The sequence below is a fragment of the Ylistrum balloti genome, unplaced genomic scaffold (genome assembly GCF_031769215.1).
Source record: "Ylistrum balloti isolate Yb309-2 unplaced genomic scaffold, AGI_CSIRO_Ybal_v1 Utg370696, whole genome shotgun sequence".
Lineage (NCBI taxonomy): Eukaryota > Metazoa > Mollusca > Bivalvia > Pectinida > Pectinidae > Ylistrum > Ylistrum balloti.
The window spans coordinates 11,750-83,838 of record NW_026782418.1 but is presented as its reverse complement, the minus strand read 5'-3'; the positions used below and the strand labels follow the sequence as shown (position 1 = coordinate 83,838).

The following is a 72,089-nucleotide window of genomic DNA, read 5'->3' as shown; positions in this document are numbered from 1 at the left end:
TATCGTCTTTAGGTTGACACATCTTAATCACGTTTTCGTACCAATAAAGACGACATGATTGTAACGATGTATTATTTTGTCCACAGTGCTCCCAGATCTCGGGATATAAGTTTACGCGGGGAAACTACAAATGCGCGTGCAAACGAGGTTACGAGTACCCGTTCAAAGACGGACGAGAGTGGGTTCAGGGATCTCTCATTGAATTGGAGTACCAGAAAAAGCAGCAAGGCCTCTTTAATTTGTAAGTATAAATCCCAAGTGTCGCAGCGTAGAATTCTGTAATATCTACAGGATTGTTTATAAGTGTTGTTAGGTTTGATACTTCAATACTTTGTTATATTAGCCGATAACCATGTACATTTAGTGTATATATTACATAAACACTTTAACTTATTCACACTTATTTTTATCAGGTATGACGCTATGAGGTGTAGGGTGTCCGGAGCCAGTGGTGTGTCGTACTCGGTTTCCACCATCGCCTTCTTCCTCGTCCTGTCCATCGTCAACAAGGCTGGCTTGTTGTAACATCGCAAAACATTTCCTACACTCAGACTCTCAGAATGGATGGACTCGTAAAACCTCATTGATGTTTACGATATTTTGTTTATGAGTCTAAGACATCCGGGTTTTTTTCCCAAACACGTGGATTATTTTTCAATCACGTTCATTTGACCCTTTTAAACTATTGCATGGTGAAAATGTTCGTGGCAGAGAAACAAATCAAATCAGGTGCTAGTAACATGCGCAGCGTTACTTACAACATTGTGTTTTGTTAGAACTAGGCAATGTATCGTCCCGTCGCTTCCTGGTTATGTTGTTGTGTGAACATAATGGCTTTCAATGTTTCAGCTGTTTATTTGCCTTGTATCGTGAAATCAAATCAGAATTTTGTAAATGGACGAATATCCACTAGTATTTAACTCATTAACTAAGACAATATGTATTTGAATATTTCATAAGATACTATATGTCACGTACATGATCATCAAATTGTACATATTTCACAGTAATGCATTATCATTGGTCACATGTAAGCGAGCGAGTAAACGAGAATATATGTTACATAAAGTTTACATAGACATCATATGTATTTGTAATTATAAAGAACATAATATGCTGGTGTATGTGTGAACGAGATGTAATTGTGTGATTATTGTATTGCGAAAGTGGAAACAGAATTTGAATCAAAATAATCATATTTTGATACCTTTTACATTCAAATGGCAAATTAATAGAAGGACAAGGAAAGATATTATTTGTGTAAAAAATAGTGATTAATAGTGCTGCGATTGTGCCCTTCTGTAAATAGCCAAACATAGTTTCTACAACATATCAATACTTTATATCTCGATAAATAGAAAAGGATTTGTGATCTCAGTAATAGCAGACACGAGGTCGGTCATTGTGTGATAATTCATGTATGGACAGTTCCAGCGATAAAACTGTTTTTCTTTTCATTTTATCTTATTTGAAATGTCATTTGGAAAAAACACCACATAGTCATCCGATTGTTTCATATATATGATTGCAATGTATTTTCCTCCACTTTTTTAGTGTATCGTCCCAAACCTTCTAAATTGAAACCTCTATATTTCGATTTCGACTAGATTCACAATTGATCTAAAAATATTTCTTCTGTACTTCATTATTAAAATTGTATCACGGAAAAGTATTCTTATTGGAGACAAAAACTAATGAAATACTGAAACGTGCAGTGTAACATTCATGTCATATCACGTGTTCAATCATTTGGTACTTATTGTTAACTATGTGTCATAGGCTTTCAAGTGGATTTATATTTGCGGAAGAAATGAAATCATGCCACACCATTTAAATTAAGATCTAAACAGGTAAGTGACAATTAACGAAATTAAGTACCAGATGTAACGTGATTTATACAGAATCCCAATACATGTGTATAATAAAAAATATAATTAATTTGTTCCTTTTTTCTGCATTTCCATCAACCTGGCCCCAGTACAGGCTTATTAGTCCAAAGACCTTTGCAAATAGATTAGTAGAATCCAAGAAGTCCACGTAATGTGCCAAAGGTAGAAACCTCATGACCTCCAGCTTAAGTTTTCATTTAGTAGCAACTTTTACAATACAAGACTACTACTTAACGGCAAGAAATAAATCTGATTTTACAAAAACTCATAAGTCACGTGAGACAATTTTAATGATCCAAGATGGCTGCCAATTAGGTATCCTGATGATACAGAAAAAAAAACATATGATAATTAAATGTGTGTTTTTATAATAATAATTAATTTCATGTTTATCACCATAACCACTAAACAACAACTCTGAGTACTTCTGGACAATATCTCGTGACCTGACTGACCACACAGGGATAATTCGTTATTTAAATTCCAATCCAAGCTGTCTGGAGTTATCTCCCTTTAACAGATACTTTATAAGCAAGAGTGAACGATTTCAGATGAAGAAGCACCTTACAAAACTTTTAATGCATTGTTGCTATGACCGTATAATTAAAGAACCCCAAAACTTCACAACCATATAATAATACTGGTGTCACTATTTGATTAAAGTCCAGTTGACACTGTCAGATTGTATGATCTACCTTTTAACACCTCATACATGGCTATTGTTCCTTAAAGTGCTTGTTTTCTTTTAGCTCTTATAAAATTTCTAAACTTGAAACGTAAAATGCTAAGATAATTAAATTCCTTAACTATATATATATCTCACACCTTACCATCGAAACTGAATCTTAAATGACTTGGTATCTTCGGTCGATCAGATATCACATTGGATTTCGATACATTAACCTTCAAATTCCATTTATTGCAATAAATTCTGAAGTTATTTAGCATATTGCGAAGATCATCTGTACTTTCCGCTATCAATACAGTGTCATCTGCCAACAATAGATAGACTAATTCTAAGTACACTCTTCTAATAATTTAGATATTGTATTAAGATACTTAACATTCATTGTTGATTAGAAACATCGTTGATCATTAAGAAAAAAGGAGAAAAGAAAAGGTGACATCCTTTCACCCTGTCTTACGCCATTTCACATCTGAAGGAGCTTGACGTTTCTCCGTTATTTACTGAGAAGCTTGATGTTTCTAGGTTATAAACTAAGAAAACTAACGTTTCTCCGTTATTTATTAAGAATCGTGACGTTTCTCCGTTATTTACTAAGAAGCATGACGTTTCTCTGTTATCTAATAAGAAGCTTGACGTTTCTCTGTTATCTAATAAGAAGCATGACGTTTCTCCGTTATTTACTAAGAAGCATGACGTTTCTCCGTTATTTACTTAGAAGCTAAACGTTTCTCCGTTATTTACTAAGAAGCTTGACGTTTCTCCGTTATTTACTAAGAAGCTTGACGTTTCTCCGTTATTTAATAAGAAGTTTGACGTTTCTCTGTTATTTACTAAGAAGCTTGACGTTTCTCCGTAATTTACTGAGTAGCTTGACGTTTCTCCGTTATTTACTAAGAAGCTTGACGTTTCTCCGTTATTTACTAAGAAGCCTGACGTTTCTCCGTTATTTAATAAGAAGTTTGACGTTTCTCCGTAATTTGCTTAGAAGCTAAACGTTTCTCCGTTATTTACTAAGAAGCTTGACGTTTCTCCGTTATTTACTAAGAAGCTTGACGTTTCTCCGTTATTTACTAAGAATCTTGACGTTTCTCCGTTATTTACTAAGAAGCTTGACGTTTCTCCGTTATTTACTAAGTAGCTTGACGTTTCTCCGTTATTTACTAAGAAGCTAGAGAAGCTTGACGTTTCTCCGTTATTTACTGAGAAGCTTGACGTTTCTCCGTTATTTACTAAGTAGCTTGACGTTTCTCCGTTATTTACTAAGAATCTTGACGTTTCTCCGTTATTTACTAAGAATCTTGACGTTTCTCCGTTATTTACTAAGAAGCTTGACGTTTCTCCGTTATTTACTAAGAAGCTTGACGTTTCTCCGTTATTTACTAAGAAGCTTGACGTTTCTCCGTTATTTAATAAGAAGCTTGACGTTTCTCCGTTATTTACTAAGAAGCTTGACGTTTCTCCGTTATTTACTAAGAAGCTTGACGTTTCTCCGTTATTTACTAAGAAGCTTGACGTTTCTACGTTATTTACTAAGAAGCCTGACGTTTCTCCGTTATTTACTAAGAAGCTTGACGTTTCTCCGTTATTTACTAAGAAGCTTGACGTTTCTCCGTTATTTACTAAGAGCTAGTTTCTCCGTTATTTACTAAGAAGCTTGACGTTTCTCCGTTATTTACTAAGAAGCTTGACGTTTCTCCGTTATTTACTAAGAAGCTTGACGTTTCTCCGTTATTTACTAAGAAGCTTGACGTTTCTCCGTTATTTACTAAGAAGCTTGACGTTTCTCCGTTATTTACTAAGAAGCTTTTTCTCCGTTATTTACTAAGAAGCTTGACGTTTCTCCGTTATTTACTAAGAAGCTTGACGTTTCTCCGTTATTTACTAAGAAGCTTGATGTTTCTCCGTTATTTACTAAGAAGCTTGACGTTTCTCTGTTATTTACTAAGAAGCTTGACGTTTCTCCGTTATTTACTAAGAAGCTTGACGTTTCTCCGTTATTTACTAAGAAGCTTGACGTTTCTCCGTTATTTACTAAGAAGCTTGACGTTTCTCCGTTATTTACTAAGAAGCTTGACGTTTCTCCGTTATTTACTAAGTAGCTTGACGTTTCTCCGTTATTTACTAAGAATCTTGACGTTTCTCCGTTATTTACTAAGAAGCTTGACGTTTCTCCGTTATTTACTAAGAAGCTTGACGTTTCTCCGTTATTTACTAAGAAGCTTGACGTTTCTCCGTTATTTACTAAGAAGCTTGACGTTTCTCCGTTATTTACTAAGTAGCTTGACGTTTCTCCGTTATTTACTAAGAAGCTTGACGTTTCTCCGTTATTTACTAAGAAGCTTGACGTTTCTCCGTTATTTACTAAGTAGCTTGACGTTTCTCCGTTATTTACTAAGAAGCTAGAGAAGCTTGACGTTTCTCCGTTATTTACTAAGAAGCTTGACGTTTCTCCGTTATTTACTAAGAAGCTTGACGTTTCTCCGTTATTTACTAAGTAGCTTGACGTTTCTCCGTTATTTACTAAGAAGCCTGACGTTTCTCCGTTATTTACTAAGAAGCTTGACGTTTCTCCGTTATTTACTAAGAAGCTTGACGTTTCTCCGTTATTTACTAAGAAGCTTGACGTTTCTCCGTTATTTACTAAGAAGCTTGACGTTTCTCCGTTATTTACTAAGTAGCTTGACGTTTCTCCGTTATTTACTAAGAAGCTAAACGTTTCTCCGTTATTTACTGAGAAGCTTGACGTTTCTCCGTTATTTACTAAGAATCTTGACGTTTCTCCGTTATTTACTAAGAAGCTAGAGAAGCTTGACGTTTCTCCGTTATTTACTGAGAAGCTTGACGTTTCTCCGTTATTTACTAAGTAGACGTTTCTCCGTTATTTACTAAGAAGCTTGACGTTTCTCCGCTATTTACTAAGTAGCTTGACGTTTCTCAGTTATTTACTAAGAAGCTAGAGAAGCTTGACGTTTCTCCGTTATTTACTAAGAAGCTTGACGTTTCTCCGTTATTTACTAAGAAGCATGACGTTTCTCCGTTATTTACTTAGAAGCTAAACGTTTCTCCGTTATTTACTTCAAAGCTAAACGTTTCTCCGTTATTTACTAAGAAGCTTGACGTTTCTCCGTTATTTACTAAGAAGCTTGACGTTTCTCCGTTATTTAATAAGAAGTTTGACGTTTCTCCGTTATTTACTAAGAAGCTTGACGTTTCTCCGTTATTTACTTAGAAGCTAAACGTTTCTCCGTTATTTACTGAGAAGCTTGACGTTTCTCCGTTATTTACTAAGTAGCTTGAGGTTTCTCCGTTATTTACTAAGAAGCTAGAGAAGCTTGACGTTTCTCCGTTATTTACTAAGAATCTTGACGTTTCTCTGCTATTTACTAAGAAGCTTGACTTTTCTCCGTTATTTACTTAGAAGCTAAACGTTTCTCCGTTATTTACTAAGAAACTTGACGTTTCTCCGTTATTTACTAAGAAGCTTGACGTTTCTCCGTTATTTACTAAGTAGCTTGACGTTTCTCCGTTATTTACTAAGAAGCTAGAGAAGCTTGACGTTTCTCCGTTATTTACTAAGAAGCTTGACGTTTCTCCGTTATTTACTAAGAAGCTTGACGTTTCTCCGTTATTTACTTAGAAGCTAAACGTTTCTCCGTTATTTACTAAGAAGCTTGACGTTTCTCCGTTATTTACTAAGAAGCTTGACGTTTCTCCGTTATTTACTAAGAAGCTTGACGTTTCTCCGTTATTTACTAAGAATCTTTACGTTTCTCCGTTTTTTACTGCGTTTCTCCGTTATTTACTGAGATGCTTGACGTTTCTCCGTTATTTACTAAGTAGCTTGACGTTTCTCCGTTATTTACTAAGTAGCTTGACGTTTCTCCGTTATTTACTTAGAAGCTAAACGTTTCTCCGTTATTTACTGAGAAGCTTGACGTTTCTCCGTTATTTACTAAGTAGCTTGAGGTTTCTCCGTTATTTACTAAGAAGCTAGAGAAGCTTGACGTTTCTCCGTTATTTACTAAGAATCTTGACGTTTCTCTGCTATTTACTAAGAAGCTTGACTTTTCTCCGTTATTTACTAAGTAGCTTGACGTTTCTCCGTTATTTACTAAGAAGCTTGACGTTTCTCCGTTATTTACTAAGAAGCTAGAGAAGCCTGACATTTCTCCGTTATTTACTAAGAAGCTTGACGTTTCTCCGTTATTTACTTAGTAGCTTGACGTTTCTCCGTTATTTACTTAGAAGCTAAACGTTTCTCCGTTATTTACTAAGAAGCTTGACGTTTCTCCGTTATTTACTAAGAAGCTTGACGTTTCTCCGTTATTTACCAAGAAACTTGACGTTTCTCCGTTATTTACTAAGAAGCTAAAAAAGCTTGACGTCTCTCCGTTATTTACCAAGAAACTTGACGTTTCTCCGTTATTTACCAAGAAACTTGACGTTTCTCCGTTATTTACCAAGAACCTTGACGTTTCTCCGTTATTTACTAAGAAACTTGACGTTTCTCCGTTATTTACTAAGAAGCTTGACGTTTCTCCGTTATTTACCAAGAACCTTGACGTTTCTCCGTTATTTACCAAGAACCTTGACGTTTCTCCGTTATTTACCAAGAAACTTGACGTTTCTCCGTTATTTACTAAGAAGCTTGACGTTTCTCCGTTATTTACCAAGAACCTTGACGTTTCTCCGTTATTTACTACTGTCACGATCGCGTATATTCCTATACGTTATTTCCGTATTTTATGTTGTTATGTGTCGTGTTTTGTGTCGTACTTTGACGCGTATGGAGTTCCGTAGCGAGGACAGGTGAGTTAACACTGGGGACACACGAGCAGGAGCCATGACAGTGCTCTACCTGGCCGTGTCGCTGAGTAAATAATTTATGGCGATGCGCATTATACAGGCACAGATTTAATACAGACTGTGCACTTATTGCGGGCCTGAGGATGCAGAGCTCAGAACTGAGTCATTATACTGGACAAGTTATCGTGCACAACTTATGAAGATGTGACATACCAAGAGGGCAGCTGCGGTGCCAGTGGATGCACTATGTCATTGATGGACCACTACATTGTGGTATGATACTCACTTGCAACACGCAAGTTTGGTCTTTGAGCCTGAGGTTTTGGCTATGCAGACAGACCTGGAAAGGTCCTCAAACTTTTGTGTAAAGAACTTTGTTGCGTGTTTTCATCGGACAATTGTTGTCGACGCTCTTGGACCGGTGCACGTTGGATGGGGCCCGTGTAGAAAGACTTTATCTAGTGAGAAAGTTGGGTGAAAGCTGTGTCTGTGTGTAGTATTCCTGTTTTTTTTTTTTTTTTTTTGTAATTATATATCTTGTCTTTGCATAATTTTGGTGTATATAAACGTAAGCTTTGTTGAACTTAATGCCGTTGTGTCTTCTGTTCCCAGTAAGAGACTTCTCAGCTACTCCCACGTTACAACTACTTTGGACTTAATTTCGCTTCACATGTCAAAAATGATTTTTTTTTTACATGTTTCCATTAATTTTATTTACGGACAGTTTGTGCCTTAGTGCTTCTTGTCAGACCGTGTATCGAAAGCCTTCTCGAAATCAATGTAAACGCAATGTTGTTGTTTTCATGTGTTATTTTTATTTATTTTTTATTTTCCGAATCAGTTGAAATAACATATGTATAGAGAAGATGTTGTCGATTGTAGTGAAACCTCTACAGAGAACCAGTTTGTCTGTCATTGATGACGCAGAAATATTCAGAGAAACTGGTTAACCTGCTGGTAAGTATAGATGTAAATAGCTTAAACAGCGGAAAACAGCAACAAACATCAGAAAATAGCAGCAAACACGACAAACAAAGCAGCGGAGACAATTAGTGACAAGGGCGATAACTCGTGAGTGATGACGTCACTCACTCCGCTATGATGATATCTTGTGGCTGAGGGATCGTAGGTTTAATGCGTTGCTAAGGACGCCTACTTGGATTTTCGTTGCCAAGAAAATCCAAGATGGCGGACTCCCTAGCAACCCTCCCCCTCAGCCACATGTATTCATCACCCATGCTTTAATAACTTCTGGACAATTAACATTATCTTGTGGATATCGGATTATCTGAAATTTATTGCATGTATAATAAAAGTATATCTACGAACTGACACACTTGATATAATATGTAGTAAAAATCATAACTAGAAAAAAAAGCAATCTACACTTTTTCCTTTGCATGTTCGATTTCCACTGTCAAGTGTACATGTTCGATTTCCACTGTCGAGTGTACGACCATTCACAAATTATTAACTTTTTGATTTCTTTTTACTAAATTTCATCCTAATTTTCATGAAAATTCATGACACTTTCGTTCTAATACATCTATGTAATCAGTTTTATGTTCTTGGGAACAAACCATAATATTTAACATCTTTGAAAATCAGGATAATTCAGCATGCGTTTTATTCCACAATGGTTGAACGAAAGTATCTTTTTTACACTAAAGGGCCGGTTTCCAAAACGGCCCCTTCTCTGATTCAAATTTCCTGTTGGTGGTGCATTGCCCATGCCGTTGTGGTCACAAATCTATAAAGTATAAAGATTAAGGTCACTTGGTTTGTTTTTTATGGCTCCTCAAAGTTGTACCTTTCAGAAGCTGTCTAAGTGTTGATAAAATGTGCATGTTATGTAAAATATTAATGAAAATCTAATCAAATGATAGTCACCGTAAAGAATACATTCATGGCATGATTGTGACAAAAAATCATGTTTCCATCGCGCCATTTGGCTGTTTTATGGAAGAACAATCTCAAAAATGCCATTTTCGATGATAACATTTTAGACACAAAAACTGTGTTTTTTAGAGAATACACCCTTTTATGGGCGTTGGATGCAAACCAATTTTTATCCTATTAAATAGTACGTAATATGCTATTGATGAGAGGAAAAATCATCAAAATGTAAGTGGTGGAACATTTCAAATGTTGGGTTGAATTAGCCTATGGTTGAGTTGCCGATTTTCGACTTTCTTTAGATAATTAACAAAAACACGAGAGTATTTGCTCGGTATGTTGAGAATATGTACACGGACATGAAAAAAAGTGAGAGAAGCACTTTTGCATTAAAAAAAATTCAAGATGGCTACTTCAAAAGTCCCCATGGTTGAAGACATTGGCTGACAAATAGACAGAACAACAAACAAAACGTGTTCCTTATGATTTTGGTTGGTTTTCGCATTTACGGGAGTGTTCATAGCTACGGGCGATTGTATAATACCTATATTTATAAGTTTGGTTAGTCACATGGTAACGGGGATCTTTCATATCGAGCCCCAAACATACTTTCGACATATGCACTCCGTTGCCGCATGGAAAACTATTTCAAGTTTTGTCGGAATTTCTTTACCTGTGGTTGTAATGGTCGAGGGTTTTCCAGCGTCCTGTAATACCCAAGGTAGTACAAGATACTGGAGATGTGCGCACACATTCCCATCGTTCTCTCTTCAACTGGGCACTGGCAGTAGTAGTCCTTTATTGGGGCCTCACCATCGGGTGAAACGGTGAACCGTATCCAAACGTTATATTTCGTTTGGCTTTTGTGTCGAGAATGTATTTGACATCGGAGAAGGTCTGGGGAGTGCTGGTAAAGCCACACCTCATAGTCTCCGTCATCACTTAAATGTTCGGCGACGTAACCAGGAGCCAGAGATATCTGATACGTTCCACACGTAATGGTTCTCAAGTAATCAAGATCGAGACGGGGAAACAGTACGGAAGATGCATCCATCTTGACAAACTTGGACCTTGCCCGTCTAGATAGATCCGGATCTATCTTGACTCTCTGAGCTAAACCATTCGGTGTTGTCAAACAGTCCTTCATACGTTCAGCCATTAGCCTATCTTTAGCATCTCTCTCTGGAGATCTCTGGTAGATCGGTCCTCTAATACCATTCAGACATGGCTGTGACGGTTCGAAGCAAAGCCACAATGACATTGATAAAGCTGTTAGACACCAATTGCGTTCGGAAGAACGTCCAGTGTTTCAGACGACCATGATAGGATTCCACAATCAACCTCGATTTGGTGATAGTTCTGTCAAGATTTGCTTGGACGTCAGAATGTTGACTTTGACCGGGTTTCAGGTATGACGGCATGCTAGTATTGAGGCCAGAGGCTTCGAGAACTGGTAGGACATCTCTAAAACCTCGGTCAACGACAACGTTGTCGTCTGGTTGTAGCCAAGTAACTAGCTAGTCCATGACTTTTTTTGTAATTGAGTATCATTTTCGCTGCCAGTGAATGGTCCTACGGTGTCCAGAATGTAGCCATCTGGTAAGGCGATCCTCATGAATTTGACATAGTTTCTCTTCTTCTGGCCACAGTAGGACATTCTCTGGAGCTTGTGGTCGGAGCTTTTCTGGATATAGATATAGGTGCCATCTAATATGGCAGTGGCTTTATCTCCAAAAAATGCTTCTGAAAAGACAGTATTGTGCCCGAGCAATTGTTCTCTTGTCAAGTGATCCTGACCTAGAAATTGTGGGACTATCGATGTGTCTAATCCCTGTACTATGGAGTGGAAAGTTTTGGACACACTTGACTTGGAAATTCCAAAAAGAGAAGAACACTGACTCCAGGAAATGTCGGTTTTCAGTTTTACCCAGAACAGTAATAGAGCATCGTGTGTAGTCTTGGTATATATACCAGATGAAAGATATGGGGAACAGTGCGAGTGGATTTCGAGGAACTGATCTTTGGACCAACCTGTCCAGGCCATGCATGCCGAGTCATCAAGAGAAGAAATGCTTATTGTAAACGCAGACTGGTTTTGTGAAAGGACGTGTGACACCTCTAGGAGGTCATTAATGATTTCGGACGATTTTGATGATAACTGAGATTCCAAGGAACCTCTACCATCAAGGACAACCTCTGTAGACGGATCTAAGTCGTTACCAATAAGGTGAATGGAGCAGACGCGGGATGAGGTGGGACACCACAGTTTGTGTGAATAGATCAGGTGATGTCTTGCACGTTTTGGTAAGACTGGTGATTTTGTTCCATTTTTTGGAAAGGTAACAAGACAGAGACTGCATTTTTTGTGTGAAGATGATCCATTCAAAAGATCATGAAGGGTCAGCAACGGCAGGATATGGGACGGGGAGTCGTCTTCTTCCTCTATTTCCTGGTTCTGCTCGGGTTCAGGTTCAGGCTGATTTTTATTCCGAAGATACTTCATGTAGCACTTCTGGCAAATAAATGCTTGTTCCTTTGCTGACATCAATCCTTGTTGCACCAGCGTATCTAGGAACCATTTATATTGTGGACTATTTACATTGCGTGCACTTCTGTTCTTATTGCCACTACGTTTCTTGAAGTATACTTGACACTCTTCTCCAACACATTTACCCTCCATCTTGAAACAATAACGATTGGTTTATGAAGCGTCGATAAAGTAACAAAATAGCAAGCCACCGATGATTGCTGTAAACAGCTAATACTTAGTAGTTTGGTACACTTCTGCGAAAATGTGTGATAAATAACGAACAACTAATTACATAAAATAACAAGACAATATAATAAATCATATTCAATACCTCCAAGAAGCGCAGAATTGATTGATTACTTAGAACAAGATAAAGTATTTCATATGGATAATCTATCTATTCGATGTGGCGTGGTCGGCAGGCACAAAGAAAGTGAGACAAGTCAGGGTCCCAACCCTGACAGAGCCACAACGCTTTGGAGATGGGACAATAAAACAAGGAAATTGAGACAAGAATAGCTAGCGTCGAGTGAATGATTTCGTAAACGTATAGACAAAGACAAGAAGATACGGATAAATGTACAAGGCCACACGATCAGAAAATTCAGAAGAGGACAGCTTGAGATAGAACAGTATTCATGTATCAGGGTGTCCTCAGTGTAAATCTTTATATCGATACTATTTATTTAGTCATAAAACTGTCATGAAAATATCCGCTCTGATATTCAATATTAAAGTTTGTATATAATAAGCTATATAATAGGATTTCAGACAAGGTTGTTACTCATTTCCCCTTTTCTTTCAATTTACAACCACATTCAGTCGGCGATATGAGAACGTTCCACCACATGGAATTAGCTGATTTTTGGTACACATATGAAACAAGTGAAGCTCTATCCAATTTTCTGGTGGAAATTTGCATCCAAAACTATATAACGGGAGAAAATTGCAAATTTATGGCATTTTTCTTCATAATTGTGTCTCCGCAAGTGCATATTCATCCGAGAATATTTTTTTTATGTTTTATGAATAAACACGATGTTTTGGAAATATTTATCAAAAGAAATTTATACTATGTTGCGAATTACAATTTCGAGATAACCCTCTTTTATTTACGAACTTATGTCTTTGATGCTGAAATTGACAACTTTATAAAAATACATTTCCACTGAAATTATGAAATCTGGGTGTCGGAAAGGTGTAGAAAAAAAATTCGGAAAAGAAAAAAACAGTAGTTGAGCTAGATAAGAAATTATACGGGGGCAGGCTCCTATGGAGAATTAACATTACTGGAAACAGGCCCTTTGGGAGCTAGTGTCAGAACTCGTGTAGTTCCCTTCCCGTCCCAAGTGATTCTCTGGTGTTTTCCTGTTTTATTAAAGTAAAGACAGTGTATACTGACTGTACACCCAGTGATATAGATTCTGATGTGGTCTACTGTTTTATTAACGTAAAGACAGTGTATACTGACTGTACACCCAGTGATATAGATCCTGAAGTGGTCTACTGTTTTATTAACGTAAAGACAGTGTATACTGACTGTACACCCAGTGATATAGATCCTGATGTGGTCTACTGTTTTATTAAAGTAAAGACAGTGTATACTGACTGTACAACCAGTGATATAGATCCTGAAGTGGTCTACTGTTTTATTAACGTAAAGACAGTGTATACTGACTGTACACCCAGTGATATAGATCCTGAAGTGGTCTACTGTTTTCAAGTCTTTATGGGAGCATATTTTGTCATTTGAACAATGATAAAAAACCAAATGTTTGGTGTCAATATTTTTAAGTCAATTAAAAAACTGAACACAAAATGGATTCATTACTTAATGTATTCATACAGTCTCTCTTTCACACAAATAAAATTTCCTTTCATTTTAAATCAGATATTCATTCCCATAATGTACAAGATAGATGATATACAATATACAACAATGATGAGATAATTTAACAATTACACAAGTATTTCCTGTACAACATCCAACATTTCAGTGACCAAGTTTTGCTGTTTTAGCTATTTTATATATTAACTTGTACAAATTATATTTTATCATTTCTAAATATTATCTTACAATGATCAAAACTACATCATACAGAAAACTTAGCCTTCAAATCCTAGTGTGATGCTTTCCTTACAAAACAGTAACATAGATGTGTATGCCCCATCTGGAGGATACCCCAGTTATCATAAGTGATTCTTTGACCTTCACTAATGTCTGAAGGCTCCTCCGTCATAAAAAGCAGTATATGATGATTTAAGTTGTACATGAAGCTGTCTACACTACCAATTACATGTTCCCTAATACATCTAAATACTGTGCTACAACTACTGTTGTCTTTTGATTTGTACAGGTATCTACTTTAAACTTAGTGTATATCTACTGGTAATGTATATAACCAAAACAGAGTATTGTGGAGCAGAACAATATACATCGGTCCCATTATGAAACTGTATTGAATAGAAATAGGAACAAAATAACTTTCTAACCTAAATGCTGCTAATAAAGTAAAATTTCATGTTATCAAAATAAAGTCTAAAAAATCTGAAGCATGCAAAGTGAGAGGAACAAGGTAAGACCAAAAGCTTGACAAGATAGAGGAATGAGGTAAGACCAAAAGCTTGAAAAGTGAGAGGAATGAGGTAAGATCAAAAGCTTGAAAAGTGAGAGGAATGAGGTAAGACCAAAAGCTTGACAAGATAGAGGAATGAGGTAAGACCAAAAGCTTGAAAAGTGAGAGGAATGAGGTAAGACCAAAAGCTTGACAAGATAGAGGAATGAGGTAAGACCAAAAGCTTGACAAGATAGAGGAATGAGGTAAGACCAAAAGCTTGAAAAGTGAGAGGAATGAGGTAAGACCAAAAGCTCAAAAGCTTGAAAAGTGAGAGGAGAGGTAAGACCAAAAGCTTGAAAAGTGAAAGATCAAAAGCTTGAAAAGTGATGAGAGGCTTGAAAAGATAGAGGAATGAGGTAAGACCAAAAGCTTGAAAAGTGAGAGGAATGAGGTAAGACCAAAAGCTTGACAAGATAGAGGAATGAGGTAAGACCAAAAGCTTGAAAAGTGAGAGGAATGAGGTAAGACCAAAAGCTTGAAAAGTGAGAGGAATGAGGTAAGACCAAAAGCTTGAAAAGATAGAGGAATGAGGTAAGACCAAAAGCTTGACAAGATAGAGGAATGAGGCAAGACCAAAAGCTTGACAAGATAAAGGAACAACGTAAGACCAAATGCTTGAAAAGTGAGAGGAATGAGGTAAGATCAAAAGCCAAAAAGAAGATGTTCTCTTCCAAAACTTGTTTAGTCTAAATGCCATGAAAGAATACAGTACTTTGTGTTTTAGTGATAAAGAATACCAAGTTTGAAAGATATAAGAAACTGGAAAAACAGATATCCATAACAGATCTAGAAAAAAACAAAGGGAGATAACAAAAATACGAAACACAATCCCATTCTGGGAAAAACATAATTTTCCATCTTGGTTATTAATAATATTAAATTTCATAGAAACTGATTGAAAATGAAAAAGAATATCTCTAATCATGACTGAAATGCTAAAAACAAAGGGTAAGTCATAAAGCCTACCATGATTCAAAGCAATTGGTTGAAACTGAAAGACATCTCTGAACAAGTTTAAGATTATGAAACAAACAAGGGCATAGCACCTGTTCTAAATAGAATCGAAAACAAAGCATCATTGCTAAAACACAACTCCATGTCATGGTGACTAAGCCTACTTAGATTTGGTAAAAACTCTGTAATACAACCTGTCAAAACTTTTGACAAATGTATAGAAATTTATACCAAGCGAATCAAAACTCTGCCATAACTAAATACTCGTTAATGAAGTTTAAACTTTCAAACTTTGTTTAAATAACCTACCTGGTACAACAAATGCTGTTTCTTTTTGAGTGATCTCCAACCTCAAAAATTCATTATGCAATTTGTATATCCAAGATTTGAAGGTGAAAGCACTTCATTTCCCGCCTCCCCCAGAATAAACTATGCCAGTTTGTATTGCTTGTGTTAATGACTAGACATAAGCTGAAAACCTTCTCCCTCAATAGTGTAACAAATGGCTACATCATAAAACCAGAAATAGAATATTTAAAAAGAAAGAAAGAAAAAAAAAAAAGATCATAGACAAGGAAATAAAAAAAAAAAAAAAAGAGAGAGAGGAACTATAGAATAGTAAAGATCAACTTATCAATTATACCACCTAAGGTCCAAATAGCAGTGACTTGGAAATAAGTTATCTGGGCTGTCAGGGCAATTTTATTGACAAAAAGGTCAACATGTTATATTAAGAACTTCCTGAGTGTGACAATATTATCAAATTTTATATCGTATTAACAGCCAGGGTTATTTAAGGTTGTGCAGTGTAGGTGGTAGAGGAAAGTCAGAGCTCCAGAGAAAATCCCTTGACCTGCAGACAATACCTGGCAACTGCCATGGGTCTTGAACCCACAACACAGTGGTGGAGGTTTAGTAATAAAGACAGAAAAATGTCTGATATTCTAGGAATTAAATATTAGTATACATGTTATTAGAAAGAGTATATAGAGGAACTGGCCTTGGAAGTTAGTGAAAGTGATAAAGTTATCAATACCATAGGTCAATTAATAAGCAATGCTCCAAATGATGACACAATGTTATATCTTCTAATTGTACCAAAGTATTTCTTTTTAAAATCATTTTGTGATCTTAAATTTAATGGACAAAAATCAAACTTCAGTCTTGTTATTTCCTTAACATGATTCTGAAATATATTATTTCATCAAATAAATGCCCTACTTTAAATAAATAACAATTACAGAAATTTTTGTTGTGAAACGTAACATGACCTAGGGGAACAAACTGAAGGTTTATATTCCGACATCATCAAATAAAGAGAAAGCGTTAAGAATATCACAAATTTTTGCATCAGTCTCATGTCAAATACATAAAGTTTATACGGATTTCATGACGGGGTTTGACAAAGTCTCGACGTCTCATAAAGAAACTGTCAGCTTACTGAATTAATAAAAAGGTAATGAATTAGATACAAGACTTCCTAAGTAACAGACTTCTGAGAGTATTGGTCGAGGGAAAAAATCCAAAAAGTGGCATTCCACAAGGAAACGTTTTTGGTCATTTCATTTGCTGCTTATATCAGTTATTTACCTAAAGTACCCCTATCTCCCATCTGTTTTGTTGGAGGATAACACAAAGTTGTACAGACAAATAAATAAGGAAGATTCTACAGAATGATATGAACAAACTGCAAAATTGGTCAGCAAAGTGGCTACTTTAAATCTACCCAGAAAGATGTTAGATTCTGTCAATCAAGCCTAATGGGAAAAGGAACTACTTTATATCGGGAACTGGAGGGGAGCAAACTGTCATAGGAAACATTACATAAGATCTCAGTATCACAATCGACGAGGATCTAAATTTCAGTATCCATATCAATCAAATCGTGCATTAGCAAGGCAGGATTGATATGTAGATATTTTGTTTATTGAGACAAGTCAATGTTTAAACTCTTGTTTAATGCACTAGTTAGACTGCACCTAGAATATGTTTCTAATGTGTGGAATTCATACAAGGCCAAAGATATCAATATTATTAAAAATGTACAAAGAAGAGCTACAAACTTGTACTCAGTTTTAAAAATCTGATATGCGAACTGCATTTACAACAACTTGGCTTGCCAACTTTGAAACATTGTTGCACAAGAGGAGATCTATCAACACCTTTAAAATCATAAGAAAAATTTACGGTGAAAGGGTCACTAGGAACGCTTTATAACAATACTGGTAGGACAAAGGGAGATTCCATGAAAATTTACAAAATGGGTGGCCGTCCAAATGGAAGAAAACAATTTTAATTTCCAAGTAGTTTATATTTGGATAGTTTACCTCAGCATGTGGTTCATGCTTCTACTGTGAAGCAGTTTGACATCTTGTGAGACAGACATTGGAAAATTATTATAGTGCCATTCAACAACTGATTACCTGAAATTTTGCACCTGAAGTAATGTACATTTTAATTTTTAAATATATCTGATATGGACATAGAGGCTGTATGCCTGCATCAATTAGCAGTCATAATAAATCAATAAATATTGTTTTCATGAATGTTTGCAAACATATCTAAGTAGTGTGATAAACAGAATCTTACATTTGTTTCCATTTCCTATGAGAGATATGAAACTCCTTACCAGTGTTTCATCTTACCTTGCTAGAGGCTGGGTAAAATGACAATTCCAAAGACTTGTCTCCTAAACTTCTTACAAATGGAAACTTGTCGTACATCCTCCATCACACATTTGATAAAACTTTCAATTATCTATTGACAGGAAGTTTAACAGTTCAGCATCATGCATTTACATACAAGTTTACACCAATCAGTAAGAGAGAAATCACAGAACAATCACCATGATATCATTAGAAATTATAGTTGTCAAATCATGGACACTAGATCTTATAAAATCATTCATTAACATTTCCATTCTAACAATCAAATAAAATAATCTCATTCATAATTAAAATATTCAACTGTCACCAAATAATTCCTGACAAACAACAATATTCTTCACTTGGTAACCAAAAAGTGTACCATGTTAATTCCATACTTATGTGTTATACAACAAGACAATAACAAGGTTTGTATGACTATTCATACAACACACATAACAATAAGGTAGTTACAGGGCCTACATCTTCAATCATGTTCAATACAAATATGTAAATAAGGGAAGACAGATATGTGGGGTTTTATAATTAGCATTGTAATGCTACATTTGTAGAGTGATTGTGAGTCAAATGCCCTGGACAGTTTGGATGAGATTGAGCACCATTTTGGAAGGAAATATGATGACAGTGAGACAACATGTTGAATGATCTGGAAATCTTTGATGAAATTGAGCACCATTTCAGAAAAAAAAAAACATGAAATGAAGTTTCCAGGACACTTCAATTAAAAGAAAAAGCCCTAGTTTTTAAAGAGAGAGAAAAAAAAAGGGAGATATATGACTAATATGAGAACTTTCTGAACAAAAGGTCAGTAACCAGGTACTTTTGTTCTCTTGTAAAACAGAAAATTCCACTTTGAAATTATATGTTCTCCGAAATATTACCATCTTTTATCAAACTTTTTCATGTCTGGCCTAAAAAGTGGAATATTATTGATATACAAGAAATGCGAGTCATTATGTTTCGCCTGTTCCCTTATGTTGTTATGGTATTTTAAAGTGGATTGCCGAAAATAATGAAATTTATGTTGTTTCCTCCTCAAAATAATTTCTAAATTTGTGTTAATCAATAAAAAAAAGTATCATCCTTCTTAAGAAGGGAGAGGAAACTTGTTTCATATTTTACAGTAAATCTGCAGTAAACAGAACTAGCCATAAAGGATTATATGACATTTCTCAACACCTTTTTTCCATAAATGTGAAAAAAAAACAATAAAAAAAATTCATGAAATCTATTTGCTGCTCATACAACAATGTAACTTGACTTCAAGTCTGATTGGAACAGCACCTGCACTTTATGACAACTTATCAGCATCCCTGATTGTTAAGACTTTCTAGATAGTAAAATCTGGAAGATATATTGTAAAAGATGAATGTGTTGAGGTCTGTATCATCTAACCATATATACACTTGAGCGACAGACGCTGCCACATGAAAAGTAACACTGAAGTCTCACAACTGCTGAGACAATTATATGTTAGAGAAACCAGAAAGGGTCGTTCCTGACTGGCTGTATGTACGCATGCAATGTAGCACCTGTAGAAAGCGACCAGTTTGTCAGCTGAAGTCACCTGACAGAAATAAGCGTGGTTTCTCTTTTCTACTCTGGCCCTGTTTCATTTCCTGGACGGATAATGGAGGGATATTTTCCTTACGTGTACCTGTAGCTGCCAAATTCTGGTAAGCTCTTTGAGCCTTCTGCAATTGCTGCAACATGAAGAAAAATTAAAAAGATAGTATGATAATATCCATCCTGGAAAGATAATGTTCATTGTTTATACTAAACATGCTTACAACTTTTTGTGCTTTACATATTTAAATACAAATCTCTAACATTAACGATTAAGCAACAGTACAGTTCATTTAGAAGGAACCCATGCTACCAGTGCATACCTCTCTAAGTGATGTGTTTTCTTCTTTAAGCATCAAATGGTACTGAATCTTTTGTTTGTGATTCTGATGTCCCTGAAGCTTTACATTTTCTTTAGAAAGTTCTTCATGTTTAGCTTTCAAAGTTTCAATTTCCTGAAAACAATTTATTGTAGACAATTAAATTCAACACACAGAAATCACACTTTTGTTCTATAAATTTCAAAGGTTGTGTTTTGTTCTCTACATCATCAGCATGTGAGCTGTTTGAGAAAAGCACACCTATTGATGACATACTGATGTGATGACCAATTGATTGATGTGATGACCAATAGATTGATGTGATGACCAATTGATGTGATGTGATGACCAATAGATTGATGTGATGGCCAATTGATGTGATGTGATGACATATTGATGTGATGTGATGACCAGTAGATTGATGTGATGACCAATAGACTGATGTGATGACCAATTGATTGATGTGATGACCAATAGATTGATGTGATGACCAATTGATGTGATGTGATGACCAATAGATTGATGTGATGACCAATTGATGTGATGACCAATAGATTGATGTGATGACCAATAGATTGATGTGATGACCAATTGATTGATGTGATGACCAATAGATTGATGTGATGACCAATAGATTGATGTGATGACCAATAGATTGATGTGATGACATATTGATGTGATGACAATAGACTGATGTGATGACCAATTGATTGATGTGATGACCAATAGACTGATGTGATGACCAATTGATTGATGTGATGACATATTGATGTGATGTGATGACATATTGATGTGATGACCAATAGATTGATGTGATGACCAATAGATTGATGTGATGACATATTGATGTGATGTGATGACCAATAGATTGATGTGATGACCAATAGATTGATGTGATGACCAATTGATTGATGTGATGACATATTGATGTGATGACCAATAGATTGATGTGATGACCAATTGATGTGATGTGATGACCAATAGATTGATGTGATGTGATGACATATTGATGTGATGTGATGACCAGTAGATTGATGTGATGACCAATAGACTGATGTGATGACCAATTGATTGATGTGATGACCAATAGATTGATGTGATGACCAATTGATGTGATGTGATGACATATTGATGTGATGTGATGACCAATAGATTGATGTGATGACCAATTGATGTGATGACCAATAGATTGATGTGATGACCAATAGATTGATGTGATGACCAATTGATTGATGTGATGACCAATAGATTGATGTGATGACATATTGATGTGATGACAATAGACTGATGTGATGACCAATTGATTGATGTGATGACCAATAGACTGATGTGATGACCAATTGATTGATGTGATGACATATTGATGTGATGTGATGACATATTGATGTGATGACCAATAGATTGATGTGATGACCAATAGATTGATGTGATGACATATTGATGTGATGTGATGACCAATAGATTGATGTGATGACCAATAGATTGATGTGATGACCAATTGATTGATGTGATGACATATTGATGTGATGACCAATAGATTGATGTGATGACCAATTGATGTGATGTGATGACCAATAGATTGATGTGATGTGATGACATATTGATGTGATGTGATGACCAGTAGATTGATGTGATGACCAATAGACTGATGTGATGACCAATTGATTGATGTGATGACCAATAGATTGATGTGATGACCAATTGATGTGATGTGATGACATATTGATGTGATGTGATGACCAATAGATTGATGTGATGACCAATTGATGTGATGACCAATAGATTGATGTGATGACCAATAGATTGATGTGATGACCAATTGATTGATGTGATGACCAATAGATTGATGTGATGACCAATAGATTGATGTGATGACCAATAGATTGATGTGATGACATATTGATGTGATGACCAATTGATTGATGTGATGACCAATAGACTGATGTGATGACCAATTGATTGATGTGATGACATATTGATGTGATGTGATGACATATTGATGTGATGACCAATAGATTGATGTGATGACCAATAGATTGATGTGATGACATATTGATGTGATGTGATGACCAATAGATTGATGTGATGACCAATAGATTGATGTGATGACCAATTGATTGATGTGATGACATATTGATGTGATGACCAATTGATTGATGTGATGACCAATTGATTGATGTGATGACATATTGATGTGATGACCAATAGATTGATGTGATGACCAATTGATTGATGAGATGACATATTGATGTGATGACCAATAGATTGATGTGATGTGATGACCAATAGACTGATGTGATGACCAATAGACTGATGTGATGACCAATTGATTGATGTGATGACATATTGATGTGATGTGATGACCAATAGACTGATGTGATGACCAATTGATGTGATGTGATGACCAATAGATTGATGTGATGACCAATTGATGTGATGACCAATAGATTGATGTGATGACCAATAGATTGATGTGATGACCAATTGATTGATGTGATGACCAATAGATTGATGTGATGACCAATAGATTGATGTGATGACCAATAGATTGATGTGATGACATATTGATGTGATGACCAATTGATTGATGTGATGACCAATAGACTGATGTGATGACCAATTGATTGATGTGATGACATATTGATGTGATGTGATGACATATTGATGTGATGACCAATAGATTGATGTGATGACCAATAGATTGATGTGATGACATATTGATGTGATGTGATGACCAATAGATTGATGTGATGACCAATAGATTGATGTGATGACCAATTGATTGATGTGATGACATATTGATGTGATGACCAATTGATTGATGTGATGACCAATTGATTGATGTGATGACATATTGATGTGATGACCAATAGATTGATGTGATGACCAATTGATTGATGAGATGACATATTGATGTGATGACCAATAGATTGATGTGATGTGATGACCAATAGACTGATGTGATGACCAATAGACTGATGTGATGACCAATTGATTGATGTGATGACATATTGATGTGATGTGATGACCAATAGACTGATGTGATGACCAATTGATTGATGTGATGACCAATAGATTGATGTGATGACCAATAGATTGATGTGATGACATCTTGATGTGATGACCAATAGACTGATGTGATGTGATGTGATGACCAATAGATTGACGTGATGACCAATAGATTGATGTGATGACCAATAGATTGATGTGATGACCAATAGATTGACGTGATGACATATTGATACACAAGTATCAATAACAAAAATAACATTTAATTATATGTCTCACCTTTTACCACTAAAGAAATGCAACATACGTTCAAATGTATGTACCTTTCGTCTAAAAAATACCAAATTTCAATGTTTAAATATTGTTGCATTGTACAATATGAAGTAAAAATATTGTGAATTATCAAAATTTATTCCAATAATTTAAAACTTTTACCACAAAATTGTCACTTTTATGGGAGAGAAAGAGGTAAATTTATCCGATATTTTACAATACTTTTAAGTAAATAGAACAAACTGGAGTTAAAGAGCAGGGGTATAAAGGATAAGTGAAGGCATTATGATCAACAATGGACAAAGCAGGACTCTGCAGATCAAACAACATTAAAAAGATAATTCCCCAGCTGACTTCGCTGAATGAATTGCACAACCCAAAACTACCCCCCATACCTAACATCAGCATTATAGTTGACATATTTAATCATTACTAGCGCATTTAATCACTTAGCAAAACTTAGAAAATGTTTCAGGATAAAAGCAAATGTAGATGTCAATGTAGATGTGTCTGAACAACATAAATGTCACCTCAGTAATCAAGGAGAGGTTTGGAACTTTTCAGTGTTATTGACTACAACAAGAGTGTTAAGTGTTTTAAAATTCCCACTTGGGTTAGAAAAGGTTTTCTTATATTGTTGTAACTGTTTTGGAGAAACTTTAACTTAACTACTTAAATGGCTACAACTGATCCTAATAAAATTAAAACTTGGTATATTATCATTGTACAACTTTATAACAAACTCTAATTCTAAATCTACATCTGTTAGAGTAACTGAACACAAGAAAATTTGACAGAATAATGGCCAAGGGTAACCATAAAATGGCAAGACCATAAAAAGTCCCCATTTTACACCTAAATGAATCCCTATCAAAACTACCTTCAGCACACATATCAACATCCTAGTGCCAAGTTTTAATTCTACACTAGAGCATTTCAAAACTTTACTTTAACCTAGCAATGGCAACACAATTTCATGTAAAAATATGCTGACAAGTTCTAAAGAGAATACAGAGGACTTTGTTTTCGGTACTAAAGGGCCATCAGAGACAGGTTATGCTCCCCAAATGGGACAAAATTTAAGTATGAAAATAGGGCAAAGCCACAATTGACTGGGTTGCGGGAAGAGTGCAATGCTATATGGTATTTATAAGACAGTTAAGGGTGTTTCATTTGTTGAGTATGTAGAATATTTGTTATAAAGGAGAAAGCTTGGTTGTATTTATGAATTGGTGCAGAAGATGGGCATTTGAAGAAAGAAGTTACAGCCATTTTTGATGAATTTGAAGAATGAATCCTAAATTAATAGGTGCACATCTTCAACATATATATAAACATCCTACAAAGTTTCAAGCATCTACAAAACTAGTACCTCTTTTCCCTGCCAAACTGCAGAAAATGACTTAAGTTCCAAAGCCCGAAAATCCAGAAAATGTCCGGAATGAATCCTTAATTAATAGGTGCACATCTTCAACATATATATATATAAACATCCTACAAAGTGTCGAGGCAGACAATGGAAGGATGAATGGGCAAAGCAGTGAAAATATGCTCTCCCTTCAGGAAGCATCAAAATAAACATGGAGGTCTTGTGTCACAGATGTTGATTCAGTGCTTAAGCTGCTATACTTCCAAGTTGTCAAAACAAAAAAAAACCCAATTTACCTCCTTGTTATATCTTAAATCATCTATTTCAGAACACTCTCTTTGATTTACATTCTTACAGAATAATCTAGATGCCTGCAACATTTCAATTAACTTGGTGATAATAAATCATCTCCATGAATTAGAATGCCGATTCTAATGGCATTCTGTCCTTGACATCAAATGTCATGTTATAAAGGTCGTGTAGAAATATGACTTAATTTAGTTAAGACCACAAGCCCTAACAATGTTACTATTATGCATCCACACATACCTCACAACATTGCAGGCGTTCGCTTGTTAACCTCTCGTTCTCTTCCTTCAAGTCTTCATTCTCATTTGTGTATTTCTTACCAAATATGATCAGCCTGTGACAGAGAAAGTACATAATAATCTACCCCAAATACAGGAAACTAAGTTGAATTTGATCAGAGATCAGCTAAACTTTTACAAAATTTACTAGCACATGTAATTCAGGGTTTCCTTAAATATGAGATAATTTAAATTTTTCCCCCAACTTTGTCACATCCTTCCATGATTTTTCCAGTTTAAAAACTTATTTTTAAAAAGTAGATATGCATCAAGTTAGGAAGATAGGTGTGAAAAGTCGACATTTCGAGTGCTTTGATTAGTCCCTTTGAAAACTGATTGAAAAATAAATTCATTTAATTAGATTCTTTTTTACTCTCTCTTTTAACATGCTACTTGGCTCTTGTACAGCTGTGATGAACAGATACCTTTCCACTTCTCCCTCTAGGTAACGATTGCTGTCTGTAGAAGTTTTACATTCCTCTGTTACTAAATCCAGTCTACAATGGTAAAATACTGTGTAAGAATATATTAAGTGAGACAATGAAATCATGATTGCCAAAGCTTATTAAAAATTTCAACACCAGAGATAGTGTGTATTTAAATTTCAAAATTACAAAAATTCACCTTTTCACAAACTACAACAAACTACCTATAAACAAACAATCTTATGGTGTCTTTTCTTAAGAACAATAAAGATTATGATAATTATAAATGGGCAGAGTTGACAAATCTCACACAAACTTGCAGACTTAAGATTTTTATTCAACTTCTTGTAGGAACAATATGTCCCAGTAAAAAAGTAGTAATACCAAACAATCATACCAATACCTCTTCCCTCTCCTCAAAAAATGGAACTGAATCAAAATAAACCAGCTTTAAAACAAAGCTATTTTTTTGTTCTTTGTTTTTTTTTTGACATTTGTCTCCAGTCAAGCCGAGGCAACTGTTGTGAGATACCTTTTCTGTAACTCTAGGTTGTCAGTTTCAACATCCCGTCTCCGTCGGTCTTGAACTTGCAGGTCCTCTCTAGCCTTCTTTAGCTCCTGCTGACAAGCCTCAGCTACCTGAGCTATCTCTTTCACCCTACAACAAAAATATCATCCAATGTGTTGAAGGAAATTACATACCAGTACTTACCATCACTTTCACAAGGAAACTATCAGTGAGTATAATTTACAACACTAGAATTACGCATAATCATATGTCTCTCCTGTCCCAATACAAATATGTAAACAAACCTTTCTTCATGAGAGATTCTTTCACACTCTATCTGGTACTCCATCTCCTTTTTATTAGTAATATGTTTCTCCAATTCTGTCTGTACACCATCCATTTCCATCAGCTTTGCCTGTAATAGTTTATAAAGTCCAATTCTTAAAAATTCTGAATTAATCTTGACAGAGTTATAAAAGTCAAAACAAAGGACATACTTTTTAGGGTTTTAAATTTCTTAAGCCAAACAAACAACCTCTTCATATCAACAGTAGGGATGTAACACAAGGTACAATAAATTTTCATTGTGAGGGACAGCTTGTAAGGAAATGTGCTCAGGATCCTTGATGGCCTCCGAATACTGAGGACCATTTTACATGATTAATTTACTTCAGATATGAACGAGACATGTGATTTTTATTTCGAACTTTAGCACTCGAAAATTTCTAAAAAATGAATGCTCTTGCCCTCATGCATATAAGTAGAATTGTTTGATAAATCTGTAGAAGGTGTTCAATGTGACCTGTTACCATTAAATCTGATCACCCTGTTATAAGGTGTATGATGTAGGATACTATGGGGTAAATATTAACTATATAAGTTAAGAGGTTCTCAAAGATATGAACAGAATTGGATAGGATGAACAGACATGTGTACCACAATATCCCCTTCCCACATGTGTAAAAGAAAAACAGGGACATAAAGATAAGTATTCATACACTGACAGAGAGTAACAGTCACTGATGATTTCTGATATTAACTTAAATTAAAACAAAATGATTAAAATATCACTTGAAGAACCAGATTTCTCCCAAATGTACATACTTTAGATAATTCTCTATCAATGAAATGAACTCACCGTAGTGTATAATGATCATATATTTACTTACTGACAGCTTTTTGATTTCCTCATTCTTTTCCTTACGTCCTATCTCATACTCCTCAATAATTGAGTGTAGACTGGAGTTTGATGCCTTTAGAGTGCTAGTAGTTAAGGATTCTAAACTCACAGTACTGCATTACAAAATTTTAATTACTTATTAAGTGTTAAACACAAGGCCTGTGAGCCTAATTGGTAACCTGACTAATCTCAACTGAACTTAAACTGCAAAGGGCCATAACCCTGTAAGGTACACTGAACTGGTCCAACTGTCAAACTCATCTTATATCTTATTGATATAAGGCTGTAGACCAAGATTAATTTAAATTCATACATATTTACATAAGTTATCCTCTTCAGAACAAAAACTTAATGCACAACTGACAAAGAACAATCATTATAGGTCACTGAGACCTATGGTCAGGTGACCTAAAAACCCAATGTGTATTCAGTGTGATAACTCACATCCAACAAAGAACAATCATTATAGGTCACTGTGACCTATGGTCAGGTGACCTAAAAACCCAATGTAAATATGATGCGAGTAAATAAAGGTTTCTACATGTGATCTCACTGTTGTACATCACCATACATCAGACCTTTACCTGGGTTTTTGATCTCACCAGTATTTTCTAATCTGACAAATAATAGCTTTTTGTTTTTTTTAATTCCGAGAGCAAGCATTCTGTATAAAAAGTGCAATCTATGATTTCTAAGATCACCATTATGAAATGCATAATTATTGCATCTAACAAATAAAATGTGCATGGGCTGTACAGACAGAAGTCACTCACAATTGACCTCATAAACTTTAAAGGTTTTGTACTGGGATGCTGACACTGGGGCCTAGGGGAACAGCATTAGCTAGCAGTTACATGTGACAGGTGAGTTAGAGATGAAAAATTGCTGTGATCTTGTCTATGATAGGCAGGAGATGGAAAATTATGAAAGCCCTAATTGAACAAGAATCAAGCTTGGCTATATGTATACAATGTTTCATCTAGGAACACATCTTCTGAAGACCAGTACCAAGATTTATGAATGGCAGCAAAAACTGAAATTACTTGGCCTGCAATAACATATTAAATTCAGTGATACAATAACACATGGAAAACACTGTATGAAATGAAGGATATGTATCCAGCTCCTCCATCAACCATTGCTGTTCCTTAGATTCCTCTTGGTTGGACTTTATGATATCTTTAATCTGATCTTCCATCTCCACTATTTTCTTGTTGTGTGATGCTTCCTTATCCTCCAGCTGGAAATAGGTATACAAGGTTACAGACTTGATATCAATGAGAATAGTAGCAAGAATGTGGAAAGTTCAGACAGAAGGAATAACTTACAAACTCAAAGTTTACTACTGACAATGGTATACCACATACTGGTTATAATTGGCTGTTCCTAGATTATATGTACAAAGGTAATTGAAAATGTGAAGCAGATTGGTAGTATAATGGCATATTGGCAGAAAGATCCTAGGTCCAAACTCAGTGGTGGTAGTAGTAGAATCAGATACAACACCTATCTATGGTAACTCAGTCCTACACATTCCTGTGATAACTCAGTCACACACTTTCCTTTGGTAACTCAGTCACACACTTTCCTGTGATAACTCAGTCCTACACTTTCCTGTGATAGCTCAGTCACACACTTTCCTTTGGTAACTCAGTCACACACTTTCCTGTGATAACTCAGTCCTACACTTTCCTGTGGTAACTCAGTCCTACACTTTCCTGTGGTAACTCAGTCCTACACTTTCCTGTGGTAACTCAGCCACACACTTTCCTGTGACAATTCAGTCCTACACTTCCTGTTGTAACTCAGTCCTACACTTTCTTGTATTAACTCAGTCACACATGTTCTTGTTTTAACTCAGTCACACACTTTCCTGTGGTAACTCAGTCCTACACTTTCTTGCATTAACTCAGTCACACACTTTCCTGTGACAATTCAGTCCTACACTTCCTGTTGTAACTCAGTCCTACACTTTCTTGTATTAACTCAGTCACACACGTTCTTGTTTTAACTCAGTCACGCACTTTCCTGTGGTAACTCAGTCCTACACTTTCTTGTATTAACTCAGTCACACACTTTCTTGTATTAACTCAGTCACATACTTTCCTGTGGTAAGTCATTTCTACTCTTTGTTGTGGTAACTCATTCCCCTGACTGAAATATTTAAATCGATAACTTACCTGTGATATAAATCATGTTGATCTGATATATTTTTATTCAAATCTATCCTAGTCATACTCATATGTGATAGCTTAAGTCACACTTACCTGAGATATGTTATGTCACACATATTTATACCTACCTGTGATTTGGTATGACACGTTTACTTAAGGTATATCTATATCATACTTACCTGTGATGGCTTATGTCAAGTTTACCTGAGGTATATCTATGTTATACTTACCTGTGATTTGGTATGACACGTTTACCTGAGGTACCTTTTGTTACACCTACCTGTGATGTCTTAGTCTTTAATGCTTCCTCTAACATTTCACATCTCCTCTGTAAGACATGATATTGATTCATTAAGAACAGGTGATTATTTAGAGGCCATTTTTCCTCTAGCATATTGACAGGTTGTAAAATGATACAAAAACAAAACAACAAACCCTGTATATACCAGACTCTTGTCTATTGTGAAAACCAGTAATGTCTATTAAGATTTCTTCTAAACTTGGCCTAGTGTGATAAAATAAACACTTGGAAGGCCTTCACAACCACCAAACAAACAACAAAGATGACAATAGAGATGCTGACACCGCCATTTTCTGGAATAGACAGGATGTGAAGAAATGTTTCGGGTTTTACTCTCAGTTGCCATGCATAAAGACAATCATAACAAATAACATCATCGTACATGCTAACTCTGGTCGTTACCAACAGAAAACAATACACTTTTTCGAGCGTTAGTTTACTGGCTTGACTGATAAAAATCCCAAATCATGATATGTCTGACATTTCCTGAAGACATGACTGATAAAAATCCCAAATCATGATATGTCTGACATTTCCTGAAGACATGACTGATAAAAATCCCAAATCATGATATGTCTGACATTTTCTGAAGACATGACTGATAAAAATCCCAAATCATGATATGTCTGACATTTCCTGAAGACAAACTGCATTTAATAATTTGTTGTTGAAAAATTCAAATCTTGATAGATTTGTTAACCTACTCGTCAAGCTATTCTGTCATATAGAGGTAAAAGATAATCATTTTAAAGGAGCATTGTTTCTTTGGTATTACAGATATTAGCCACATTATCTTTAACAAATTCATTCCTAAAGGATGATCACACTAAAGCATCTGACTAATGTGTTGTAATAAGTACAGGAAACATAAAGGAAAAACTGTCTCTATATGTCATCACTGTTTATTCTGCTACTCCATCATTACCTTTTACGTTAAACCATGTGACATCAAGGATATCAAACCATAGGGATTTCCCAGTCAACAACCAGGTGCACAATGAATACACAGAAATTGAAATATGGTTAAAAATATGATGTAAAGGATAGTAAAGATCCAGAAAGAAGATAATACCTGTATCAAAGAGTAAATAGTAGCCTTGATATCATGATGGTAGCAACTGTAACTTGAAGCATAACCTCTGAACCCCATTAAACAAAAAGTACTTTGTACCTGTGTGGATTCTAGTTCACGTTGAGAGCTGGCATACTCCTCCTGGATTTTGTCGTTTGCCTCCGTAATACAATCAAGATCCTCCTTCGCTATGCTCATCTGTTGTGACAAATATTTTCTATTATAATACTTAACAGCATACTTCAATCTCAATTTTTTTTGTGATATATCTTTTCATCTGTACATGTTACTATCTTATATATTTACAATTCTATGCTACTATTTAATTCACATTTACCAACACGAATGTTGCAAGGTGAACAAAATATGCCCGCCCCAATGTTAAAGAAATAATCATTTATTGTATTAAAATGAAAATAAATATGGAAATGGTAATAATAAGTCAAAATGTTAAGAGGGAAATCAGTGATACATGTTTGATGGATTAGAACAATCCAAGTTTTAAAGAGAAGGGTTGAAAACAAAGAGGAGAAATATTTCAACAAGATTAAAATACTTTCAAGACCAAATGACAATGAATCTTTATTTAAATTAAATGCTTTTGTGAAACACAATCTCATGTTAAGGTTTTAAAGTCCCTCTAGGTTTTAAAGAAATTGGTGAAATACATAGGGAGGAGATATCAAGGAAAATATTTTAAATAATGAAAAAAGAAATGGGGAACCAACAATTTCCTATAATGGTCATATGGCTTACAAAGTTTGAAAGAAATCTGTCAGCTATCTTCTAAATTCTGCCTTAAGCTTGATTAAAATTTCTAGTCTTAGTCAACATACAAGATGTTATATTTAGGTATCCATGGAGACTGTATCTTTTGTTAGCCTATTAGGTATGTACCTAGGATGTCAGCAGTATTAACTGAACCAAACATCCAGCTTGAGTCAATCTGTGAGGCTCAGCTGGAGTCAATCTACAAGCTCCAACACGGAGTCAGCTGTAGTATCTATCTTGAGTCAGGCTATAGACTCCGGCACTGAGACTGCCTGAGAGCCTCTTCCTTGATTAAGCTTTAGAGAGATTCTACCTTGAGTTGACATAATGGCTTTTACTAAAAGTCTGATCACCGAACTTGATTACATATCTTTGTTTCAACTTTAAGTATAACCTATGTTCTTCTACAGTCAATCGATCCTACTGTCCAGGCCTCTGCTCACCTCAGCATTATGACAGTCCACCTGAGCCTCTAACTTGGCTTGCAGCTCTTTGTTGACCTCCTCTTTTGTCTTCAGTTCTGTAGCCTGCTCCTCCAGCTTTCTGGTCAGACTCTGGCACTGCTGTGTTTGATCTAGCAGTTGGTTTGTTTCAACATTGAGAGCAGTTCTTAGCTCCTCAATACGAGACATGTACCCGGCTACTGCTTCCTGTTGTAACATATATCATAATAAAATCTTAGAATAACAGAAATATCAATACATCATGCACAAAGAACTAGAAAAAATAAATAATACAAATTCTAAAAAGACTAATTTCTTCAACAGCAGATAATGTTCTCTGTATACCAATACCAGTCACTTACTGTTTATATACATAAACTAGTAAACATCTGTATGACAGGAATGCCACCCCAACCCCCTCCTCCTACCTGCTTGTAAGTATCATCACTTGATGAATTTGAAGAAGTTGCTAAAAGGTGACCTTTGACTCTTCAACCTTGACTGATGACCACATTATTTGAAAGTATGGGTTAAATATAGACCAAATGTTGAGATGTTCCAAACATACAACATTGATTTTGAATGGTATGGGACGTGACAGGATGAGTGGAGACACCAGGTTAACACTATATCCAACATACCCTCCCTCAACCTTTAAAATAGACTGGGCATGAAAGTTACAATTTATAGAGTTTAAGTGAAATGCCCCTGCAATCCAACAAGTGTGGAGCTTTTCTGTATGACCAAGTTGTGATAGCTCTGTATTACCCAGCTGTGACAACACTATATGACCCAGGTATGGCAACACTATATGACTAAGCTGTGACAACACTATATGACCCAGGTATGGCAACACTACATGACCCAGCTGTGACAACACTATATGACCCAGGTATGGCAACACTATATGACTAAGCTGTGGCAACACTATATGACCCAGGTATGGCAACACTACATGACCCAGCTGTGGCAACACTATATGACCTAGGTATGGCAACACTATATGACTAAGCTGTGACAACACTATATGACCCAGCTGTGACAACACTATATGACCCAGCTGTGACAACACTATATGACCAGGCCATGGCAACACTATATGACCCAGCTGTGACAACACTATATGACCCAGCTGTGACAACACTATATGACCAGGCCATGGCAACACTATATGACCCAGCTGTGACAACACTATATGACCCAGGTATGGCAACACTACATGACCCAGCTGTGGCAACACTATATGACCCAGGTATGGCAACACTACATGACCCAGCTGTGACAACACTATATGACTAAGCTGTGACAACACTATATGACCCAGGTATGGCAACACTACATGACCCAGCTGTGACAACACTATATGACCCAGGTATGGCAACACTATATGACTAAGCTGTGACAACACTATATGACCCAGCTGTGACAACACTATATGACCCAGCTGTGACAACACTAATTATGAGTTGATGTGAACCTTGTTCTGTTCCTGTTGTTTCTGCAGGGTAGATACAATGTGTTGAGCAGCCTCTGTACTGCCCTTCAGGTTTTGTATAGTTTTATCTTGTTGCTCCATCCTCACTCGAGCAACTTCTGCCTCAGATTGTAGTAATTCATTCTGTTGGAGAAGCTGCAGATTTTCTTTCTCCTAGATGAACAGGCAGAAAAAACATTTACACAATAAAATGTGTTATATAAATAAACAAACAATCCCCTGTTCTGTTGTTATTTATAATCCTGTTTTATATGTTCCTTTATCTCAAATCCCATTGTATATGACCCTGATGTATTTTTATGTCCTGCTCAATTTTTCGTTAGAGTTATCTTGCAACCTAGAATATTCAGTCAACGACTTACGTAAGCTGACCTAAATATTAACTGTTTTACAACTTGTGTAAGCTAACCCATAAATATTCAATTTTTTTAAATATGTGTAAACTGACCCTAAATATTCACTTTTTTAGAATTTGTGTAAACTGACCCTAAATATTCACTTTTTTAGAATTTGTGTAAGCTGTAAAATATTCACTTTTTTAGAATTTGTGTAAACTGACCCTAAATATTCACTTTTTTAGAATTTGTGTAAACTGACCCTAAATATTCACTTTTTTAGAATTTGTGTAAGCTGACCATAAATATTCACTTTTTTAGAATTTGTGTAAGCTGACCCTTAATATTCACTTTTTTAGAATTTGTGTAAGCTGACCCTAAATATTCACTTTTTTAGAATTTGTGTAAACTGACCCTAAATATTCACTTTTTTAGAATTTGTGTAAACTGACCCTAAATATTCACTTTTTTAGAATTTGTGTAAACTGACCCTAAATATTCACTTTTTTAGAATTTGTGTAAGCTGACCCTAAATATTCACTTTTTAGAATTTATGTAAGCTGACCCTAAATATTCACTTTTTTAGAATTTGTGTAAGCTGACCCTAAATATTCACTTTTTTAGAATTTGTGTAAGCTGACCCTAAATATTCACTTTTTTAGAATTTATGTAAGCTGACCATAAATATTCACTTTTTCATGACTTGGTAAGCTGACCCTTAACATTCAGACTTTTTTCACAATTTCTGTCAAATGTCCCTCCTGACCCTAAATATTCGAACATCTTCATGACTTGTCTAAGCTGACCCGCTGAGCATTGTAAAATTGTCACATGTACACAGTGATGATTTTTACCTGAGCTGCCCCTTCCATTTGTGTCCGACACACCAGTTGGTCATGATTGTGTTTCTCTGTGGCTAAACTCTTGGACACAGTCTGAAAGTGATGACAGTGATTAAGGACAGATAAGCATAGAAAGAACTAAATGTTAAGTTATACATATAGAGGAAAATATAGGTTACAGTGACCTACATGTCATGTAAGATGTTGGTAAAGATGATCAATGGAAATAGTGTGACAACTTTTGGATTTCAACTTCAATAGCTTTAACTATTATTTTAAAGCACATTAACAATTAAAGGCATCAATGCCCAAACACCTGGCAGTAAAAAGAAAAAATTAAAAGAACACAACATTTAATCAAGATATTGTAAAAACAGAAAAAGGACAACACTTCATGACCATTCTACTTTCATATGGAGGTAGATATGAACTTATTCACATGTTTGTCATTGTAACAAAGCAAACCAGCTGCTTCTAAATGTTTTACCTCAAGTTTATGATGTTAAGATATATTGTATGTATAAAACCAGATGTGTCAGAGTGACATGAATGTCCCTACTGGCAAAGAGATGGTTGGGACTTTTTAGCATTATTGCCTTTGTCCAGTTTACTCGTGACATGAAACAGAATTGAGGTCCTGCCACCAAAATCTATTTTCTAAAATATCCACTTGAGTTAGGGAAGGTTCTCCTGTATTAGTCTACGTGTTTTTGTGGAAATTTTACGTGAAATTCTTACAGAAAAATCACCGTAACTAAGGAAAAATAAAATGACTACAACCAAATCAGAACCTGACCTGTATATGATCATTATACAACGACATATCAAGTTACAGTTCTATATATGTATCCATTATAAAGTAAATAAGCAGAAACAAAACTACAGTAAAATGACAAGGGTAACACCATACGCCTCCACCATGAAATGGTGAGAGCATAAAAATTTTAACTCAAATTTGATCAGGTAGACCAGAAGTGACAACATGGTGAGCAGATAGTTAAATACCACTAGAATCATTCTTTAAAAGTTATCACATCCTAAAGCAACAAATCTAGAGGACAGAAATTTTTTTGCTGTAGAACATGGTATACTACTGACCTCAAGCTGAGATTGGACATCCTCTAGCTTCTCCTTGCCCTCCTGCACTCGTTCCTCAAGCTCCCTCACCAAACTCTCATTAAATGTTACTGTGTCCTGTGCATTCTCTAAATCTTGCTGTTGGGTTAAAAACACAAGTCATAATAAAACATGAAATTTCAACAGGGCATCAACAAGTTATTAATATTCAACTTAAACTTTGATGTACTGAAGTTCAAGGAACTAGCAAAAAATCTTTGAGAACTCATCTTAAAGACCATATTTGATGAAACAACATGGCAAGTTCTGAAAAAAGAGATACTTTTATTTATGAAACATTTTTTTTCATTCATGAAATAAAAACATTACTTTTAACAGAAATGATAAAAAAAATGAGTACATGTTTCATTTTCTCAACAGGTACACATCCATACGTGCAGTATACTAGTATGTGTTTGATGGATCAATTTTAGATAAAACAAACTTCAGCGCTTAAGTGTTGGTCATGAGTTTAGAATTTACTCTGCTTGTGTTCAAAATTCCATAAATTTGATCTCACTATATACTATTACTACAATGGTGGCCGCAGACATCAAACAATGTCTTATTACCATTGATTAAATGTTATGGCATGTAAGTATGCCATTAAACTTTAATCTGTATCCAGTCATTAATTAACATCGTAACAATGTGTAAACACCAGCACGCTATCATAATCTCTTGCTCAGGCAGTGCCAAGGTGGAAATGTGTGAAATTTTGTCATAGGTTGAAAGTATCTGTACAGCAAAAGTGTTTTCTAAAATTCAGATCAAGCGGTGTAAATGACTGTGTTATCATAGATAAAGGTGAAAACCTTCGATAAATTGAAAAGTTTGATTCATAAAACTTTGATTCATAAAGATGTAAGTTAGAAATGCTAGATAGAAGTAAAAATCTGGACTGGGAAAAAAATGAAACCTGGAGAAATTTGAATGATTGAAGCTTGATTCAAAGAAGTTTGTATTTAACATGGTCATCAACTGCTAATTGTCAGAGAGAATATTTGAAAACACACTGAATGTGATGAACTTTGATGCTTTAAACACAATCTCTAGAGATAAATGAATCGCTGTAGAAACACAATGAAATAAAGAATGGACCACTTACTGACAGCATCAACAGATAAATGAATCACTATAGTAACACAATGGAATTCAGAATAGACAACTGACTGACAGCATCAACAGATAAATGAATTGCTATGGTAACACAATGGAATTCTGAATGGAACACTTACTGACAGCATCAACAGATAAATGAATCACTATAGTAACACAATGGAATTCTGAATGGAACACTTACTGACAGCATCAACAGATAAATGAATCGCTATGGTAACACAATGGAATTCTGAATGGAACACTTACTGACAGCATCAACAGATAAATGAATCGCTATGGTAACACAATGGAATTCAGAATAGACAACTGACTGACAGCATCAACAGATAAATGAATTGCTATGGTAACACAATGGAATTCTGAATGGAACACTTACTGACAGCATCAACAGAAAAATGAATCGCTATTGTAACACAATGGAATTCTGAATGGACCACTTACCAATAACATATCTCGTTCCTCACAGGCACTCTCATACTCCTTTGACATCTTGCTAGTTTCCATATCTACCTGCATCAGCTGGGAGTAAAAACAACCTTCATTTATATGTACACATTTATACATAGTGTCTTATTAACTTTTCGATTTGAATTATTATTGATCAAGTTAATTTTACTTCATGAAGAAAGTTTGTTCAAGTCAATAACTTGACCAAACTTGATAGACTGCATGCTTCTGAACAATTATGTCCCAAGTCTAGACTTCATGATTGTTAACGAGAAGTGGCCAGTTTATATACATTCAAAATTTAACTGAAAAGAGTTTTCAGAATTTGCTCTCATCTTTTTTGATACATTTGGCAACTTTCAAAGTGGTGCAAGGTTATTGATTCATACAAAACTCACAGCCCTTCTGCCCAGCATGCTACTGAAGTTGATTTGAATAAACCTAGAGAATATGTGTAGAAATGAATGTGTCACTTCAATACAGATAGAAATGATTGTTTGGTTTTATTTGACAAGAGTGATGAATATAACAGTAATCTACATGCAAGTCCGGAGTCCTGTACTCATAGAATTTTGATGGGACAAGAAGTTTTGGAAATACTTAATTTTACATTGTGGGACCCATTGTGTTAGCAATAAAGTTAAAAAGGACTTGAGGAAGTGTAGATTGATCATCAGTTATAGTAACACTAATACATGTGTCAGGGTGTATATCAATCATACAAATGTACACAGTTACTATTGCTGCTCTGTGATTTTTAAAAACATATTCTATACACAACACTTACACGAGTCTGCAGAACTTCTATTGTTTTCTGTAGCTGGTCTTCATCCTGTGTCTTCCTAGTTTTGAAGTCTTTCAGTTCTTTGTCAGAAGATAGCAGAACCACTTTTAAATCATCTGCCTCATCTTTATAATCTGTATAAAATCATAAAAAAGGATCCCTATGTTGTATCACTGTAGGTACGCTATGTTGTAGACTTAAGGATGACCTAATTACCTGCTATACACGACTCAAAATGTACAAACACTTACAGAAAATGTTACAAATACCACTACTTATGAAAATTTTGTTATAATTCAGGATTTCTATGAGTTCACACACAGGTGAGTTTGCACATAAATAACTTGGTAGGTAGGGCAGCATTTTGGATGTAAACATGAGAATTATTTACAAAGTGTCTCAAAACTGACCAAAATCAAACTCCCAATTGTGCTAGTACCGGCACCTTTGTCCGGTAAATACCTATTGTTATCCTATCTTTACTAGGTCTACATATATTTTTTTCAACATGGCTATGCCAACGATATATGATGCATGTCAAACTTAACGAAAAACCAAAACTAATATCATTGTGGAACTAATTAGTCACCTTTTTAAAACATAAGTTTTACATAAATTATACTACATCTATTGTAAAACTAAGACTTATATGAAAACAAAATGGAACAGCCTTGAGTCCAGCTGTGTATCACAGAATAGCATGTTTATGTATAAAATGAATAAATGAAATATCACAAAGTGTAACACACATCACTGAACAACATACTTGATCGTATAAAAATTGTAAAGAATTTTTTCAACTACAACATTTGCTAAATTCTGATACATTTAATTGGTAATTGACCTTTACTTATACATAAGAAAAACATATTTTAAAAATAAAAGAACTACAGTGATAATATCACAATAGTAACTTGACTTTTGCAATCATGATTTTATTATTGCAATACTATCATGATAGCTTTATTGGCCTCAATAGTCACCCTTACTAGCGAGTATTGTTCAAATTAGTAGTTTAGAAGGAATAAGTGGTAAATCATTGCGTCTACAAATGGACAGATGGACAACCTGATTCTAGAATACCCCCCACACCTTTTTTGTAGGAGAGTATAATTACATGTCATGTTTCTCTCTGCCTCCTGTAGTCTTCTTCGGAGTTCCACTAGTTCGGAATCTGATTTTTCACCTGTAGTTGTCCTCTCCATTCGCTCTCTCTGCAGGATCTGTATAAAGAGTACAGTGTTCCAGAGAAGTTTACATAAGGGTTATTACAGTATTTACCATATATTGCACCAGAGTGACTCCAGGGATAGTATATGTGAACAAAATAAAACATTTGCCATAAATTTGAAAGATGTATAATTATTGAAGACACTGTTCCTCTATCTATTCTAGATATTTATATTAACTTAATAAAATCCAAATGAATATTTTATCATTTCCAATTAAAATCCAAATGAATATTTTATCATTTCCAATTAAAATCCAAATGAATATTTTATCATTTCCAATTAAAATCCAAATGAATATTTTATCATTTCCAATTAAAATCCAAATGAATATTTTATCATTTCCAATTAAAATCCAAATGAATATTTTATCATTTCCAATTAAAATCCAAATGAATATTTTATCATTTCCAATTAAAATCCAAATGAATATTTTATCATTTCCAATTAAAATCCAAATGAATATTTTATCATTTCCAATTAAAATCCAAATGAATATTTTATCATTTCCAATTAAAATCCAAATGAATATTTTATCATTTCCAATTAAAATCCAAATGAATATTTTATCATTTCCAATTAAAATCCAAATGAATATTTTATCATTTCCAATTAAAATCCAAATGAATATTTTATCATTTCCAATTAAAATCCAAATGAATATTTTATCATTTCCAATTAAAATCCACCTGTTACCTTGTGCTCCAACTGGTCATCCTTCTGGTGACGTCTTTCTTTTTTTATTGCAATTCAATAAAGTTTCAAATTAATTTGCTGACATTTTGGATATCTACCTGTTTCTTTTTATTTTGTAAAATACATTGTAGGTACCTTGAACATGTTGACATGGTTTCTTACTGCTATTATCTATCATTTATCATACCTCAGTGAGTTGGGCATTTTGGTGATCAATCTTTGAGATATGCTGTTTCAGTTTGATAGCATCCGCCTCATACTCCTCTATGCGTTCTGTCATGTTGTTGATGGAGCTCTGAAATTTGAAGTCTGATATTTGAATGTTGAAAACTTAAAGCCTGCCTGACTAAATACTAATATAATAATAATAATAAATAAACAATATTAAATACTCCAATATATCATTTTACCAAGACAGAGTTTTACTAGTAACCTGAGACTTTTAATTATTCTGTCAGATTTAAACATTTGACCTTATTACAAGAGATGAGTATCCTTAAGAACATCTAAATAACTTGAACACTTTAATCAGAGATAACATATCAGAATAATCTATACATACATATTAAGTACAACAGAATTGCTGTACATAGAAATGTTTACACTGTCCATTCTACTATGTAACCACTAACTATGTTATCATCACATGATACAGACAATTGTTATGGCATCATGACACACTTTTAACCTTAGCTCTCTTAATATAACTACTGTGGTTGCGATGATGGCTAGCTCAGCTAGTCGAAACATAAACCAGCAATGTTGATACTACATAGTTCATATCCTTTGTATTTTGTCATATTGTAAATGAACCGTGTTGTGAATGACAAAGTTTACACATTTCTACTCAGTAAAATTCCAGACACTGAAAGTCTGTAATACATCAGCATAATCATGTAAAGGACTGATCAAAGGACTGTGTTGAATACATCCTTCATAGACACTGGGCTTATCAAGCTATCAACATGGTCACAAGGAGTAAGACTTGGTGGGGTTTTTAATGGACTTTTCCCACTAAAATTTGATTTTACTAACACACTAAGATAAGTATCTTCCTCAACTATAAGAATACTACCAAAAACTATTTAGCACACCTGTAGCTGTTCCACCTCACTCCTAAGGGCTTCATTGGCCTGCTGCATCATAAACGGGGGCTGAGTCTCAGCAAAAAGATCTTCGTCCTGATCCTCAACTTCTGGACTTGTATTTAGGGCCAGTGTGGGACTGGTCGCAGAGTTAGCTTGGCTACGAAGATTGTACCGCAGCTTCTTAGGTGTAGTAATTGTCTGATTAAAAAAACATGTTATCTTACATTTTATACTTCTTTTCACAAAGTCAGGAGAAATTTTCCATTCTCAGGTATCAAAAACAGTTTTCAAAAAAGATTTGAAATTTTGGAATTTGGTTAAGACGTTGGCCTATTTGGGACATTGAAAATTATGTTGACTATAACATGATTAACTTTTTGAAAGACTTACATGTCCAACTTTAAGAAATGACAGGTTTAATTCTATTCTCCTTCATGTTGTTGTTTGTGCATTGGCGGAGGTTAGTGTTGACATATTAGTATGCAGAGTGTGGATAGGACTACAGATTTATTATCAATTAAAAACAAACTTATTCGTATTTACAAAACGTATCTAGGAAACTCATCTTGAGTCTTGGCACAATACTCTTAGCAAAATGTGTAGTGAAACACTGTTCTTCTTTTGACAATAAATGTAGGCATGCCTACAGTACATTCCATGCTCCATATACCAATTGTTTCTATATGCAGGGTTGGGGCCTCAATTTGTGTCAGCTGGCATGCACATGATGTGACATGAAAGAAAACTTGACATGATCTAAAGTACCTGGTTTAGTCATTAACAGGTAGATAATTACTTGTATCAGTAAATTTCAACACTGAGCACTATTGATTAGGCTTAGTATAAAGACAAGTGTTTGTGTATATAAGACATACATAAATCTAGGTTAATTGTATAGGTAAGTGTACAGAGTAACTTGTCTCATGTCAAAGAAAACAACAAGTGTATAGAAATTAGGCAATTTTTTTCCTTTCAATAATATTGTACCAGTAATTAAAGAGGACAAGGTAATTACAAGAGATGGAAACGAATTTTGAAGAAAATTCTTTTGTTTTGGACATTATATTGTTGGTCCGCCATGTTCGCTGAATATAATTTGTCATTAATCCAATACCATGTTTCTATCTTCATCATATTAAAAGTCCTGATGATATCCTTTAATGTCCTCACTAAACATGAAATAAACTATACAAAAACCAACAATCAGAAATCTGTGCATCTAAAACTGATCAGCTAGGTTGTGTGATCTTCATTCTTTTAAAGCTGAATGTCAGATTTCCTCATAAATCATCTTTTGCTGTCAAATCAAAGATGGTCAACAATCTGCTTTTCTGATCAGTCCCCAATCCTAAGTGCACAACAATGACCAAAGAGAACTTACATATAAATTTGATAAAGATTTGTTCTGTTCTTCTTAATAAACAGCCATAACAAACTTTCATTGTAAAATTTCAAGATGGCCACCTGTCAGCTATTTTGATATTCTGATCAGTCCCAAAGTTATAACGCATAGCTAGGGACTATGGGGAATCTAAATATGAAACTTCAGACAAATCCCTACATTACTTCTAATGATATGTAGATTACAAAAATTGTTTAAGGATGGCCAATTGAAGCAAGGCAATTTGATGGTAGCCTTAAAACAAACAAATCATTTTCTTCATTGCTTTCCCAAAATGATGATTTCTTCATAATTTTACTTTGCACATCAAACAAATCAGAACAGATTTTGCAGAAACTGATGAATTAACCCACCTGGACTGTTTGGAAGTGAACATCCCTCTCCAACTTGCTCTTCAGCTGATGAGCTTCCAAAACATTGGTCAGTTCTGTAATGGTCTTCCTCTGAGAAGTCACCTCAGACTCCAGCTCCATCTCTCTCTTCTCAGCAGCTTCCTTCTGCTCTGTCAGTGTTTGTTTCAGCTGTCACAACAAACATAACAAAAATAATATAAAATGTTGATGGCTGTATAAGATTTATCTGTTACATCCTAGGAGTGTAGACACGAGGTTAGCAGTTCTTTTCCAAATAAAAAAAAACCTTACATTTTACTAAAAAAATTGTTTAAGAACATGGGTCCTTGTAAACAAAGCAGTAAATTATCAGAAAAAGAAATTGTTTTCCAAAAGTAAAGCCTGAATCAATCTTACAGTTGCTACTTGTGCCTCAAGTGATTTATTCTTCTCTATGGTAGCAACAGAGATGTTGTCAACAGCCACAGGAGTGCGTGTTGGTGTTCCCACATAGTCCTGCTCTGGATCTGGTGGATGTATATTGTCATATCATCAAATCATCTAAATGTAGATCTTATACACTATAGATTAACTTTGGTATCATTGTAGTAAGTTTAACTAATAAGAAAATTAATACTGTCAAGAGTAAATGAGTGACACATTCAGGCCAACTAAAAACCACTTGTATCCATGGTCATGTTTCAAGAATACATAGCCAATTTAATTACAGAAAATAATGTTTATGTGGATATCAAATAACAAAAGCAGAAACCCCGAAGTGGGATAATAATTTACAGGGATAACCTTACAATTAAAATCTAAACATTTTGTAAAGTTTTCAAACAAACAACTATTCTATCTATTTTCTAACTGCCCGAATAGGGAACAGCCCCGTAATGGTTAGTAATGAATGATAATCCATACAGCAATAAGCATGAAGTTTATACAGAAAAAAACAAATAAAAAACGTACCATCACTACTTTGTTTTGCCATGAGGTCAAAATACATGCGTTCCAACTCCATCACCCGTTCATTACTGGCTAAAGCACTTTCCTGGGAGGCATCATTCATCCTGTACTGCTGCAACTCAGACTTGAGATGTTGGATATCCATAGCATACTTTGTCACAATAGGATTGTGTTCTAATTTGTCTTTTAAACTGCAAATCTCGGCCTTTAAATCTGCCTGAAATAACAAATAAATCCAGTTGTATGTAATACATGTCTTGTTTGGTTGAAGGTCAAAACAGATAATGTGCAAATATTTCGCCTCATCTTCAGCTCCTATTAGCTGGACTTTGAGACATGTAATATCTTAGATATTTGAAACAATATACAACATTAAGCCACACCAATACACCACCAAGAAGAATGGAAAGGTGGCAAGGTGGCATATATATATATCAAAGAATTTCTAAACAGGCATTACATCATTAAAACTATTCTAGTTCTAATTAAATGAAACCAGTATATTTTTCCAGGGTAGTGAACACTTTCAGTTATATACTCATTGGAATATGGCAGTTAAAGTCTCAGTACAACCCAAAGTTCCTAAATGACAAAATATTTCAAATTCTAAATTCAACCAAAATTTAGATCTGTGGAATTCCTGGACTAATTTCATCACCACTAGGGACGTGTAATTATAGAAATGTCCCTTTGAAAATAATTATAAAAAACATTGTTGTTCCCAAAACAAAAACTCTATATAACATAATAAAATCGTCTATAGACAGGAAAAGAAAATAGAAATTGTTTTTCTGAAACAACACAAATTTCATTAATATAGAACTGATTGATATAATCACGACTTTTAGACAATATTATAAACATGATAAAATAAAACTATTTTGTTATCCTCAAGACGCCATTATCAATCAATATGTAAGTGATTGTTACTGTTCATATTACTGTTTTCTGATTGTAATTATAGTCTATATGATTGCAAGTGACCTAGTGGTTTGCTTGAATACAGCTTGCAAGTACATCACAAACTACTAAAGAATTATCTCAAGAAAACATTTTATAATCCATATGTAAATTACCAACAACATTTCTGGGAATATTAATTATGTATCTTGTGAAGTGTGATGAAGTAAATCCAGTAAAAGGAACAGCCTAAACATGGAACAGCTTGCAAAAGCATGATGACATCACAATACACCCGGACCAGTTACAATTAGTCATCATGAAACTGGGTGTCAGGTATTGTTATAATGAGAAGTCACCAGGACACAAACGTTCGTCGTGAGATAATACCCGCGATAGGAAGGGTCACGGAGATGGAAAACATGTAACCAACCAACAGGTTGTAATGAGGTGGCAGATATGAATATACATTCATTACATTTCAATCACTAAATCTAGTGGAAATTTACAAAGTGCACCTATAGGACAGCTTCATTTAATCCAAAACAGCATCAACACAGTTTTTCTTTCTCTGATCCTCAGTCACAATGATGCTTTCAACGTACAGCTGGCTAAAAGAAATGGACCAGATGCTGTGTACAGTGTAAACACATCTTTAAAGTAAAAATAAAGATAAAGTGATGTATTGGTTTAATTTTCACTTACAACACGTTGTTCGGACTCCTCCCATCCTTCTTTTGATTTAATGGTCTTCTCCAGCCTTGAGATATGGTTTTCTCGAAATTTAATTATCATTTTTGTTGACTGTAAAATTTTATCTTTCTTGTTGCAGAGCTCTTCAAGTTTCATAATCTTTTCTTGTAAAGGCTGAAAGGATATTTTTAATGGATACATTTGACAAAAGATGCCCATCATTATTTTCATGCTGTTTATCTAATACCCATTTATTTCTCACATTTTACCTTTCTATCATTACTGTTAAGGACATGCGGTCACATTTACTTGATAAGAGACAATTCAAATTTTGTAAGGAAAGTATGGTATCTATTCTGTAATAAGAACAAGGGGTCAACACATCATTTCTTACACAAATAAGAGCTGGGCTTATCAAAGGACAATAGAATAAATAGCATTGGTTTGAGATTTTTATGGAACAATACATATGGGTAGACGTTGAGCCAATGATTATTTCCTGGGAGAAGGAAAAGCATTTAAAATTTTATTGTGAATTAGTTTTAAACCATCTGTGATAGTATCTCTTTCATATGACAAGTTATCAGCAATGTATGATGAGCCAGATATACCACACTATATTGGTGTAAACTGAATGCAGATGGACTTATTCTTGTACCATATTTTTTGTGTGTAGATCTTTTGGAAAACACTTTGCCTGGTATATGTACTAGAATTCAGTATTTATGACATTTTAAAACTAGAAAATGTCAGTGAGACATGAAAGTCAGCACTCCTCCAATTGTTTGATGAATTTGCAGAAGTTGTCTAATGTGGCCTTTGACCCTTTAACCTTGAGTGATCAACATAATATGCTACGGGGTAAATATGAACGAAATGTTGAGAAGTTCTCAGGATATAACATTGATTCAGAACAGAATCATGAGTTTCGACAGTCCGCTGATTTGAACTGTGCGGACTGTAAAATGCTGACTGATAAATCAGCAGAAATCAGAGACATCATATTAGAAATATTTCAAAAGTAAACTTAATGATACTGATCACATTTACCTCTATACTGATATCTGATTTAAAGAAATATAAATTTTAAGAAAGTTTTTTCCTGGAGGTTTTATCAAAGGATGAAGTTCAAGGTTAACAAAAAATTCAGAATGTTAATGATCTGTTCTTAAACCATGGTACAAGCTTCTATTGACTTTTTAAAGTCTACCTTTTAAGGTTGTTTTGAGGTATGGATCAGTAAATACTTACCCTCTTGTCAACATCTGACTTCTCCTTAAGCATCATGGCATTTACAAATCTCTCCTTCCATACAGACGAGCCACCTTCTTGGTTTGGGGGACATTGGGACTGTACAGTACCTGATTAATAATATTTATAACCATAAAAATTCTAACAACTGATTATAAAATGATCTGAAATTTTAGTTTAAAAAAAACATATTTTTAGTTTGAAAATTAAGCATTACTAACTGATTTTTTATAAATTGGGAAAAATAGTATACAAACGCTGTGTACTGGTGGTATAACTCACATGGGTGCTATAACACTGATACATTATTCAAACCCAATTCTGATCAAGGTTATCAGTATGTTTAGCCATATGGGGACGAGGCTGCATTATTAATTTTAGATGAGCATTAAATTAAAAACAGATTTAATAAAATCCATGTTGAAGTAATTGTTTTCCAGATATGAATATTAAAATTCAGCATCTGCATCATGTAATTAGTAAAACATCCCTAGTTGTATCACTGTCAATCGGAAACTATTATCCATGTAGCACTTATAACATTTCAAAATTCTTTTTGATCAAAATGATGGACAGAGCACATTTCAATATCCCATTCCAAACTTTGGCTAGACAGAACAGGCTGTATATAAAATGCCATTGATTTACAATGAAATATACGTTTTGTGGGGGAACATTTTAATATTCAGCTATAATTCTCCATTTCCAATAAATTGTTAACTTATCAGATTGGGAAAAAACCCATTGGACATTTATCAAGAAGCCCGGGGGCCTGAGTGAATTCACCGACAGAAGAAAAGAGAAAATGAGAAATACTCTTTGTAAAGGGATGGAAGAGTTTTACCTGAAGACTCTTCCATCCACGAAGAATAATTGATTCTACTATATTTGGATGGCGAAAAGAAGAATTTCTAAATTTCAGTCAATCGCAATAGACCACTACATGACTTTGTTGCAGGTCTCAAAATATCAGTCTTATGCAAAGAACATTTTGAAATGAAGAGATCTTACTTAATGCAGCATCTCCCCTTGCTGACAATAGTTGCTGATTCTCCTCCTTTAAACGTCTGATCTCTGCTTGCAGAGACATCAAATTTCCCTGTGTATCTTCATTCACTACTGCCTGTTAAATATTAAAATTTTATTAACAAAGGTCCAAAATTTACCACCAAAGTTCTAGATTGTCTTTTAACCTTTCAACTCCTACAGGAAAACAGGTAACAGGACCACATACATCTGTCACATGTCATGTAGGACCAATAAAAGACACAAACTTTTATAGTATTTTGAACATTTAACTACTTTTTCCTCTAGATATTCAAGGATTTGCAAATTTACAAATCTATTAGTCATATTTCTTACACTAAGCACATCCAACTTACCCCACAAGATCTCATCTCCCGATAAGCATCAAGTCCAATTTAGAGAATATTCAGGATCAAATTTGATCAAAACCACAATTAAAGATTGACCAAGAAGCATTTTAAAATCTTAAAGCACTACTTCACTGTATGACCAAGCAACTAATGACAGTAACAGAAGTTTTCAAAATCCGTTTTTTAACTGAAGAAAAAGCTATATCAATCACTTCCTACAGTAAAACATGGTCAAAAGTCTAAAGTCATTTTCATTAAACATTCCAAGTGAAAATATCAACATATTTATCAAAATATACAATATTTTCACGAAATATTAATAACAGTGTTACAAGTCTGATTTTGTTACAAAATAGTTAAGAAATCTTGTTCCAAAATAACTCAATTTCCTGACCAAATATTGATACAAATATACAAAAACGCTACATAAATTCAAAATAATTATGAGCAAACAAATACAAATAATTGGTAAAACGATTGTTATACAATGTCTCTGAAACACTTTAAACAATGTTTCATGCCTTATTGTAAGAGAATACAGTGTTCAGTATGTGGAACAACATATATATGTTCCTGGTGACACTGTTCTTACCTTGTTCTTGATCATTTTAGCTCGTCTAGCAAACTGAAGTGTTGACAAAGTCTCCCCAAAATGCCTGCAGAAAAAATGAGTAATGCTATAAAAGTTATTCCTATTAAAACAAGCTTAATCCGAGTGATGTTATCTCCCATTATAATTTTGATTCCACAAAATACTTAATACCTGATTATTTGAAAGATCTCTTTTTAACTAAAAATAAAATTTAAACAAGAATCATACTGTATATATACATTATTATAACAAAGTCAGTGGAATGTAATGATAGTTGATGACAATACTGTCACCTTCATCAGACAAATGACCAGTGTGAAGAATGATAACACTGACATATGGAGTGTATGAGATGGTACAGAACTGACTGACTAAAATCCTCGTATGTACACTAAGGTAGAAAAAAGTGGTAAAAAGATTACAGATAAAAGCATACACAAGATGGTAACAATGTAATTCAGTCAATTTAGCTACACTGTTTTTTAACACTTAGTCATAGAAGTGCAAAAATCTGTGACATATTCAGAACATGTTCTCTTCAGATGTTTTATCCATAGGATAGTCTAGGATATTAAGGAGAGTCTACTCTTTAAAAGGTTTCGTGGCTGCTGCAATACAATGACAATCGTAAATCCATCAATTGGTTTCTGACTGGCCTTTGATGAAAGGGATGACCATTTGACCTTTTGTTTTCTCCTTTTTCTTCTTGTTTCGTCTCTGGTCTTTTCTCTACTTTCCCCAAATTCTTTATTTACTTTCTGGATTGCCCAGTCAGGGTATCAACATGTTTTCATGGAGCTATGGGTGAGATTTTACTCTTGCTTTTGGTGTTGTATGTCTTCTGTGACAATAATTGTTTATCTGCTCAGTAAAGTTTGTGGCGTACTTCTGGCTGGTGTAAGGGGTGGTGCGATCAGTGCATCCTACAGACCAATACTTCAACAGTACTATCATCTTTCTTTACTAAAAGCATGACATGGACTGACATAGTGCTATTGATTTCTTCTTCACAGGTGAATCTGATGCTGTTGATGATATCTGCGGTATTAATATGCACAGTTAAATCCTTCTGTGACCCTTTTTTGACCATTTCCAATATTTTATCAACATATCATTTCAAGAGACTGGACTTGCATTCTACGGGGACCATGGCTATAGCCTCTTTCTGAAAATGCTTCTTGAATAAGTTGGCCACAATTGAGACATTTTTCTATAATCTTTTTACTATCTTGTCGCACTGTTTTCTATGTTAGTGTACATAATATTACAGTACAGCAGAAAAATATGGCTGATTTCTTATCATCTCGTACACTACATACATCAGTACTAGTACGCTTGGCACTGGTCATTTGTCTGATGAAGGTGACCGTGTAGATCTTGTACACTACGTTCGTCAGTGCTAGTATGCTCCATACTGGCCATTTGTCTGATAAAAGTGACATTGTTTCCATCAAAACATCACACTTTAATCCGACATTACCAAACAAAACAAATGTTCCAGAAACATGATGTAATTACATCTGTGTACTTACCTCGAGTCTGGGTGAACACAGGCTATAATGCGGGTCTTGGCATTCCCTCCAAGTGAGTCCTGAATGATAAAATGCCATTATTTAAAACAACTAAAAATTCAGTTACCTTTTCTTTTTTTTTGTTCTAGTTTAACGACCTATAGGCAATTCAGGAACAAACAGTGAAACAAAGTTGAGTCATGTTGAAATGAAGTTTAGTATAGGTTACAAAGGGTCAGCCTATGAAAAAAAAACAAGAAATATGCATTCTTAATCCAGAATTAACTTTATGAAGTTGAAAAAATACTGAAAATTGGAAAAAATTAATTTTCAGTCACACGAGGAAAGAACCTATATTTCATGTTAAATGGTACTATTCAACGAAGGTGTGAACCAAATTTCAAGTCAATTAGACTTTCTAATCAACAAATAACACATTGTGCCATCAACTCACCCTCAGTAGGAATGTTAGCTTAGATTCCCGGTAGGGTATGTGACGCACCTTGTCATGTGCTACATCAACTAAAGACATGATACACTTGCCCAACACTGACAGAGATTTGTTGATGCTGCCAGCTTCCTGTAATATAAATCATAATTATGACAGAATGGTTCACTCTATCTAGTCTTGCCCAATCCCAAAACACAGTCAAAAAAGTTATACATACCCAAATTATTTAGGAATGGATAAAAGTGCCCTAGAAAAATGAGTTGTATGCTATAACCTCATCCAATACTTTCTACAGAACCTGATTCTAATCTTTGAAACTACAATTCGGTGTAGTCACTTTGGAAGAAAATAGAAGATTTTTGGTCATTTCATCTTAAACTTCGAGTTAAATGAAACACCAAAATTTTTCTCTTCATTCTGTATGCACAATTTTACATTTTTGATAATCAGTCTGTGAAATCAAGTGCCTAATCATAAGCCAAAGAATGTTCTATTTCTTTTTAGTTTCTAGGTAACATTTCACTGTGAACAGATGACATTATAACAAAAAGGAAAAGATGTCTCAACATACATGAAAAAAGTTTTTTTACTTTAAGCTCTTAAAATTTTTAAAAGAACCAAAGATCTGCTAAACAAATCCATTCAGTCAGGATTACATTAAATAAAACTGCTTCTAACATGTGTCAGTAACTACATGTTGTCTTTATTGAATTGAAAGAAAATGTGTTTGAAACGTGATATTACAATTAACATCAAGAAATAAGTGAGTCTTATGGATTAAATACACAATTGCTAAAACCCAGAAAATAGGGGGCTTATAAAACTTCTGAAGGTAGAAACAATTAAAAAAAACCATCAATGTGTCTGTCAACTGCTAAAGACAACTAATAATTCCATCAAGTCTTTGAATATCAGCAAAATCAAGTCTACTCATAACATACTAAAAAAAATAGCACTTGAAAGAGTAGATCAAGGTCTGCTGACACTTCTACCTAAATGTCTTGATTCTTAAATGACAGCGATCAAGATTGTTTTAGTACAAAGGCTTTACTTCCCACTTTTTGGAATGTGTATTGTACTCCACCTTATAACATCACCAAGCAGTAAAGGTACATATTTACTTTCAGTCTAAGCCCGTCAGCATTTGAATCTTTTTGTCGTTCACTCCCCGCCAGGTCAACAAGATTTAAAAGTGATTCCTTCAGCTTCTGTACACCAGACTTTTGTTCCTATTGGAAGATACACATGAAGACTGATTTAAAGATTTGATAACTACAACCATTATATGGAAGACATCAACCAGACATCACAGGTTTTGTCTTGTATCACAACCAAATTAGATTGCTTCCCTTTTGCTAAATTGTTCCAGTTTACCAAACTTTACCACTTTACCAAAATTAAGAAAAAAGAACATATTTCATTTTTTTATTGACATACAACACATGCTCAATTTTTCATTTCATAAAAGTGTTAACAGGCAGCTGTAATACTCTGGCATAAGTATGGATCATTCTTGCCCATGTTTGTTTCTTTGGCCAACATATCAACCTGATGTGAACACTTGTGATAAGCTTGCAACAAAATATAGAATATGTGTCTGGAATAACACAGTGAAAAATGTAAACCTCACATACAATAAACAAGTCTGCATTTGGTGACACTGAATGGTTGTATACCTCTTGAGAAAATGTACACTTACCTTTCACATCAAATGCCATCATTTACTATGGAAAAACCCACAAACTATCAACTTCAGACTTACTTTTGATTCTATAAATATTGTAAATACAGCATGACTCCTTGAGCTCTCTCTGTTCATGGAGGTGGAGGCTACTCTTCTGTTTCTCCATCCCTCATTCAAAACCTGGTAACAAAGTATTTTATCATTCCAACAATTTTTGTTAAATCAAAAGATCAAGAGAAATGAACGTGGACATGCAGAGTATAACTGTTTAAGTCTGTCTCCAATCTTACAATGATAACCCCATACAGCATGCATATCTCCACTTGATAGTCCAGTCAATGTATCAAAAGATCACATCATAGAGAATTTCTCAGAGAGAAAATAACAATAATCTTAACAAAACAGTATTGAAATTAAATCCTGTTCACAGTCAGCACTGATACCAAATATGGTCATATCTCTTTGAATTTTTAAAACATGATACCAAATATGGTGATATCTCTCTGAATTTTAAAACATGATACCAAATATAGTCATATCTCTCTGAATTTTAAAACAAGGCTTTTTATTTCTTTATCGTTTGTGCTCAACATTGAATCCACTTTGTCACATAATTATCACTATGAAATGAATCTGAAAGTCCTTTTATCTGAATGGAGGGATATTAACCTCTATTCTGTCCTATCAGGTGTCTGTCCTCTGGTGGGGCTAGACTTCCCTTTATGTTATATACTGAGTCCTCTTCACTTATGGTTGCTTTGGACCAAATTCAGTTAAAATCCTTCATTCAAACAAAGACTTCAAATGCTCTTTGTATTTACAGTTCCAAAATACCCCAACTTTTCAAAAACGAAAATCGTCTCTAAAAATAAATACTGAGTAGCTTTAATCAAAATATTCCAGTCTATTCGGAGATCCTTTTGAACAAAATGTTTCTGTAATATGTATACAGAAATGTTCACACACCACAAACTTCTCCAATGACTACTAGTGGTTATTACTAACATGAAGAATAACATTTATCCCACCTGGTAAGCTTCACTGGCACTGGTGACAGCCTTCTCCGCCAACCCGTCTACATACACACCTTTCTTCATACTCTCTCGTAACGAAAGGCTCATGGTCGATGGATCTAGCAGGTCATATACCTGCTCATGATAAATCTCCAGAAATGTGCACTTCATTAGGAACTCTTTTGCTTTGCCATGCTGGAAAAATACAGGGAAAAAAAATGTTTTGATTTCACTTCATTTCTTTGGAGAAGATATATCCCCCCTATTTGTTCAAGTTTTCTTCACTTTAAAAGAAAAACAAAAACAAAACAAGAGTACCGCAAAACGAACAAAATACGCCCGTGAATATTCAAATGAGCGAAGGGGCATAACTCTTATTCAAATCGTCTAATCAAAATCCCCTCCAGGAAAACACAATTTCATATCATGGTGATTAAGCCTACCAAGTTTCATAAAGATCGGCTCAAAAATGTTGGAGGAGATCTCCGGACAAGATTTCTATAGTGAAATAAACAAAGGGCCATAACTCTTGTTCAAATCACCAAATCAAAACCCTGTTCAGGAAAACACAACTTCATATCATGGTGATTAAGCCTACCAAGCTTCATAAAGATCGGCTGAAAAATGTAGGAGATCTCCTGACAAATAAAAGTTTACGACGGACGGACAGCGCCATACCATAATACGTCTGTCTTTTGTCGGGCGTATAAAAACCTGTAATTTACAGAATCAATCAACTTCACAATTTTGTTTGAAATACAAGTTCTTACTTTTAAGAAAAAAAAAATTATCCTTTTTATGGAATATGTACACCTTATCAGTAAAAGAGTGGCTGCTACGATACAGATATTAGGAAGGAGGAATAACTTGGAAAAGGCTTCAAACAAAGAAAATGGCTATCTCTATTGGATGTTTTGTGGAATTATGCCATGAATTTTATCTTTCAGTAACACTGTACAAAACATGTTTGCTTTTCAAGTACATGCCTTGTCACAACCCATTAAATTCTGATGTCTGGATCCCTCTGGCCCTGAATCTAGATTAAACAATTCTCAATGTCTGTATAACACTGGACAAAAGCAGTTTGCTATTTTACTGTCAGAGTACATCACAATGACACACATCCATACCAATTCCCTTACCAGTTCTTCTTCCCTGGATACCAGATTAAAATTCCCTTACCAGTTCTTCTTCCCTGGATACCAGATTAAAATTCCCTTACCAGTTCTTCTTCCCTGGATACCAGATTAAAATTCCCTTACCAGTTCTTCTTCCCTGGATACCAGATTAAAATTCCCTTACCAGTTCTTCTTCCCTGGATACCAGATTAAAATTCCCTTACCAGTTCTTCTTCCCTGGATACCAGATTAAAATTCCCTTACCAGTTCTTCTTCCCTGGATACCAGATTAAAATTCCCTTACCAGTTCTTCTTCCCTGGATACCAGATTAAAATTCCCTTACCAGTACTTCTTCCCTGGATACCAGATTAAAATTCCCTTACCAGTTCTTCTTCCCTGGATACCAGATTAAAATTCCCTTACCAGTTCTTCTTCCCTGGATACCAGATTAAAATTCCCTTACCAGTTCTTCTTCCCTGGATACCAGATTAAATAAGTATTCAAAACTTCTTGGTATTATTCCTCGATTTTTATGCTGAAAATTATCAGCATCTTCACTTGGTCCTGTAAAACAATTCATACAACAGAATTTACAGCACATGCAGTCTTTTTAACTAACAAATCTACAATTGACAAACTTTTCATGTTTACAGATATCTAGAACACAAGCTGAAAGAACTTGTGTTGATACAAATTAGATACAAATTACAGATGGCAAATCAACTTTCATGTTATTTTCTGTCTGTTAAGTGCCCCAAATTAAGATTGATAATGAACAATGATTGATAACATAGCATGATTCAGGAAGATCAGATTGCAACAAAATTGTGATGTATAAATCACATAACCTTGTAAAATTTTGGGTGTATAGTACATTTACTGTCACAACCTTTTAACATTCATACATAATAGGACACACATGGAATTTTTTTTTCGTTCTCAATGAAGCAATTTACATTGTAATGAAACAGGAAATGTTGACACTTTTATATTTTCAATGTACACCACAGTGAGGTTTAGATATTTTCACCTCCCAGGATATGGCTGTACTTACCCAACATGGTGAAAGTTTTTCCTGATCCAGTCTGGCCACTGAGAAAAAGAAAGCAATAAAATTACTTACATTGACAAAATGTATCTTTTGAATGACATCAACATACAAACAATTTCATGAATTTTAATAAAACCTTTGAGGCATCATTAATCTTTGTCATTTTACATGTACTTAATGAATACTTTAGGATTAGTATACATAACCATTAACATCTGGATCTTTTCATTTCTTAATTGAATCATTCGTAGATCAACTACATATTTATAACAGTGAAGGAGTTACCTATACAAAAACATTTCATTTTCAATTAAAAAGATAAATTTTAAAAGATATTCAATAAATTGTATACAAATGTCCTTATTATATTCTTTAATGGCATGGAATAATCTGCTGTAGTGCCTCCTGAACATCCACATATTTTAGTAGTGCATAATTCAACACTATGATAGTGACATCTGACCTCTGTCAGAGGTTTTCATAATGTTAGATCTTCTAATAATTTATATATTTATATCACATACAAGTGTCAGCAAATTATACATAGTGACTGTGTGTAGTGGTTAATATAGTATATACTTACTGTGTGTAGTGGTTAATATAGTATGTACTTACTGTGTGTAGTGGTTAATATAGTATATACTTACTGTGTGTAGTGGTTAATATAGTATGTAATTACTGTGTGTAGTGGTTAATATAGTATGTACTTACTGTGTGTAGTGGTTAATATAGTATGTACATACTGTGTGTAGTGGTTAATATAGTATGTAATTACTGTGTGTAGTGGTTAACATAGTATATACTTACTGTGTGTAGTGGTTAATATAGTATGTACTTACTGTGTGTAGTGGTTAATATAGTATGTACTTACTGTGTGTAGTGGTTAATATAGTATGTACTTACTGTGTGTAGTGGTTAATATAGTACGTACTTACTGTGTGTAGTGGTTAATATAGTATACACTTACTGTGTGTAGTGGTTAATATAGTATGTACATACTGTGTGTAGTGGTTAATATGGTATATACTTACTGTGGGTAGTGTTTAATATAGTATGTACTTACTGTGTGTAGTGGTCAATATAGTATGTACATACTGTGTGTAGTGGTTAATATAGTATGTACTTACTGTGTGTTGTGGTAAATATAGTATGTACTTACTGTGTGTAGTGGTTAATATAGTATGTACATACTGTGTGTAGTGGTTAATATAGTATGTACTTACTGTGTGTTGTAATTAATATAGTAAATACTTACTGTGTGTTGTGGTTAATATAGTATGTACATACTGTGTGTAGTGGTTAATATAGTATGTACTTACTGTGTGTAGTGGTTAATATAGTATACAATTACTGTGTTTAGTGGTTAATATAGTATGTACTTACTGTGAATAGTGGTTAACATAGTATGTACATACTGTGTGTAGTGGTTAATATAGTGTGTACTTACTGTGTGTAGTGGTTAATATAGTATGTACATACTGTGTGTAGTGGTTAATATAGTATGTACTTACTGTGTGTTGTAATTAATATAGTATATACTTACTGTGTGTTGTGGTTAATATAGTATGTACATACTGTGTGTAGTGGTTAATATAGTATGTACATACTGTGTGTAGTGGTTAATATAGTATACAATTACTGTGTTTAGTGGTTAATATAGTATGTACTTACTGTGAATAGTGGTTAACATAGTATGTACTTACTGTGTGTAGTGGTTAATATAGTATACACTTACTGTGTGTAGTGGTTAATATAGTATGTACTTACTGTGTGTAGTGGTTAATATAGTATGTACTTACTGTATGTGTAGTGGTTAATATAGTATGTACTTACTGTATGTAGTGATTAATATAGTTTGTTATTTATGTATGTGTAGTGGTTAATATAGTATGTACTTACTGTGTGTAGTGGTTAATATAGTATGTACTTACTGTGTGTAGTGGTTAATATAGTAGTATTACTGTGTGTAGTGGTTAATATAGTATACAATTACTGTGTTTAGTGGTTAATATAGTGTAGTGGTTGGTTAATTACTGTATGTGTAGTGGTTAATATAGTATGTACTTACTGTGTGTAGTGGTTAATATAGTATGTACTTACTGTGTGTAGTGGTTAATATAGTATGTAATTACTGTATGTGTAGTGGTTAATATAGTATGTAATTACTGTATGTGTAGTGGTTAATATAGTATGTACTTACTGTATGTGTAGTGGTTAATATAGTATGTACTTACTGTGTGTAGTGGTTAATATAGTATGTACTTACTGTGTGTAGTGGTTAATATAGTATGTACTTACTGTGTGTAGTGGTTAATATAGTATGTACTTACTGTGTGTAGTGGTTAATATAGTATGTACTTACTGTGTGTAGTGGTTAATATAGTATGTAATTACTGTATGTGTAGTGGTTAATATAGTATGTAATTACTGTATGTGTAGTGGTTAATATAGTATGTACTTACTGTGTGTAGTGGTTAATATAGTATGTACATACTGTGTGTAGTGGTTAATATAGTATGTACTTACTGTGTGTAGTGGTTAATATAGTATGTAATTACTGTATGTAGTGGTTAATATAGTATGTAATTACTGTATGTGTAGTGGTTAATATAGTATGTAATTACTGTATGTGTAGTGGTTAATATAGTATGTACTTACTGTGTGTAGTGGTTAATATAGTATGTACTTACTGTGTGTAGTGGTTAATATAGTATGTAATTACTGTATGTGTAGTGGTTAATATAGTATGTACTTACTGTGTGTAGTGGTTAATATAGTATGTACTTACTGTGTGTAGTGGTTAATATAGTATGTAATTACTGTATGTGTAGTGGTTAATATAGTATGTACTTACTGTGTGTAGTGGTTAATATAGTATGTACTTACTAAGCAAATATTGTGCCATTGTAACCACTGACACAGCTTTCTATTAATGTCTTTGCTACAGTTGAAAAAACTGCTTCCTGAAAATAAAACATGAAAGAAAAACTACCAAGTGGAAAATTTGTTATAAAAATCATGAGAAATGCTGGAATCACATGACAATACTTTAGATCAGTATTTAAAAGTTTCAAATTCAATTTTTGAATCTAATATAGTCTCATCAATCAACACAATATCAGACTTGAAAACCCAAACAATGAAATCAGCATCTTCATAACTTTATTACATAATTTATATATATATATATATGAGTCCTGAGCTCCTGCTTTTCCTGTTGGACTCTATAAATTGTGAGAGCTCACTATATCCCTTTGTAGTTCAAATTATTTTAGCCTTTGATTGACTTATATATATCAGCTTGGAGTAGAATGTCAGGACAATGTCACTATAAAGGGTGAGGGAAATAAGTGATCCGTGCATTGATGGCGATCAAATGATAATTGTGGAAAGAAATTAAGCTGAAAGCATGTGTTTATATTTGCAAGGGTTATTTTTGTAATATAACATACTTCATTACTTTTTGGGAAATACCTCAGATATGGCAGGATATCATTAAGTAGACATGGTTGTGTTCCTGTCCTTATTTCCATAAAAAATGGGAAGATACAGAAAAAAATTCAGATATGTGATGGTTTCTCATCTCCTAGACTCTGCCATCGCCGGGCATAGTCCAATCGACGTGTGTCAATTTTTTGGCGACGTGAGGGGTGTACTACCTTCATGGGTTGGAGTCGTCTGGGGGTTGACTGGTATGTAATTTGGAGTTGACTCTCTGGTCTAAAGGTAATTTTGTGGTGAGGTGTCTGGACTTCCAGCAGTAAAGGGGGTCCTTGTCTTCTTTTCCTGCCAAATCTTCAGGCTTTTTAATTTTTTGATTATGTGAAATTTAGAAGTCCTTTCCTAATAGAATAAAAATTACATTAGGCCGAATGTTGTTATGTATAATTAGAGCTTATTCGGGCTCCTGGGCGGCGGTAAGCACCTACTCTTATTATCAATAACTGCAGGAGGATCTTTCTCATGTGAGGTTGAACAATTCTCACACAGGCCACCTTTTAAAGTCCCATCCGCCGGAGTATATACACTAAACTTTGATCTTGGTATCAGCTTGTAATTAGACCTTTCAATTCATGTGAGGTATACATTTGAAAATGATGATTCTTTCCACAATTATCGTTTGTATATTGACTTTTTAATAGGGATAGCATTCTGACATTCAGCAACTCCAATTTATAAAAAAGTTGATAGAACATAACGCAATTTGGTCTGACCTCTCTGAAACTGGACTCGCAAAAATTTAAGAAAAGGTCCTCTAGATCTGCCCTCTCTAGAAGAAAAATCCTACAAAAATTGCTGACAGTAATATTAAAACACACCAGAGAAATCTCAGAAGTGTTTAGGTGTATTCAGGAGTGGACCAAATACTGAGAACAGGACTGCTTAATTACCTGCTGTGCATTGATATTAACAACCTGATCAAATGTGAAGATTTTGGATACAGGTTTTGTTTGTACAACAACTGCACATCCAGTCTGATCAACTTCAACACTCTGCTGGTGGCCAGAATCTCCCTGAGCAGGTGGACGTATTCTCACAAACACTTTAATGGCATCTCCATCACTGTAATAAAACTTCATGTATTTCATACACAGTGCAGAATAAGATATGTTTGATATCTTTGATTTATATGTATAGAATGTAATAGTGACAACTGACATAACATCCCCTTGTAATCCTGTTATTTACTGTTTCATTACTTACAATACCTGTAACACCTACAGTTCTAGCTGTAATGATGAGGTTCTAACAACGTCATCGATCCAGGAGAAACACATGGTACATCAAGCCGAATAACAGTTGTTTAATACAATGGTATCGTGATCTAAATAATATCAAAGAAATAAATATTCGTAAAAAGTTTTGTGTTATATTGTGGTAGACCAGTAGCCACAGATTTTAAGTGTGTTCTTTCTGGTCATTCTTACCTTCCCGTTCCTCCACTTGCATTTGAACCATCTGTAAATAAAATGTAATTTCGTGATTATCAAATTTATCGGGGATAATAAATACATTATGGTAATAAAAAAAGAACTGTTAAACAATACAGCACAATATTTTGTATACCTGTCACTTTAATTGCTGAACATATTTTATTTGCAGTTTCTTGTGATTAACATTCACTGACCAGAGTATGATGGTTGGTTCAGGAATAATAAAAAATCTTTTTCGTTGTAGTAGTATTTGACAATATATTCTCTCCAATGTATTATCTAGGTTAGTATTGTTTTCTGTTCCCAGAGATCTAGAGCCCTGTTTTGGTAATGTAACTTCTATGTTGGAAATGTTAGTGAAATCAAACTAGACTCCAATCAAGACATTTCTTTTGATCCTCAGGATACAGTGGATTTGGGTGATCTATGTAACTAGTCTGACCAATCAGATGATTTGCTGATAACTAGATATTGGCCAGTATGTAGTTTCAGGTGTGATATATATCTACTTATTCCCGAAGGCTCTGTCTGTCTGAAATTGAATGTAACAAAAAAAGTGGATAAATTGTCATAAATATATGGTAATCAGTTGTATATATCCTCCAACACAGCACAGAAATCGGACAGTCTTCATGCATATAGAGAACTCCCTATTCTTGTGCTCACAGCCACTGAATGCGTTTGTCAATACACTCATACTTATAATGAGTGTGTTGACAGACAATGCAGACCTATGAAGATATGTCCGACTGTATTTGTTGGTTTATTTTCACTTCATTCTGTTTAGGTTTAGTAACAAGGCATACACTTTGAACGTGGTTAAAGCGAGGAGGATGTCACTAAAGTGAAAGGGGACATGCATATGTTGACCACTATCAGCAGTCACCTTCATCTGTTATCACGGTACGGAAATTATCGAATTCTATGTGTGTGGAACTGATTCACTTCTGTCCTTTATTTATGTATATCGATCTGGTGTGTAAAAGGATACGGCACGTAATGTTGCAAAGTTGCAAAAGACAAGTCTCAATTTCCATTGGCATTTCGGCCGAAGTAGACAGCTGATAGATGCATTCGTATTGTCAACTTGACATTTAGTAATCGTCTAGGACCATTCATATTGGGTGATGTCAAACTCAAGCATAAATATTTCACATACAAATGTTAATTTTTACTACTTTCAAAGCTACAGTCAAGTCTGAAAGTTACACACGTCGATCGTAACTTACCAGCAGTCATGGTTGATACCTGTCTAATGATCCCGCAATATTTGTCGTTTCGAAAACTGGCGCTAACGAGATTCTCGCGAACAACGAGATTACAACAGATAACAATTCTCTACGGTACTCTACTTTCTCAACTTCCAATGCAGACGCATCCTTACAATTCAATCATAATACAGTTACGATTAACATATCACCTTGTCAAAAGCATACCTATAATTTCGCAAATCATTTCAGTAAATAGAGGGTGTCGGTAAAAATAATACCTTACGTCACAAAAGGAATTTCCGTTATTGATATAAATAAACACACATAGACTGGGACTCCCGTACGTCAGTATAAGTAATAGAATGAAACACTGTTTGATTATTTGCGATATTTATATATAGAATACGAGACATTTGTGATAATTACGACAGATTTTGTTATAAACATGATGAAATGGATGCGAGGTATGGTGACGAGATCGTTACAGTGTGGTCATCTGAGACTGTGGAAGATGTTCTGCAACAACCCCGTTACGAACGAGGACTTAATAGCGGCTCATACAATTTGGGACTATATGAAACTAAATCACACTCTCAATAAGGTAGGAAGGCGAGTTTTCTTTTTGCATTAATTAATTAGTATAGTGTTCGTTTGTCGTGCCATCAAAACCTAAGTAATTATTATTGTCTTTATTTCCTCCAAAGATGAAGAGCATTACATACGAATTACAAAATAAATCAACTTGAAAAGCATACAATTAAGGTGGAAATTAATGCAGATGTTACAAATTATGATTATACATACAATATGTTAGTTTTATGTAATTTATACTCCGTGAAGAATTATCTTGCAAGTTATAATGTTATGAAATAATTACATACTAAGTATATATGTCACAATAATAGGTTTTAAGTGTACATAATACAGAAGGCCTCCTGGCGCACTATACATAGCCATATAGTTCAAGCATCCTTTTTATAGAACATGCTGACTTCAGTCTAAATTGTTTAAAATCATGTTTGTCTAACTGATAGGCCAGAGGACCTCCTAGTAAAATGTGAAGCAATATATAATCTGGCAACGATTGTAAGTATGAAATAAATTCAATACTCGAAATAGACACAATTGCGTACCATAAATCGTTACGTACAATTTCAGTTAATGAACAATGTAGAATTGCACGATTCACAATATCTGTATAAAAATATCCACAAAAATGACACAAAAATTGTGTATTTGAGTTTCGTATGGAAACAATAAGTTTGATTACATAACGGATATTATCGAGAGAACTAGGGTGATACAGAGCTAGTTTCCACAGCATCCCTGTTATAATATACTCTGCAGCGTATTCCACTGATTGTGTCAGTCAGAAAATCATAATTGTGATGTCTTAATTAATCAACAGTGACGTTACGTCATGAATTGTCACGGTGTAATAAAAGAGCTGCCCCGCTTGATACCATCCGGCTTCACATTTTGTACTTAAAAACCTGTCAAAATGTAACTTTTTTTCAGTTATGTAATTAAAAACATCTTCAATTTGCCTCTAGATTTTAATGTTTGCTTACCGAGGCTCACGAAAATAATAAAAATAAAAATTCTAAGGGCTATTTCACAAACTCTAATGGAACGGAATCTCATTTAAAATCCTATATACAAATATTCCAGATTTACCCACTCCACGTGGATACAAATATTCTAGATTTACCCACTCCACGTGGATACAAATATTCTAGATTTACCCACTCCACGTGGATACAAATATTCTAGATTTACCCACTCCACGTGGATAAAAACTTCTTTCACTGCACGTTTATTAGTGCAATAAAAATATTTGAAGCATGTTAGGCGTTATTAATGACTTATATCAACATACTTTTTTAAAAGTTCTTTTGATATTTCTTTTTACCTTATTGTCATACCTCGGGGTTGTTTGTAGATGGTTTTTACCGAACCACTTAGAAACACGAGATATGAAACCTTCTCTGTTAATATCAAATCAAATTAATTATTATAAAGATGCTTTTAGTTTTCACATACTACTTATCTAATATGCCAAAAAAAATTCTTACTAGTTATTTTACTTTGGTTTGTAAGTTTTTTTAGAGAACACTTAATTCTGTATCTGGTTTTACGGATCAGTAAAGAAAATATAAAAACATATTTTTGATTAATCGGTACTTTTAACATAATCAAAATGAAACTGTCGTGATCTTTGAAACATAAACGTTTGGAAATGAGCAATGCATTTTAGAAATTGAGGAAAGTAAAGTCGAAAGTCTCCCATTAAAGTTTTAATGGATTTTTGTACGTGTTAAATCTCTCCTGAAGTGGGAAAATATCTAGAATAAAGATGAATCGTGTACAAGATGGACTGAAAGGTGAGACTGAGAGGTTTTCTTTTTACTTTAATTTCCTATTTGATTTTTTTTATCTCATTTTCTCCAGAGTGATATCATACTTGTTTTGGGAAACCATGACAAGAGGACAGCTGATTATGCATCTGACCTCTACCTGAATGGAAACGCAGACTGGCTCATGTTTTCGGGAAAAGTCGGCGTTCTCACACAAGGTAACCGTCGGTCATTGATGGTTTTTATCCTAATAGTTGACGTAAAACCCGTTAAATAAATAACTGATTATATTTTCTTGTCTTTTAATCCCCAATTTCTAAGAAACCATGTATATGTTTGTGTGTCACATTTCGGTATAGTGTGATAAATCTAGATCTAAATTTGATATAGAAACTGTCTGGTAAGCTGACTGACACCAGTCTTGTTTTTTCAGCATTAAGGTTTTCTTACATTTTTTTTTCTTTTTTTTTTTTTGGGGGGGGGGGGTCTTTTCTGCCCAAACCGACAACTATCCGTAGTAAAAGTTTAATTGATGAACACAAGAACGCAGGATTCATCAAATTGATTCCTATAAATTCAGCTTCATTTTGAGTTTAGCTTGTTCTGTGTTAGATATTAGGCCCCCCCCCCTAATTCGTTACCGGGTATATCAAATAACATGCATTCTTGTTTCAAGTCAAACAAATTATTTACGAAGCGGGAAAATGGAGTCCTGTGAAGTTGCTTATCACTTTTTACATTGTACACTTTAAACATGAAAGACATTATCCTCAGTGTATTTCGCGACACATCTACTTATCATACATTTTTAGCCCATCATCTGATGGTTGGCTTTACGAATCGTCTTGCGTCCTCGGTCTGTCATCCGTCCGTCCGTAAACAATTTTTGTCATCGCTATTTCTTGAGAAGTACTGGATGGGTCCTTCCCAAATTGCATTTGTAGGTTTCCCTCGGTTCCTGGTTGTGCCTGTTTAATTTTGGGACTGATCAAATATACAAAATGATCGAAAGGTGGCCATCTTGGATTTTTTCAATAAAGTTTGTTATTGCTATTTCTTGAAAAGTGCTGAATGGATCTCCCATGTGCTCATATAATTTTGGGATTGATCAGAAAAAGAAAATGGCCGACAGACGGCCATCTTTGATTTTGACTTCGCAAGTTTGTTATCATATTTCTTGAGAAGTGCTTAATGGATATTTCGTAAATTTCATGTAGAGGTCCCTCTTGGTCCCTGGTTGAGCCCATCTAATTTTGGAACTGATAAGAAAAACAAAGTGGCCGACAGACGGCCATCTTGGATTTCGACTTCAAAAGTGTGTTATCGCTATCTCTTGAGAAGTACTTGGTGGATCTTTCATAATGTCACGTATAGGTCCGTCTTGGTCCTTAGTTGTGCCTGTTTGAGTTTGATCGGAAAAACAAAATGGCAGCCATCTTAGATTTCGCCTAGGACATATTGTTATCCCAATTTTTTACTGAATGAATATCTTTCAAATTTTATATATATGTTCTCTTTGATCTACCCATGTGCTCGTTTGCTTTTGGGTCTGATCAGAAGAAACAAAATTGCTCCCAGGCGGCCATTTTGAATTTGGTAGGTAAAGATTATCATAGCAATTTCTGCAAAGTAATGTTCACATGTCTTATCATTAAGAGCAAAAGCAGAGTAGAGAAAAGATCCAACTTTCAAAGAGGAAATAAAGATCAAACTATGATAGGCGCCTACATCCTTCTGGTTTACTTATTAATCAGTAATTAATGCAATTACCGTTTCTGGGAATGTTGTAGGTAAATGGAGGAAGACAGAAGCGGAGATATTTAGAGATATAGCGTTGTCTAAAGGCGTCCCAAAAGACCGCATTCTTCTGGAATTACAAGCCACAAATACTGGAGAAAACGTTACATTCTCATACGATGTGTTGGAGGCTAACAACCTACTGGACAGTCTAAGGAGTATGATTTTAGTTCAAATGCCACACATGGAAAGACGAGTGTATGCTACGTTTATGAAACAATGGCCAGGGGATCCGACGAAGATAAACCTCACAGTGGCGTCACCGCCAATACCGTTATGTAAATACCCGAATCCTGACGTCGGGTCGCTCAAATTTGTGATAACTGTGATGATGGGGTGTCTTTATAGGATAAAAGTTTATCCGGATGCAGGATATCAGATTTATCAGTATATACCAGGTGATGTATGGGACAGCTACCTTAGACTTCTCCGTTCAGGTAAATACAGTGGACACATACCTGGATGACCTAAAACAATAAGAGCTAAATGCTGACATTTGTTTTGGCGACGAGAGGTAATTACAGCCGACACCTAACTCAGCAGACTCGACTTGTATCCTCTGAGAACGACTTATTTCAACGACGCAGAAGAAATTTCAGCATAAACCAACTTTCTTTAACGGCCAACGTGTACGATTTGCACCGGAACAATTTTGCGACGATTTCTTTCGGGGAACTAGAATATACAATGTATATATTTATTGTTTAATAGTACTGTTAGTCTGTCGCTACGATCATGAGTCTGACTTATACATATCTGTTGCTCAACCTGACAAATGACATGCTTCAGCTACCGATCACATGTATTATTACGGAGGTATCGAGTGACACAAAAGTAACTATTGGTATTTTGCATGCAAATTTTGTTGCTACTTCGTAACGAGCGGCAGATGAAAATCGTCTACTCAAACAATACCACAGTGCATGTGACGAAATCCAACGGACATAACTAGTGCGGACGTGGTACTTGTTATCAGTAGCTAAGCCGTGTGATATGGACAAACAACATCATTCCATGATAACTAGCAGACGGACGTACACTATCATTCCATGATTAGTGACAGACGGACGTACAATATCATTCCATGATTAGTGACAGACGGACGCACAATATCATTGCATGATTAGTGACAGACGGACGTACAACAACATTGCATGATTAGTGACAGACGGACGTACAATATCATTGCATGATTAGTGACAGACGGACGTACAATATCATTGCATGATTAGTGACAGACGGACGTACAATATCATTCCATGATTAGTGACAGACGGACGTACAATATCATTCCATGATTAGTGACAGACGGACGTACAATATCATTTAATGATAATTAGCAGACGGACGTACAATATCATTCTATGATTAGTGACAAACGGACGCACAATATCATTCTATGATTAGTTACAGACGGGCATACAATATCATTCCATGATAAGTGACAGACGGATGTACAATATCATTCCATGATTAGTGACAGACGGACGTACAATATCATTCAATGATAAGTAGCAGACGGACGTACAATATCATTCCATGATTAGTGTCAGACGGACGCACAATATCATTCAATGATAAGTAGCAGACGGACGTACAATATCATTCCATGATTAGTGTCAGACGGACGCACAATATCATTCAATGATAAGTAGCAGACGGACGTACAACATCAGTCCATGATAAGTAACAGACGGACGTAGAACATCAGTCCATGATTAGTGACAAACGGACGTACAATATCATTCAATGATAAGTAGCAGACGGACGTACAATATCATTCCATGATTAGTGTCAGACGGACGCACAATATCATTCAATGATAAGTAGCAGACGGACGTACAATATCATTCAAAGATAAGTAGCAGACGGGCGTACAACATCATTCCATGATTAGTTACAGACGGACGTACAACATCATTCCATGATTTGTGACAGACGGACGTACAACATCATTCCATGATAAGTAACAGACGGACGTACAACATCATTCCATGATAAGTAACAGACGGACGCACAATATCAATTCATGGTAGGTATCCGATGGACCTGTAATAACATTCCATGAGAAATAAAATCCGAATTCAACCTAAAATGGGCTTAAAATTGCTTTTCTTCTGAAAACATGAAAGCATGTATGTAGAGAAAAACGTGTCAAAGGTCACCGACCTGTTATTTTGGCATAGGTACGTTGTGAATTTCCCGATTTCAATAGGTACGTTGTGGATTTCCCGATTTCAATAGGTACGTTGTGGATTTCCCGATTTCAATAGGTACGTTGCTGATTTCCCGATTTCAATAGGTACGTTGTGAATTTCCCGATTTCAACAGGTACGTTATGGATTTCTCCCAATTGAATATTACAGAAAATCTTTTGACAAAGATGATGGAAGTCACACATCTGAATTATTGTGTAACTGGAGAAGCTTAAAGGGAAACTACTATATCCACCAACGAACCAATCCCAGAAGTCAATGACAACAATGATCGGTTTGAATATGCTTGTTTAGAGACGACGCAGAGAAGAAGGCAATTCGTATCTGAAGAGAGCAAGGACAACAAAGCCCAAGCTAATGATATACAGGTTGTAATGCCACACCTAGAAGCCAATGGGTTGCCTCTCTCGAAGACACATGGCCGCCTAATCGTCACAATACATCATTGTGTTATTATCGGGTTACTGCTGATTATGTATACATATTCAACACAAATATAGTCCAAACCAGCAAGTTAGCTATGCGCAAATGAAACAATACATGTGAAATTAAAACTAAATTAAACAGTTTTCAGTGTCTAAAGGCGTGAACTTAGTGTAACAGCCAATAACAAGGACTTTAAATCACGCATATGAAATTATTCGAAAGGAAACTACCGATGGTTACTGACCTATGGTTACTGACCCGATGGTTACTGATACGTTGAGGTAAAGTAAATTGAATGCAGGCTGTATTTACTACAGACACTGTAGTATTAAGACCCTGGCACCCCTAACTACATCCGACATGAGAATATTAAGGGGACAAAACCGAAGACTCGAGGCTTTCTTGGCAGATCAGTTTTCGTTGTATGAAGACTCTAGGCTGTCTTGACAAAGCAGTTTTCGTTGTATGAAGACTCTAGGCTGTCTTGACAAAGCACTTTTCGTTGTATGAAGACTCTAGGCTGTCTTGACAAAGCAGTTTTCGTTGTATGAAGACTCTAGGCTGTCTTGGCAAACCACTTTTCGTTGTATGAAGACTCTAGGCTGTCTTGGCAAAGCAGTTTTCGTTGTATGAAGACTCTAGGCTGTCTTGACAAAGCAGTTTTCGTTGTATGAAGACTCTAGGCTGTCTTGACAAAGCAGTTTTCGTTGTATGAAGACTCTAGGCTGTCTTGGCAAACCACTTTTCGTTGTATGAAGACTCTAGGCTGTCTTGGCAAAGCAGTTTTCGTTGTATGAAGACGTGTCTTGGCAAACCACTTTTCGTTGTATGAAGACTCCAGGCTGTCTTGGCAAACCACTTTTCGTTGTATGAAGACTCTAGGCTGTCTTGGCAAAGCAGTTTTCGTTGTATGAAGACTCTAGGCTGTCTTGGCAAACCACTTTTCGTTGTATGAAGACTCTAGGCTGTCTTGGCAAAGCAGTTTTCGTTGTATGAAGACTCTAGGCTGTCTTGACAAAGCAGTTTTCGTTGTATGAAGACTCTAGGCTGTCTTGACAAAGCAGTTTTCGTTGTATGAAGACTCTAGGCTGTCTTGGCAAACCACTTTTCGTTGTATGAAGACTCTAGGCTGTCTTGGCAAAGCAGTTTTCGTTGTATGAAGACTCCAGGCTGTCTTGGCAAACCACTTTTCGTTGTATGAAGACTCTAGGCTGTCTTGGCAAAGCAGTTTTCGTTGTATGAAGACTCAAGGCTGTCTTGACAAAAGCAGTTTTCGTTGTATGAAGACTCTAGGCTGTCTTGACAAAAGCAGTTTTCGTTGTATGAAGACTCTAGGCTGTCTTGACAAAGGCAGTTTTCGTTGCACACTAGTGTACCTCCCCGTTAGAAGTTTGACATTTCTTTCCTTTCATTGGATTTTCTTAAACTTTACACCTTAGTAGCACTGACGAGGCCTTGAAGAACGAAACAGATGTATGAAACTCATCAATTCATTTTCTAACTCCACTGGCCTAAATCTATATTGAACATGCTATTCTCTTGTGTCTTTATACAATCTTTGACAAGATGGCTTTGGATGTTGTGACTACAGAAAATAACGATGCTGTCCTTTTAGTGTTTATTTGTTAAATGGCCAACTACGACTAGGCAATGTCATACTGGAACCAGGAATTTTCAGTCAAGTGAATATACCTTGTACATATGCCAGTTCTCCAGCAATTTGGTTGATAACGGCATCGCACGCAATAGGCTAATGGAAAGCAGGACCCGTGTGTTTTGATGGTGTCTGGCGGGTAAGTGACATCTTAAGTAATATCTTTGGGACATATTTTAAAATCGTTAGTATTCATGAATACATGTACATGAAAAAAAACATTGATAGAAATCCAACTTTTAAAACGCGATTATAAAAAAAAGTTCACGCTTGCCACACGAACGTTGGATAATAATATGACACAGTAAGATACATTTATGTCTGATAATGTTTGACGGGTTCGTCTGTTCGTGCTAAAACATTTACAAATCCGGCTGAACAGAGATTGGTTTGTTTGCTCTGTAAATGTTTCCTATTGGCTGATATGTACGTGTATTTAAACAAAATCTACCAAAGTCAACTCTTTCGTATGAGGAAACAAGGGTTATTGCTTGCTGAATCAGGTTAGAAGTGTGATATCTACCTGTTGTGTAACCAATCACTATATTCTGCAGATTAGCCAAACAATATGTACGGACTATTGTATTTGAAAATATTGCTAAAAGGCATAAGAGTGTTTGTTTTATGTTAAAAACCGAATGTAATGTTAACAAACATCAATATCATTACCTACCTGGCATAAATACAGTGAAACAAACTATGTGACCTTAATCTTCTTCAATGAATTTATTTGGCTTTCGCACATTCAAATTGGGGATCCTTCAAAGTTTGTCATAGGACTAATTTGCGATATGTTATTTTACGTTTCCTTTCAATAATATAAAAATGCTATGTATCACACTCATTAACGTATTTGCTTAGCCTGTTAGCAGAAATGCTTACTTGCTTGAGATACATGTATATAAAAATAATGGATGTTTTCAGAATAATAAAAAACTTACCTTATGGAAATAGGACATACCGTCGAAAATTTACATGATTTTGAACAAAGGAAATATTAATGTATCTTTGGTATTCTATCCGATTAGCGAATGTTTCGGCAGGAGTTACCTCTATAACAAAGTCGGTTTGATTAATAAGAATCAAAATTTAAATCATTTTGAATCCAAATAGATTCAAAAAGAACAGATTTTGCCTTCCAGGTACAGCATGAGAGGACACAAAAATGTTTTACAACAAATGAATGCACGAAAAACAGCGAGAAAATACCAACATTTCAACATAATCATTAGAGCTTAATATGAACAAAAGAAAGATTTACACAGAGACTCTTGGAAAAGAATAAGACCAGGTGTTCCGGAAGAGTAAGTGGCATACTAACGACAGGTAAAACAATGTTCGTTTCTGACCAATGCAATAGATAATTGTATAAAACGTGTTAAAATAATGTTTTGTTGTTGTTCATAACTGTTGACTGTTCAGGTAACTTAACAATGGATGAAGTGTTTGGACGCATCTTTAAACTCAGTTGACCAAAATCAATAATTTAAGTAAGTGATATACATACACTATTGCTTATTGATTGCTTATAAGCATTTGGTTTTCCTTTTTCAAATTAAATGCAGTAGAAATAGTTGCTTTGTTATTGTATATCGCTCTGTTTGATTTATACATGCACTTAATCTGCACAATTGGACAACTTTCATTTTTAATATTTGCATATCAGTGTACTATTGGTTATGTAAGAAAATAAGGAGCGAAGACAACCTATATCAGTACATTTCAGTATCAAAACAAGAATGCCGAAGGTATGGTTCCCTGCCATTGAAATTGCATCTTATTCCACACTGTTTGTCACAACGTAACATCCCGCGCCTGTGAGGTGTATTGCACTCTTGTACAACGTGATGGACGAATCTAAATGACTAAAACTCTATTGTAATTATATTGAGATTTGGCTTATTCTTTTAGTCAAGTAACTTGGTAAGAGGAGAGAAAGGATTCATAATTC

General features: G+C 34.8%; 3 protein-coding genes across 3 annotated transcripts in view; 2 read left to right on the top strand and 1 right to left on the bottom strand.

Annotated features, from left to right (window-relative positions):
- Positions 1-667, top strand: part of LOC132557563 (uncharacterized) — a 21,505-nt gene extending 20,838 nt beyond the window's left edge. The window contains exons 6-7 of the mRNA XM_060222060.1: positions 87-241; positions 414-667. Of these exons, the coding sequence (XP_060078043.1) occupies positions 87-241; positions 414-525 (267 nt within the window). The 3' untranslated portion in view covers positions 526-667. The remainder of the gene's footprint in view (positions 1-86; positions 242-413) is intronic.
- An 18,933-nt stretch (positions 668-19,600) lies between these two features.
- LOC132557558 (kinesin-like protein KIF15) lies at positions 19,601-61,716 on the bottom strand. Its single transcript, XM_060222055.1, is given in 38 exon segments — positions 19,601-19,750; positions 19,937-20,068; positions 25,134-25,227; positions 25,597-25,668; positions 26,129-26,254; positions 26,410-26,519; positions 27,274-27,397; positions 28,328-28,524; positions 29,739-29,786; positions 30,931-31,029; positions 32,080-32,204; positions 32,207-32,252; positions 33,523-33,693; positions 34,730-34,810; positions 35,816-35,932; positions 37,397-37,474; positions 38,190-38,320; positions 39,304-39,409; positions 40,299-40,406; positions 41,206-41,397; positions 42,955-43,122; positions 43,351-43,460; positions 43,906-44,119; positions 45,508-45,669; positions 46,747-46,856; positions 47,758-47,869; positions 48,715-48,778; positions 50,247-50,305; positions 50,680-50,805; positions 51,798-51,905; positions 52,439-52,540; positions 53,389-53,568; positions 54,956-55,056; positions 55,547-55,584; positions 58,430-58,506; positions 59,935-60,106; positions 60,472-60,502; positions 61,707-61,716. Coding segments are annotated over 38 exon segments (4,251 nt in total).
- A 417-nt stretch (positions 61,717-62,133) lies between these two features.
- On the top strand, positions 62,134-66,460 carry LOC132557565 (uncharacterized protein SCO4629-like). Its single transcript, XM_060222061.1, has 3 exons — positions 62,134-62,289; positions 64,140-64,263; positions 65,836-66,460. Exons 1-3 carry the CDS (start codon positions 62,134-62,136, stop codon positions 66,306-66,308), a joined length of 753 nt encoding a protein of 250 aa, XP_060078044.1. The 3' UTR covers positions 66,309-66,460.
- Positions 66,461-72,089: the final 5,629 nt, after the last annotated feature.

Coding starts and splice junctions, on each gene's coding strand:
- LOC132557565 (XM_060222061.1), top strand. CDS start 62,134: ATGATGAAATGGATGCGAGGTATGGTGACGAGATCGTTACAGTGTGGT. Junction 62,290..64,139: donor TAAATCACACTCTCAATAAG/GTAGGAAGGCGA, acceptor CATTTTCTCCAG/AGTGATATCATACTTGTTTT. Junction 64,264..65,835: donor AGTCGGCGTTCTCACACAAG/GTAACCGTCGGT, acceptor GGAATGTTGTAG/GTAAATGGAGGAAGACAGAA.